Here is a 63,321-nt window from a genome sequence, read left to right as displayed (position 1 = left end):
AAAACAATATTTCAAAAATATTTAAAAAATCAAGGATACCCAAACATAAGGGCGGAGCCACCTTGTGCCTTAAGGGGCCCCCAAAAAAAATTCTTAAAACAAAATAAATAAATAAATAAATTTTACCCCGTATTATTATTTTTTATTGTTTTAGTTTTGGCTCTCTAAATTTTTTTTTTTTTCTTTTAATTTGACCCCTCAAATCTCAAATCTCAAATAAATAAATAAAAAAAGGTAACACTATTCATTGTAGAAATCCATTTCCAGCCATTGATTCCACAGCTCCGTAGAGGATTTTCAAGATGAAATGAGAAAGTGAAAAAGCTGTCATCAACAGTGCCGATGGTAGCTGCCCATGGTGAAACTTGTGATGCACAAGGCACCCGAAAATTTCTTAGTTCCGAACTAATTATAAAGAATGAGCTGTGATAAATGTACATACAAATAATAAATCTATCGGAAGGAATCAAAATGGGCGTCAGAGAATATAGCCCATGCGCACCGGGGATCATCGGTTGAGAGAGAGAGCTAACTGGTCGGAGACGGTGGAGCGGCGCGTGGCATGTGTGGATAGAGTGAGAGCTAGGTCTGCTGTAAACCGGATATGGTACCAATGAGTCAGCGACCTGCAACTCAAATCTAACTCGTATTAAAGATAATATGTTGGTAGTCTCACAGTGCTAAGATATAAGGCTCATTCTTACTCTTCTCTCTATAAATATAAAGAGTACGTGGGACTACTATTTTTAATAACTCGGGTGTCTCTTACCCCAAATTTGTAGGCTTGTAGCACGCGTAAAACACGTCCCCTCCTGCCTCAAATAAATTACTTTTCATAATTTAAGCTGGAAAACGCCATTTGTGGGACTTGGAAAAGAAATATAAATTGACTAACCTTACAAAATGCCAAGAATGTTAGCTACAATTTTCAAAGAAAGAAAGAAGAAGAAGTCATTTCCAGATGATTTCTGGTGTCACTTGTGTGTAAAGACGCGTCAGAACTACAACCTCACTGTCCCACGTTCAGCCAATCATGTCGAATTTGTTAGAATTTTTTTTTTTTTTTTTTAAAAAAATTATAATATTAAACAAGAAAGAAAAAAGTATACAAAAAAGGTAGAAAAATAAAATAAAAATAAAAAGAAAAAACCATAGTTTTTAGACTCTTTGCTCATCTACTTATTCTTCATGTTTCTCTATTTTTAGTCCGGAAAAACATATAATTAAGCTCCCTAAACTATAACTCATTTTTAAGTTGACCCCATAGGCTACCAAATTACCAATTTGTAACCCAAAAAAATAAAAAGCCTTTTCGTCAACATCAACGTTAAAATGGATAGAAAAAAGGTCGTGCGCGCACTTGACCAGTTCACATACATCTCTTAAACTACCATCCGATTGTCAATGTCTTCTCAAGTTATCAAAAATTGTCAATGTCCCTCCAAGGCCAATAAAAAGACAAATTACCCTAAAATTATTTCAATAAGACAAAAATACCCCTATAAATTGGAAAAAGAAAAAAAAAAAAAAAAGAAGAAGAGCGAAAAACTAAAAATAAAAAATGTTGTTGCAATGAACCACCCCCTCTGGCCGGCCTGGGATGGCCAAACCATCCTCTCAATTATTATTATTTTTTCAGCCATTTGGGGGTAACCTAACTATCACTATTATAAGTGTAATTGAGTCAAGTATTAAATGACAAGCTCTATTTATTTAATCTTATTTCAAATACGAACAAAGCTCAAGTTAGATAATTTGTTTAAACTTAGCTCATTTATTTTCAAGCAAATTTGAGCTTGTTTACGAGCTGCTAAGTTAGCTTACTCACTCTTTATATATATATATATTAATTCATTATGCGCTTGCGCACACATACATACATACATACTCATGTACACACAAACACATATGTCTACCTCAAAACTCATCGTAACAATAATTCAAGTTATATCTATTATATTAGAAAGATAACTCTTTATTTACTTAAAATGTTCTAATTACGGAATTAAAATAATACTAGAGAAAATAATAAAAATGAAGTTATAAGAATTTATACGAGTCTAGCCGAATTTATACGAGTATAGGTCATTTAATAATTTAACCTAATTTTTTGTTCACGATCAACTCATTTATTAAACAAACTTTATTCAAGTCAAGTTAATACGTGTGGGAATCGAGCAAGTTTGTCGAACAAACTTGTTCATTTACAGACTTACCCCCATGGCTTTGGGGGTGGTTCGACCACCTCTCATTTGGCCAGGAGTGTGACTCAACCACTTCCCGTTCCGATGGCCTTTTAAAAAAAAACACTAGTTTCTTAGTTTTTTTTTTTTTTAAGGATATTTTTGTCACTGTGGGACACTGACAATTTTTTATTGTTTGGCGGGACATTGATGCATTCTATAATTTGAAGGGAACATTAATAATCAGTGGTGGTTTTAAGAGAGTATGTAGACTTTAAAAATAAAGCAATATATATATATATGGTTCGACAACCCCTTTTGATTTTTAGGGGTAGTTGAACCAACCTTGTTTGGCCACTCTCATTTTTATTTTTATTTTTTATTTTTGGGTGTGTGCGTGTTGCCACTCTTTTTTACTTTGGGGGAGTCAAACCACCCCACTGACTGTGGGGGGTCTCTGGAGGTCACTCAGCTCTTTTGGGTTGGCCTTTTTAAAAAATAAATAAAAATATGAATTTCTTTGTTTTAATTTTAATTTTGATTTTTAAGAGAAAAATGGTATTTTAGTGTCATACTTGACCGTTTATGGGGTAATATTTAAAAACGGGTTTTAGCCCAAAGAGCTTAAATATATTTTCCTAAAAAAAAAATAAAAAATCACATATAATCAACCAGTCCTCATCTTTTTCTTCTGTTTCCTTATACTCCTCCTGGACCTCCTCTATATCTGGACCCAATTCTCCTAGTAAAAGATCCATGCCATTCTTTTGGAAAAAGAAATCACTAAAATTGCAGATTTTGAAGTAGGTGGATTATATTTCTTGTTCTTCATTTTCTTTCCTTTTTTTTCTTTTTTTCTTTTTTCTTTTGCTTCTTTATCGTGGGGTCTTCTTCTTCTGGACATATAAATTTTAATTTTAAGTTTTTTACAAGTCTAACATGGTTGACTAGCTAGGCACATGGCAAATGAGGTGGTCGTATGACAAAATTTTCATAAAAACTTTATACAGAAAATAAACGATAGTAATGATTCGAAAATCACGCAAAATCCTTATATTTTTTATTAATCAAAATAAATACTATACAATAATTACAAATTTTTAGTAGAATAAATTGTAATTAATAATAACATAAAATAAGTCATGAGATGACAAATGCCTTATGCTTATTTGATTGAAGCTAATTTTATTTTCTCTTTAAGTCTATTCTCAAGCTGATTATTATCCCTCAATAGGCTTCATCTAATTGCACAAGGAATACTCCCCCTTGTCCATGTATTTAGTGATAGAAAACTATGCTTTCCAGGTCATACTTTGAGAAGAAAACATAGTCCCACCTTCAATTCACTTGGATTTACATGCCTATATAAAAGTAGTCTTATATAGGCATTAGAACCCAAACGATTGGTCTCATAATCAGAATCGAGAAAAAGGTTTATAGGTCTCAAAACCCTAGCCCTACACATACAAAGCAAGAGGATTCAATCAAACCCCCTACACAAAAGCTAGCCGAGTTTGGAGGTAGTATTTCTACCTTTGCAAATTTTTGTTTTCTGTGATCTAATGCTATGCTTTTTTTTTAATGCTCTTTCTTGGGGATCTTCCATTGTATCTTATGATATGTGTTTCCAACAGGTTATGCCTATGATTCAACACCAAAGCAGGTGACATAAGTGAGACATGGCACCATAATTGGGTTCAACACTGGTTAGACCAAACTGGTCCAGAAAGCCTAGCAACGCCTCTCCCTACCATTTCAGAAAGAAGCCCAACAATAGTGGCTAATTAAGTCAATCGCCTCTGACATCCAAGGAGGCCCTCTTCAACCCAACACACAGCTCGATTTAGTACTTGAAAGAAAGGGTTGTGGGAAAGGCCCTAGTCAGCAGTAAAAGCGGTCACATGATCATCTTCATCTTCATGCAAACCAAAGATGCATCAACGGGCAAAAGAATAGGTAGCGACCTCTCACACGCATAAACATAAAAGAAAGAAAAAAAAAAAAAAAAAAAAAAAAAAAAAAAAAAAAAAAAAAAAGGAGAAAACCCATGCACATGCTCACTCAAACACGACTAGAATCTGTTCTTATCGATGATATATCAGCCATAAACCAAGCCTATGAGTTGTCTTATAGGGGGAGAACTGGAGAAGAGACATTGTGATTTGATGCGTAAAGGATGTGATCAGACACGACTGCTAGCTAAATCATATCGTCAATGGTGACCACGTACTAAACGGCTTAGCACATGCAACAAAGCATCCAGCTAATCCCCAAATTAAATTTGACTAATCCCTTGAGCCATTAATACCCTAAATAGTGTCTAGATCCCCTTCCTGTGACGTTGCCTTACCATTTTAAGTAACATGTCTCTTCCTCACTTGCCTATATCATACGGGCCACTGCCCGTTGGCAGTAGATGATGTCATCGAGCTCTTTTATGTATATTTTAATTTAAAATAATTAATCAAAACTCATTTTATGTAGTTTAACTAATAAATTTTAAATGACAATATACATTCGATTATCTATTTTTAACTTTATATTATTTCTTTATTCTTTTTTAATACTTTTTTCACTATCGTATTTTTTTATTGTCTTTTTCTTTTTTAAGAGGCAGAAATATGTGGGGTTGGCTTGTCTATCTGGTCTGATTTCATTAATGTCAATAAATTTTCTCTACAACAACATTTCAACAGCTCTCAAGAATATTAATTGTATTTCAACAACATTTAATTTCATGTAAATTACGTCTATATAATAACGTCAATATTTATTGCATAAGAAAGAAAGAAAAAATAAAACTAAAAGAATGAAGAAGGGAGGTGAAAGAAAGAATAAATAAAGATAGATATGGAGTAGTTGCACTGTTTACATATGTAAGGAAAATGTATTTTAGATTTGGTTTACATAATCGGTTAGAGGAGCATTTTAGTGTTTTTGTTATCTATTATAGCCTAAAGGTAAAAATAGATAATCTATTGTGAGTGCTCTAAGGCATGCAACACCATTATAGGAACAAAAGGGAGGGAGATTCCTAACCCAAAAGCCAAAATAATACCAAAAGAGTAATACTAGAAACTACATTTTTATCCTACAATTATTTTACAATGTCTATGTGGCAATCCTAACCGATCATTGAATTAGTACTTGTTAAAAAAAATAAAATATCTCAAGATCAATTGGAACCGTCACATCAATCTTACGAGATAAAAATGTACCAAAATCATGCGCATCTTTAATCTGCTTTGCCAGCTTAAATTAAATACGGAACCGTGTCATATCTAATCTAAAAATTTATTTGGTCAATCTTTTCAGCTCATGCACAAAAAATAAAGCTAAAAGTTACTGAAGTTACAATGGAATCCGACTAAGGTTTGAAGACGTCAAATGCATGTATGCACTTGCTTTACTAACACTATACTTAAACAAATCAAAGTCCGTACCATTAGCAAATCAGAAAGTAAATTGGATACTTTATTTTAGAGATAAACGAGAATTTGGCCTAACAGCCTGACGTGCATGATTCAGCTTTTGTTAATTAATTAATTTTATTGCCAAAAAGTCAAAAAGAGGATCCTACTTAATTATATCCGAGATGTTATTATCTGTTTCAATCAAACTTTCCTAACCTCCCACCTTCTGATCGCAATCTCCTGGGTGATCTTAGTATCAGTTTTAAAAATATCCAACATTTCTACAAGTTCATCCATTGGAAAAGATGCATTTAAACTAACACAAATTTATTGATAATCGTCGATTATGATGTTAATTCCATAATCTTCTTCCAATACAAACAGAGCAAATGCTTCTCATCCTGGCCAGTATGTGTGCAATAGCCACAAACTCGACTCCATAACAATTTATTGGACTTGGAAACATCCGAACTGATCAAAAGAAATAATGAAGAAAATACAGAAACTTCAAAAACTGAAGAGACGATAGTAACAGAGGAATAAAGCAGATGCATTGAGAGAACTCTCCTTCTATGGGTATTTCTGGTGGACAGGGATCCCTCTCTTACCCCTCCTCTCTCCTTTTTGGATAAGGATAAGTGGGAGGGGCTCCTTTGTCCGAGCAACGGCTCACCCATTGTAATAGTTGAATTTACCGTTACTAGATTTTTAGGGTTTAGTTGATGAAATTGTGAATGTAATAGAATAGGAAATTATATTGAAAATAGGCATTCGAAGTGTCTGGCCTCCGTGAGCATTTCAAGGTGCTCAACCTCCTTTTCGGTCTAAGACCGGATACAATCTTATGCCCCCACAATTTGTTTGGTCCTCTATATATTTAGACCTTTACCACTACTAATATGAATCATACCAACTATGGTAGGCCCAGTTTCAACTCAAAGGCCCACTAAACTATTAAGGCCAAAGCCCATTAACCTAATATACCTATTACATTACCCACTCTTTCAAGCACTTTTCTCACAAGGTGCAGTTTATCTAAAAGAAAAATGATAGAAATACAACACTTTTACAACAAGTGTACAACAGCCCTCTCACATGGGGTGAGCCCCACTTTCGCACCATAGACACCCATTCCTAAACAAAACGCCGGTGCAGCAAAAAGGATCCTAGGCCCACTTTAAGCAAGCAGCAAAAGTCCTTCAAGCCCATTTGATAAAAAAAAAAAAAAATCACATTTGCTGCAGCCATCTCAACGCACTATTTGCCACGTAGCACCCTTCTCAATGCTGTTTCTAGAGTCTTCAGCGTCATGATGACACGTAGCAATATAATTTCCTGCAGCTTTCTTTCGTCACTTGGCTTCCTGCAGTGTCTAGAGTCTTCTTGGTTCGCTCCTTCCGGTTCCCCTTAGGAAGGTTGCAAGCTACACCAAGCAGGCAGGCACGGCGTCGCCATTGGAGCAGCCGCCTCATCATTATCTTATTTCACACATTTCCAACGCCACCTGTGTTTCAAGGCAACAAAATCCAATTTTGTGTGTCTGAGTGTGAACTGCAAATTCTCCCTTACAGAAAACAAATTTGCATCATCTTGAGAAAGAAGAACCGGATCTGGAATGTAAGGTGGAAGAATTTCAGCACACAATAGTTTTGGAGCTTCATCCGGGACTGGATTCTCCATGAAACAGTGTTCATCCGGATCGGTTGCTATTATTTCTTGCCCCTTCCCCTTTGGGCAAGGAATAATAAAAGGGATCCAGATCTATTTTTGGTGTCTCAAACCGTAACACCCAAAGTCATGGGGAACCCCCAAATTTGGAGAATCGTTTGCTAATGGCTTTTGGCACTGCTTTTTTGCGCCCCACCCCCCCCCCCCCCCCAAAAAAAAAAAAAAAAAACATTAACAAAGGAGACCAGGATTTCTCTGCCGAAGTGTGTCACTAAACATAGATGACAGAACAAGATAACAATAAAGAAAAAGTTATTCATCTCTAGTTTCGCCGACAGTTGTTTATCTGCCTCAGCACGCTATCCAATTTTCCATGAAAACAGGAATAGCAAGTCATTAACCATAACCAGACTACATACTGAACTCAATCTCTATCCATGGTGTGTTAAGTAAAGGTGAGACCTACTTACATCTTTCAGTTCACCAAAACTGCCAGAAAGCTAATCAGCACCACCTAAGAGCTTAAGATTCCCTAAAACAGAAAATTAGGGCTTAAAAGCCAAAGAAGCCAAGTTCACTGGCTCTCTCCTTCTCAAATGTCTCGAAGTACTGATAGATGATTGTGACAGCAAGCAATATCCCAGTTCCTGAGCCAATTGCTCCCATGAAATCTGCCAGCACTGTAAGTGCACCAATGCACATTCCACCAAAGGCTGCGGCAGTAGGTATGTAGCGATTCAGTTCCTTCTGTAAGTTTGAATCTCGATGTCCAGGCATCACCATTTGTTGCTCCTGCAGAACGAGCATGGAGTGTTGAACATCATCCAGAAAAATATGATTTATGATTATTACAGTTTCGGAGCACCATAACTTAATTCTACAGATCTCTGTCGTCTACAATTTGATGCCCAAGATAATAATACTGCAGCAGCGCTAGATAGACATAATTAATCAGCATGGCAAATTTGTACAGAATTGCTGCACAAAATAGAGCAAGGGTGTCTTCATACGACCACAGAACTAGGGAAACAAGTGGCCATCTTATACGGTCATGCCTACTCAATACTCAATATTTTGCACTTGAGTGTCATTCCTAGTCAATAGACTGCTAGCAATTAAAAAAAAAAAAGGTTTGCTCTTCAAATGAGATAAAGTACTAATCAATGTCTGTGCATGTGTGACAAAAGTCTCATCTTGGAATACCTTGAGCTGCTTAGCAACATCTCGGGCAGAAGATCCAGATACTTCAATCCAAGTTTTAGAGAACAGTGCACAAGCAGAAAGCATAAAGACCAGATAGAATAGAGCATGGAATGGATTGGCCGCCATATCTGCCAAGCTGCATAATGATAACATACAGATAGAAAAAGAAGGCATCAGAGCAAGTGGAAAGCAAAGCGAAAAGATATGACTAGCTACTCCTGTTGGCACACGCTTTTGCACTTTAATAAAGTAATTTAACAATACAGGAAAATACTTTTATCACCTTGCCGGTGCAGTGACATAGTAAGCAAGACCACCAACTGGAATAAACTGGCCACCTGAATATTCAGATTCCTTCCACTTTCCCAACAGATTTACAAGGAAATTTCCACTGTATTTCCTATATAGCAACTGTAGAAAAACGAAATGATGTTATATTAAATACATAGTAAAGCTTGGTGTCTGACTTTCACCAATGGGCATGATTAACTTTAGTACCTGGGAGATGAAATAAAGATTGGAAACAAGGGCAGATTGGAGAATTATAGGCATGTTGGAGGTGTAGAAAAGCTTAATAGGATATGAGCCCTGTTGTCCACGAGCATTCTTTGATCTAACAGGCAGGACTACACGAAAACCTTGGAAGTAGATGACAATAAGGAAGATCAAGACCGTAGCAAGCAAATTAGTAACATTCGGAAGGTTCTGCCGATAAAAAGCCTCTCGGAGAGCACGAACTTTGTCACTCCTAGTAATCAGTAGATGGAACAAAGCAATAACAGCACCTTCAAATTCAGCTCCCCTGCCACTATTGATAGTTGTGGGGCTAAAAGCTTTCCAGATAATGCTTTCACTGCAAAGTCAACAAAAAATTAAGGATGACAACATCAAAGATCAAAGTATGCTGAAGATAAAGATGAAAATCAAAATTGTAGCTGACCAGATGTTGGTAGCTATGAAAAGAGAGATCCCAGAGCCAAGACCATATCCCTTCTGGAGAAGCTCATCTAGGCATATCACAATAATTCCAGCAAAGCAAAGCTGAATAATGATAAGAATGGCATTCCCCACACCAAGTTGACCGACACTACCATACATCCCAGATAGGACATATGCAACAGCTTCACCAACAGCAATCAGGATGCCTAACAACTTTTGTGCCCCATTTCTGCAACAAAAAAAAAAAAAAATCAAGACGCATTTCAATAGAAGTTACTTTTTTATTAGAGGTTCATAAACAGTACAGGAGCCAAATTACAAACGAGTCAAGGGCGTGCAAATTTTAATTACATTTACATTGTAAATATACATAATCCTCCAAGTGTTAAAATTGGCAACATGAATTTCTTTGCTGAGGTGGGATCTAAATCTGAATACAAATTCCACTTTCCACAGAAAAGAAAAGATTCATTTCTCAAAATAAGAAAACATAAGCCTAAATAGAATCAAGGAATCATAAGACTCTGTATTTTGACTGAATTTCTAGAAAAATTAAAAATAAAGCAAAGACTGGGATGAAATTGCCATAACCCTGGTCCAATTTATATTTATCTAGATCATATCAAAAGAGATTAGGACTTTCCCTAAATGGTAGATACTAAAATGTTCAAGTGGTTATAGGGATTAGAAACATTATAGCCCTCTCTAAGATAACCAAGTTTCAATTGGATCCCACGTGTTTGAAATTGATAATCAAGCCCCTGGAGGTTCACAAGTGTCTAAACATCCTACACTGCTGGAGCACATTGAAATACTTATCAAAGTAGAGAAGATTGATAAAGGGATCCAGTTTAAACTTAGTCAAAGTAAGTTAAACCCAGAGGAATATTTTAAAAAGTGGGAAATATAAAGCTTTTACAGAAAAGTCTTTTAATTGAATGCTATGACTTAATGCTTAAAACTGCAAAAAACAAAATCTCTATACTTACAAGAGGGCACGATCCTCGCGGACACTGTTGTCCACTTCAATGATCTTTGATCCAGCCAAGAGTTGCATCACTAGTCCAGACGTCACAATAGGGGTAATTCCAAGCTCCATCACAGTCCCACGGTTTGACGCAAGAATAACACGCATCCAATAAAATGGATCGGCACCCGTTGTCGAGTGTATTCCATAAAGAGGAAGCTGACTGCAAACCAGAAAGATGAAAAGAGAAATGACAGTGTATATGACCTTCTCTCTGAAAGGAATCTTCCTGTCAGCACTCTGAACTTCTGGCAGAAATGAAAGAAATGGTCTGACCAGATGGAGCACTCTAAATCCTCCTCCCATCTTTAGCAGTGAGAACTAAACCAAACACCTGCTTCCAAAGTTTAAACATTTTTGCATCAATAGATAAACAATACATGTGTCAGGGAAATAGTTTAACAAGTGAAAAGATAAGATTCGAGTTCATCATAATTTTATGAGACAATTATTAGATATCAGGGATATCAAATTAAACATGGTGAAGAACCATAAAAAACCTGCTAAAGCAAGCACATCTAACAAAAAGGCTTATTGCTCACAAGCATCTGTACGCCTATCCAATTCCATACAATATGGTGTAAGGCATGCGTGTTGTATAGTTTGATTCATCACATAAATCAATTTATCACACACTCCATGCAAAATTGAATTTTTTGAGCCAAAAAGGGTTGGGGATAAAATCTTTATTTCTCCACCAGAAGAAGCCATTGAAGAAGGGATTTCTGTGGAATCTATGTGGAGGCAGTATGGGGAGATCGAAGTATTCTCATGGGAGAATGGTATGTTTATTTTCCGTCTTCAGGATGAGGCTTCATGTGATGAAATTTTGGAGTCCCGGGTATGGCATGTTTCTAACAAGCCTCTAATTCTGAGAAAATGGCAACCAGGTATGCAGATTCTGAAACTTACTCTTTCTTCTGTTCCTGTGTGGGTAAAGCTCATCAACTTACCTATGGAGTTTTGGACCCCTAAATGTCTAAGCTATGTGGCTAGTGGCATTGGGATACCTTTATATGCTGATAAGGTAACAGAGGAACAAAAAAGACTACGTTTTGCTTGTGTCTTGGTGGAAATTGATGTGAATTCGGTTTGCCCTAAGGAGCTCAGTCTATGTAGGGGTAATGGGACCATTGTCACTGTGGGTGTTGAATACCCATGGTTGCCTCCTAAATGTTCCACTTGTGGAAATTTTGGGCATGCTGCATATGCTTGTTCTAAGAAGGATAAGAAAATGTGGATGCCTAAAAATGTTAGGAATGGTTATGTGAAGAAGAGTACCCCTGTGAAAAATAAGGTTGTTCCTTTTGATAAGACTATTAGGAAACCTGCTGGAAATTCTAATCTTAATAGTAAAATTGGGGGGATTCGACTAGTGAATTCTTTTGATGCTATTGGAGGATTGTTGAAGGAAGAGGAAGAGGGGGAGGAGTTAGAGATGAGAACTCCTACAACTTTTCTTGTGGTCTTTGAGAAGGCCATTTCTTCACAATCTAAAGGGAAGGGGAAGGTGACTGGTAGCCCTGTTGGTAATAGGGGCTTTTCTCCTCCTAGTGTGACATGAAGCTCCTTACTTGAAACATTAGGGGTCTTAATATGCCCCTAAAGCAAAAGGAGATTAAGAAGATGGTGAGTAGGCTTAAAATTTCAATTTTGTGCTTAGTTGAAACTCGAGTGAAGAAGGAGAATTTCTCTCGGATTGTTGCAGATATGCTTCCGGGTTGGGAGGTTGTGAATAATTACTCAAAGCATTGTTTGGGTAAAATTTGGATCTGCTGGGATCCTGGAGGATTTGTTATTGATCCTTATGATATACACAAGCAAGTAATTACTTGCAAGGTAATATCTAAGGATTCTGGTGAGAGTTGGTTGCTTTCTGTTATGTATGGAGCTACTAATGGTCCTGATAGAAGAAGGCTGCTGCAAGAACTGAGGTTGGACAGGGCGACTGTGTTTAACATGCCCTGGCTTCTAACAGGGGATTTCAATGTGATCTGGTGTCCTCAAGAGAAATGGGGTAAGGAAGGTTTTCATGTTATGAAAAGGAGTTTGTGGATTACCTTCATAATTTGGAGGTTGATGATATTAGTTACACGGGGTGCTTTCATCCTGGACCAATAATCAATCTGGAGAGGATTTTGTCTCTAAAAAACTTGAGAGTCCTGTCCAATTGTGATTGGTTGCAAAAATTTGGGAATACTACTGTGGAGTTTCAGGAAAGAGGAGTTTCAGATCACTCCCCGTCTCTAGTGGCTGTTTCTAGCTATGTAAGCTATGGTCCTAAACCGTTCAAGTTCTTCAACTACTGGGCAGATCACTCTCAATTTTTGGAGTGGATTGGAGATGCTTGGAATATTGAAGTCGATGAGTACTCTATGTTCCAATTCTATGCTAAGCTTAAAGCAGTTAGGGGTTTGCTGAAGACTAAGAATAACGAAGTATATGGTGGTTTAGGGCAGAGAGTGGTGCAAGCTAGGCAGGATCTAGCAAAGGCTCAAAGTAGTTTTATTTCTTCCCGAGGCGATGGGGAGTGTTAGAGGAAGGAAAGGGAGTGTCTGCATTTGTTGGTGCCTATTCTGGCTGCAAAGGAGAATTTTCTTAAACAGAAATCCAGAATTAAGTGGCTTAATCTTGGCGATGGTAATAATTCGTTTTTCCACAATTCGGTCAAGGTTAGAAACTCTACTAACCTTATCAAAGTGTTAAAGGATAGTGAGGGTAATAGCATTCATGATGTGATGGAGATTAAGAGTATGGCCATTAATTTCTATCAGCAGCTTTTAGGGACTACTCTTCATGAGTTTTCCTCAGATAAGGCTGCTCGGGTCACCAATCTGATCAAGAAGAAATTTTCTGCTAAGTGTGCGGCTGGAATGTGTGCTCCTGTGACTAAACTGGAGATTCATAAGGTGATATTTGCAATGAATCCTAGCAAATCCCCTGGTCCAGATGGATTCTCGACTGGATTCTTTCAAAAAGCATGGCCAGTGATTGGAGATGATTTGTGAAGCTGTCTTAGAGTTTTTTACTTCCAGGAAACTTCTCAGGGAAGTGAATTCCACTATTCTCACTTTGATTCCTAAGAAGATGAATGCATCTACTATGGGAGATTATAGGCCTATTGCTTGCTGCAATTTAGTGTACAAGTGTATTACTAAAATTTTGGCGAATAGAATGTTACAAGGGCTAGAAGAAGTGATTAGTCCTAATCAAGGTGCTTTTATCCCTAAGCATGGTATTGCTGAAAACATTCTCTTAGCTCGAGATTGTTTGTGATTATCATAAAGAGAAGGGGGCTCCTCGATGTATGCTTAAGATTGATTTGATGAAAGCATATGATTCATTGGACTGGGAATACATTCTGCACTGTCTTTCTTGCTTCGGAGCTCCTGCTAGATTTGTTGCTTGGATTCGGGCTTGCATTTCTAGTCCTAGCTTCACTATAACTCTTAATGGAACTTTGGTGGGGAATTTTCCAGGGAGGAAGGGTCTTCGACAAGGGGATCCTATATCCCCTTATCTGTTTGTGTTGGCCATGGAAGGGCTGTCACTCTTGTTGGAAGAGATTACTTCTTCCCCTCAGTTCACTTACCACCCTACATGCAAGTCCGTCCAGCTTAACCATCTCTGTTTTGCAAACGATTTGTTGGTTTTTTCTTCTGCAAATTGTATTTCAGTTTTGGCCATTCTTGGTGCTCTTGCTGAGTTTGAAAAGTTGTCGGGGTTGAAAGCTAATCCCTCAAGGACCTCTATTTTTCTAGCTGGAGTTTCTCTTGAGGTGAAGCAAGATATTCTAGCCATGATCCAAATGCCAGAAGGTACTCTTCCAGTGAGATACCTCGGATTACCTCAAGGATCAATTCCTGACTTGTTAGGAATCTTTCCTTTGCAGGTAGACTTCAGCTTCTATCTTCAGTTCTCCTTAGTTTGCAGGTTTTTTGGGCAAAGGTGTTTATTCTGCCTAAACAGATTATTATGTTGATTGAACAGAAATTCAACCGCTTTCTTTGGAATGGGAGGGATACTAACGCTCATGCAAAGGTTGCTTGGGATAAAATTTGTTTTCCTAAGAAAGAAGGAGGGTTGGGGATAAAAAAGATTGAAGTTTGGAACAAGGCCTCAATGCTGAATCATATCTGGAATATTTTTGCCAAAGCTGGTTCGTTATGGGTAGCTTGGGTTGAGGCTAATTGGGCGAAGGGTCGTAGTTTATAGCAAGTGTCTACCCCAATTACTTGCTCTTGGAGTTTGAAGAAACTCTTAAAGATCCGAGACCTTGCAAAAAATTTCATCCATTTCAAAGTTGGTGATGGAAGTAGGGTCTTTCTTTGGCTTGATAAATGGCATCCTGCAGGATACCTGCTTGATAGATTTGGATACCGAATTGTGTATGATTCTGGCATTCCTCTTAATGCTAAACTTGCTGCCATTATGAAAGATGGTGAGTGGTTTTGGGGCTCGGTTCGGCCTGATGATCTTGTAGCTATTCAAAGTCAGCTTTCTAATGTTGTAATAGGAGATGCAGATGTGGCTGTTTGGGACTCTAGAAATGGAACTTACTCATGTGCTGATACATGGGGTAAGTTGTGAGAAAGTCTTCCGGTTGTCAAATGGTGGAAGTTGGTTTGGCATTCCTTGGCTATACCTAAATATTCCTTCATCCTTTGGTTAACTTTTCGAGATGCTTTGGTGACTAAACAGAAGATGTGTTGCTGGGACTATGGAGGGAATGGTCTCTGCCTTTCTTGCTATGGCAGTCAGGAGAGTAAAGAACACCCTTTCTTTAGGTGTAGTTTTAGTGGCAGGATTTGGTCTAGTATAATGGCTGATTGTTCCTTTAAGAAGGTTCCGTTGGATTGGGACTATATTGAACATTGGGGGGCTGTTGAGCTACAAGGTAAAGGATTAAAGGCTAGCTTGGGAAGATTGTGTCTTGTGTCTTTGCTTCACTGTAACCAGCCAAGAACGGAAGACGCCATTCTGAAACAGATCAGGTGGGATGTTCGGTCTAGGATGATGACTAAAGGCAAGTTTAAATGCTCTGGAGAAAACGTGGAGATCATGCATAGATGGAATCTCCAGGTGTAATGTGTTCTGTCGGTGTGCTGGTGTAGAAGTTTAGGTGTTTGTTTTTTCTGCAGAACCGTAGTTTGTTTTGCTGCTGTTTAGGCTGGTTTGTTTTAGCCTTTGTTGCAGGTGTTGGTTGATGGTTTGGCCGTTTGTGGCTTGTTCTGTCGGTTGTTTCCTTGATGGATTGTGTTTTAGTTTTCACTGGAGAGATGTAATTGTTGTGTTGGGTTTATAAAAGATTTTATTCATCAAAATAAGTAAATAAATAAAAAGGTGGAAGTTAAAATAAAAAATAAAAAAAAGTTATCAATAATTAATTATTCATGTATTCATAGATTCAGATGAGCCATATAAGGTGTGGTACTCTGAATTGTGAAAGTTGAGACTCATATAGGTGAACGGATTTTGAAGGCGTGTACATGCCATGTCTCACAATGGCTGTGTACTAAATGAGGCTAGGCTATATAAAAATAACTTTAGGAAGCTCCAACGGTAACTTCGACTAATCATTTTGGGTATAGGGGATAAGTGACTAGCGCTTTCTTGAGTCATGACAATTGGTCGCAAAACTAATCTAGTAATGCCATGTGACAATGGGCATAATAGCATAATGTAGGTCCTAACGAGGATGTAAGAATTTGAGTGGAAGATATTGTGAAAACTGAGTCCCACATTGAATGAGTGGATTATAAAGGCGTATATGTACTAAGTCTCACATTGGGTATAAACTAGGTAAAACTAGATTATAAAAGTAACTCTATGGAACTCCAATTGTAACTTTGACTAATCGTTTTGAATTTAGCACAGATATGGCTAAAGTTTCCTTATCATGACATAACGACTCCTTACACAGAGACATAGTCAATAATGATTAGATAAATGAGAGACAAGCCTCTGGCACACTCCAAAAATGGAACAAAAGGTCCGCTACGGCATCATCTAAAGGCTACCAAAATGAAAATTTGGGCACAATAATTGGAACTCAATGGGCCCAAACAACCTCAAACATTTTTTTGGATGATCCTCAATAACCATAAAATGTCAGGCATTCCAAGAAGTCTTTAATATCATACAATCCATTCCACGTGGGCTATCCTACAGTCCAAGAGAGAGTAACTCTTTGATCAATGAAACAAAGATATTGATCACAAATTAAAGTATAGACCATGCCACCCGTACTGTGACCAAAATGAGACAATTAGCTCTGAACTTCATAGTCTTCAAGCCTCATTGTTCTATTCCTAAAAACTTTGTTTATTCTCATGCTTCAGAAATTAAAACCAGATTTTTACTACTCCAAAGAGACATAAATTCAGTGTCACAAACTGTGTACACACTATATCATAGCATAGGCTTCCACTCCACCTACATGTCTTCTACTTCACATAGGTCAGAAACCAATTCTTGTCCTAGACTTAACAACAAGGAACTCATCGACAGTGACTCTAACCTAATTACTTGACCTCCTAAAGTCATGGCCAATCCATCGACTAGTACTTTGGCTCATGTTTCTACAGGGAACTTCGCCACCCCATTTGATTCAATGCATCATTAATACTCGACAGAACATAAAACTATGCCCCACAATCCACATTATAGACAAGTCCACAAATAGAGTGTGTTCAAACTAATAAAACCAGCTAACAAAAATCTACAAATTTTGAGTACATTCTCAAATTGTAAAATGTTCACTTATCCCACACTAGGAACAAATGGAGATCTCAACAAATTTGTTATGCTCCATAGAGAAAAGAAAATGTTAATTTATTTTTTTTTTTTTTTTTTTGATGAATAAAAGCTTTCATTGAACCACTCAACCATATACAACTCTCCAGTTAAAAAACTGGATAAAAACTCCCTAGAAGGAAGGAAATCTCACTGCCCTTAGGACAGGAACTCTACTCGCTATACAAAATCAATCAACTAAAAGCACCAATGAAACAACCCAGCTATTCAGACACTAGCAGAGAAGGCAACATTCTGCCTTAAAATAGAGTAAACTATACAGCAGAAACTAATAAACCAAGGGACTCAAATTCCACAGCTTAGCAAGCTTCTCGTTTTGAGCAGTCATATTGAACCTCCTTTTAGCCATCACCCTGGTACGAACCTCCCATCTAATAAGCTTCACCACAGCCTCTTCCGTCCTGGGAGTGTTACCATGACAACGATCATTTCGAAGCTTCCACAGATGGTAAACCGAAGCAGCTAAACAGAGGCTGCATAGATTCGCCATTAAGCTTCTGCCGGTAAGATTAGACACACTCCAGTCCATCACTTTCTCCCATTCAATTTCTGGATTAATCATACAGCCCTCCATGACAGCTCTCCACACTCTACGGCTGAAACTACATTGGAAGAACAAGTGCTCTATACTTTCCTGTTGACCATAGCAGAATCGGCACAAAAATGTCTCTTCCACATCCCCATCCACACATTTTTACTTTAGTGGCAAGGGCACCTCTAAATACCAACCAAAGCATAAAAGCATGGCGAGGAATCGCCATAGGAAACCAATTAATTTATTAATACTAACAAGGTCGGGAAAATTAAAGCTATCTGCCGGTGAATATTATTCTCTGAATGAAACAGAGAACCTGATAAGGTCATCTATGAGTTCTTCACACAATTGGCACCAAATCAGCAGGCGAAAACACACACAAATCCAAATGGCAAGCGAAACGCGCCGTTTCAAAGGTTTATATCAAACAAACAAATTAGCAGAACCACATTACAAAATCCACGAGATCCATAACCTAAAGCGAATCTGAACAAAATCAAAACCACGCATAAAAAGCTAAGGAATTGGATCACAGAACGTTATTGATTTTAAATCTTGATAAAAATTAAAAGAGCTCAGAAAGTCGTATAATTTCGCAGATCGATATTCATCCACTGAAAAAGAAATGTAAATCACGGCATGTAAAACGAAGCAGAACGAGGAGATAGATCAAAGTGTGGAAAATAAGAGAGGCTTACAAGAAGAAATTGAAGATCTGAGGACTGAGGGAGCTTCAGATCTGGAATTGGAAGCAGACGAGAGAAGCCGATTCAAATGTTGACCCGAAATGCATGTAAAATTGTAAATAAATCGGGCGTCGAATCGGAGCCCAACGAACCCACGTAAAACCTCATACACTTGGCTGCTTTTTGATGCGGCGTGGCGCAACGTTATGTAACAACGTCTACGACATCTGGCCAATAGTTCATGGACACGTGTAGTTGAGTTGGCATTGTGAGTGGAATCATCCGGTCGTGATGTCCGTGCTCTATTATGATGCGTTTGGGTATTGAATTTTGAGAATTAGAATTGAATTCTTATTCTCTTTACGAATTTCTAGGCAAATAGTGTTTAGAGTTTTTTTTGAAATTGTGTTTGGGTGTTGAATTTTGTAGATTGAAAAGTATTGTTTTTTAATGGTAGGAAATGATTAGAAATGATTGGAAGTATGAAAAGTTGTGTATAATAATTGGTATTATGAAAAGTAGTGTGAAATTATGATGGAAATAAATATAATAATTAAAAAATAACTATTAAAAGGAAAATTCCATACTTAATTAAAATGAATTAAAAAAAATTAATTTAATAATAAACTTGCAACCCACGTCCCTCTTGGTTTCCCATTTTGCCCCTAACTATTTTTGCTTTTAATTTTAATTACATTGCTTTTTTCAATATAAAAAAAAGGAGTAATGCTACACGTCATACCCATGTCCCTCTTGTGTCCCTCTAAAAATGAGGTGGTTTTTAAAATCATCATTGAGCTTGTAATTGATCAAAATTGAATTTTGATCACATGGTGATTTTAAAAGCCACCTCATTTTTAGAGGGACACAAGAGAGACATGGGTATGACGTTTAGAATTACTCAAAAAAAAGACCACATTTTTCCGTTTAAAAATGTGACTTACGTCCCTCTTGGTGTTATGACTTCTTCAAAACCAAGAAGAAGAACACATCTTTCTCTTCTATTTTTACTATAAATTAAGTTTATTAAAATATCATTTTTAAAAACCAAAGTTAATGTCATCTAACTTAAACAAACATAAATAAGATAAATCTAAGGCAAATTTGCACATATAGTAATGTAAAATAAAGAAAGAAAAAAACATACATAAATCTATGGACCAAAAAAAAAAAAAATGCTGGTCAATTCCACCAAAGCTTGGCAGCCAGTCAAATGCATAACTCCATTATAGTTCACGAACGGTACTGAAATTAAAATAGTTCAAGAAGCAATATCTGGAAATATCCGACATATATTATACAATAAACTGAGTCCGATAGAAGCAACAAAGATGCATAATAAACAATGGTTTCACATACCACCCACAATACAAACCAAACCACTTTAGGCAAACATGACAACCAACAAGAACAGTATCCCTAAGAAACACAAGACGCAAACCCCTGTAATACCACAACATCGCATTATGCCCCCGACGGTCCACGGCATGCCCGACGCGCTACCATCTTCACGTAAACCCACAGCATCGTCATCATGTACCGCTTCTAGCAAATTTTGCATCAACTCATCTTCCCAATAAAAACCTCCGGGATGATTCTACAATAACACATTAAAACAAAATGAGACTGTCATTGTTAAATACAACAAATGTGTCAAGAATCAAAAGATATAAAAATTAAGCTTCAATTTGAGACATGTGATTGCTTATGAGTTCATACCTTGCCTAGGGGACACTTGTAAAAGCGTCTCATATAGTTCCTTTCTGTTCTTGAGATGAGGAGTGTCATGGGTCCAGCACCACATGTGCAATTCACCATGAGATTCATATCTACTTGGTAATGCAACATAAAACAACAAACTTGTCATGTACGGGTGGACAAATTTGACATAATCAAATATGTAATTCAAATGACCCACACAAACAACATACATATCAGTCAATTTCACATATTTGTCTTACATTGAAAAGTCTTATCAACCATAAAACAAACTCAACCATAACAAAATGCACGGGCATTATAAAAAATATTACTTCAACATTATAATTGCCCTTTTTTTTTTTAATTATCTCCATCTTCGTTTCCATGTGCATTATCCCACATTGCTTGTGCAATGCCTTCTCTAAAATTGGTCATTTCAATGCCAGCTGCAGATGAGAAGTCATACTGTCCTGAATGCGAGGGGCCTACCTCATCATTGTTGCCATATGCATAAGGCTGCTCACTCGTTTCTGGTTCTGCTGCATTAGTGCCGTTGAATATTTGATCATTTGGATTACGTGTCCCGATGAAGTTGTGCAGTGTACAGCATGCCATGATAATGCCAGGTTGACGTGTCAATAAGTACCTAGGCATATCGTACAAAATACGCCATCTTCTCTTTAATCTAGCAAAGCACTTCTCAATCATCATTCGTAGTGAGGAGTGTCTGAAATTAAACAGTTCCTTGTACCCACGGGGCAGAGGCCTATTACGAAAATGGGAGAGATGATACCTCTCCCCTTTATACGGAGGCAAGAAACCTCGTGTGCATGGGTATGCAAAATCAGCCACATAATAGTGCCCTTCATAAATAAAATACCCAAAGTTTATTGAAGAGCATGAATTTTTATGATATATAGAAAATTACGCAATTGTATGCAACGTACTAACCATTTGTAGGCCACTCAAAGCCTTGGTCAGTTGTAACAGCATCCTTGAAAATGCGGCCATCGTTCGCGGATCCCTCCCAGCCAGCGTACACGAACGTGAATAACATATCAAAATCGCATATTGCCATAATGTTATGTGTGCATTCATTTTTCCGGCCACGATAGAGGCGTTGGTGCTCTACCGGGATTTGGGCCTTTATGTGTGTGCCGTCGACTGCACCAATACAATCCTGTAATAATTTTCAAAAAAAAATTAACTTGAAAATGTACATTGTTTTACAAGTTTTGAACAGTAGCGTTGATAGGGCCGATGTGTTATAAATGAACAACACTCACCTTGAACCAAGGATAATATTTAGGATTACCCTGTACATGTGGGTGCACCCCAGTCCTATGTCTCACTTTGATGTAGACCTTGGCCAGATGGCCCAGTGCTTTCAACACCTTATTATAATGCCGGTTTATTGTCTCCGTGGAGTGTTGGAAGCGATCGGCAGCGATCCGCTGCCCTTGGCAGTGCCCAGTAAGCACAAGAAATATAGCAACACTTTCCTCAACATCAAGGTTCCTTGTACTCTTTATGAGTCGGCGCTCCCTCAACTCAAAACACAAAGCTATAAAATCTGGTGGCTCCATACGAAACATTTGAAAACACGGCTCTGGGTGACCGTTCAGCATGTATGTTATGTACATGCCCCCTCGTAATGGCAAGTTGCGTTGCGGCATTTTGGTGTTTTCATCGTCGTCTGATGAGTCAATCGCACTCAGTAAAAAGAAAATATCGTCATCAATTTCATCATCTATATTTCCATATGCGGGTACGAAAGGCAGGTTAGATCCGTCCATCCTACTAACAAAGACTTAGTTCAATACAGTTTCAAATAATTTGGTGAATAATACAATCTAACACACATTCAACAATTAATTATTGTCACATATGCACGTAGTAAAACACATTGCACCAATTAACTACTCTCATAGCTAATAGCTACAATACATTAAACTAACATCAAATAACTTGTCTCATAGCTAATAGCGAAAATACATTAAACTATTGAACATAACTTAACTTGTCTCATAGTTAATAGCTAAAATACATTAAACTAACATAAAATAACACATGCCACCAATTAACACAGATTGTCAATCCAGGGGCTTGACCTTTGATAGCCAAAGCAATCTGCGTTCTTTGTTCCAAAGGAGAAACAAGTTTTGAAGTTTTTCATCTAGTAGCTGAATTGATGCAGCCACGTAAGTATCGAGTGTAATTTCATCCTGCAACTCATTAAGCACGGCGATTGCTTGGTTTATTGGAGGTGCGGATTTGCCAGTGCTGAAATGTTGCGTCGAACTCAAGTCCGCCGGAAGTTGCTGCTGTATGGATTCTCTTCTTGCTATCGCCAGCTCCTTCATCTCATCATACAGAGCCTACTTCGAACGAATTACACTCGCTTTTGATTCCCTGGAGGATTTTTTACCTGAGGATCCTTTCCCTGAAGATCCCATGCTGACGCCCAATCCAATACTACGTGCCGGGGCATTTTCCCTACCCCTTGTAGCCTCCACCATTGGCTCCTTGCCTCTACGACGACCCCTAACAATCGAAGGTCCACCAATCTCCTCATCATGCGGACTGTCAAGGTCAATAAATGTGGGTGACGGATGACCTTCGGGTTGACCTGTACAACCTACCCCAGCATCCCACAAGTGTATGCCTTCTGTTTGCATACGGTGCATAAGATCTGCTTCCTCATCGGTGTTTGGCGGGGACCGTGCGGAGGACCGGTGGAGAATGCCAGTTGCGGTGGACCGATTGAATATGACCCCGAGTTCCTCATAGTTACGGCACCCTTTTGCTTTGAACCGACCAATTTTCGGATCCACCTACGGAAACGCAGAGAAATTATTATCCCTCAAATAATATATAGGAGTGATCATACCAAGCTAGTTCGGAATAGAGCGTACCATCTTCGCTCGCTCCCATTGCGTCGGGGTGCCTGAAACTGTGTTTAGTATTGGATCCCAGCCAAAGCTAGTTTCATGATTTAACAGAGCAGAAAAGTCGCTGTGGTCGTCTCGCAACCTTCCATATTTCGATGATATCTGGCCAGGAGTCCAGACTTTACTCGCACTCGGAGCCATAGCATTGGCTAGGGACACCCACAATTTCTTATTCGCGGTCCCTCGGATAATGGAACCGTTGTGCACACATTGGAGTAAAAGTTGGACAAGTAGGTCCTCATCCTCTGGTGGCCACTTATTTGATTTATCGCTTGACATTGAGTCTCGTTTTCTCTAATATGGTAAGGAAAAGTATGGCTATTATAGATGTATAGTAATAACCGAAACAAACTTCCAATTGTGTCAATCTTTTTCCCTAGAGTACCAAAAAATGTCCCCACTAATGACAAAGTTACCCTTAATTTTATACATTTTAAAAATATATAAACTAACATGAACGTATTAAAACAAGGAATCCTCATAAAAGAAATCCTATTAAAGGCACATGTTTTAACATATAACCGAAATTTGTATTTTAATTAAAACAGGAAAAGGTTGTGCGTAATACCTTTCGAATATGAGAAGAACTAGTCGCTCGTAATAAATTGTGCTTCCCACTTCTCGTTAAATAAGGCTGTGCACCATGTAAATTCAATTAGTCCAGCATTGTGACACATGAGTTCTTGAATTTAAAATAAATTTAATTTTTATAGAAAACCAGTATTGTTTTTTAATAAAATGTTCGACTCTAGAGATTCATGTTATTTGGTATTTTAACAAATTACCATATGAAGATTCAAGGTCCAAGGTGGTCCCTCCCCAAAAAAAAAAAAAAAAATTAAGATTGAGAAATTAATTTTACCTTCAACTTTTTTATTTTATTTTTTTTAGTCTTGACCCCCCAATTTTTTCCTTTCAATTTGGCCCCCCCTGTTTACTTTAGATTTTGGTTATTTATTATTATTTTGTTTAACTCTGTTAAATTTTTTAACTATGAGTAATAACACCTAGGCTGAAACCCATGTTTACTTTAGATTTTATTTATTTATTATTAATTTGTTTAACTATGTTACATTTTTTAACTATGAGTAATAACACCTAGGCTGAAACCCATGTTATATTCGATCAAATTTTGTTATTCGTACATATATTTAAGGCACTACCATCAAATCATTTTAAAGAAAAAAAAAAATCAATTCAGGAGAAAAAAAAATAATAAAACAAGAAAAAGAAAAAAAGATGCACAAATTATATGTACAACTCTATAATTATAATTAACCAGTACTAACGACCATGTAAATTTTAAAATGTCTTACACCCAAATATTATGTCAATTAGGGGATCTAAACTTCGACCAATTGTATATGTTAAATTAGAATAACAGATGGGTTCTAGTTAATAATAACAATAATAACAAAACATAAAAAAGGTGGAACTCTATTTTTTCCTGAACAAAATTCAAGAGAAAATGTGTATTTATTTTTCATTAAACAACAATACATAATTTATATAAAATTCTGGAATTTATTAAATATACGAGATCAAGGCTTGCGGTTCACATTGAAATATTTGTCCCAGTAAATGGCAGTTCTATCAACCCCAAGACAAATGTTTGGTACGAGGTAAAATGTTAATGTTATTTAAATTTAATTAATATTGTGCCTTTTTTCTTTTATTTATTTATTTTTATTTCTAGTAGATTAGTTAGAGCTGTGCTAAAATACATAGGGTGCTACAGTATGTCCAAATAAAAAATTGTTTCTCATCATTTATTTCTTTCAAATGAAAATATAAAAAAATATAATATAAGAAAAAAAATTGAGAAATAATATTTAAAAAACAAGTAGATAGAATAATGTATAAAAAAAGCATAGTTAAAATGGAGAGTTGCACTTTTTTACTAGTGTAATTTTGCTGGAGAGTGGAGATGTTTTTAGGACTCTTTTGTTAATGCTTTTTAGGACTTTTTTTTTTAATTAAAAAGTAAAAATATTGACAAACAAATCAACACAAGCAGATTGTTGTTGCATTTCCAAAACTTAAAAAAGAGCCAATTTTTTTTTTCCCGTTCCCGTTTTCCTTCTTGTTGTGAAATATTTGTTATTATCGTCCCAATTTTTTCTTCCATTAAAAATTGATAAATTGCATTATTTTGCAGAACCAACAGAATTTTATTAGGTGACAAAAAAAAAATATAAAAAAACAAAAACGAAAAAAAAATCATACTGGAAGAACACCATTCAAGATAAATGAGCGCAAGATAAATACATACATTGCAAAATTAGTGGAAAGAACACCATTCAATACAACATTCAAACGGAAATTACAAATAGGAACACTGCTCAAACGGAAATAATTGCAAAGGAATAAATAGACCATGATAATAAAAACCCAATAATAGTCCATCAAAACTCATTGGCAGTGTTCTTGGGCAACATTACAAACAACTAATGAAAAAAAAAAAGGAACAACATACTAATATCAAATTTATAAACTAACCCTCCAAGATCGTGTTCTCGGACCGACCACGTGGACTGGCTTCACCGGAGGAACTCGGTACCACGAGGAGTTGGAACCACTGGATGAAGAAGGTGATTCCGAGTGAAGAGCATTCTCCGATGTCATGGATAGGTTCTGCCTTCCAATGCTCGAAGTTATAGACAGTGCACGGCACTGTGCGAGGCCTCAAATCAGCCACAGGATACTCAGAACACACTGCCCCAAAATCAGTAGGTTGAGGTCAGTAATAAGAAGTAAAAGCTATTGAAGGAAAAAACTTAAAAAAAAATACATACCGATCAAAATCTTTTTCAAGATCTGATGGGGAAGATATGCAAAATATTGCACTTTGTGAGGACAACGGCTGTAAGGAGGTGATGGATGCCTGGAAAGAACCCTGTCACGCTGCTACCTGATAAGCCATGTCCTCGCACAGTGGAGGAGGGGAAGTAAAATGAGGAGTGTCTATGTTAGGAAGATGAGTGAATCTCAGCTTCGGGTTCATCAGATTGATCTACAGGTTAATTAGGAAAAGTTGTGTGGCCATCGTGAATTACTCGAAGCCATAATGGCATCTGATGCATTGGGGGTAAAAATTGGCTTCTACACGTTTTCTTTGAAATGGGGAGTTATAGGGTGTGGCGCTCAGACAGATTGCATAAAAATTGGACGTTTCAGATGATATCTTTGCTATTGTTATATGAATCCAAGGGCTAATAATCACGTAAACTTAAAAATATGGTGTAAATATTTTACACCTAGTCTAATCTGCCACCTTCACGCGTCTGACTACTTTTTGTTTTTTGTTTTTGGTTTTCGTGCAAACCTTGGTCTAAGAGACAAAGTGAGAGTGATTGGGTGTGGGCGCAAGTACGGGTACATAGGGAACTGACGGAACAGATTAGATCTAATCTGCAAGGCATTCATCTAGTGGCTATTAATGGGGCATAGTTACAAGGAAGGTGATTATGAATTACACCAAAGACCAACCTACAGCACAAAATGCACTTGGCACAAATCTTTCACCCGGCACAAATCATGATGACGGCTGACGCAGCAGGTGGAAAAGTGTGAGCAGACGTCTGACGCATTGAAGAGCTGGTTCGGGGCATTTATTATCGTGTGGGAAGTCGAGAGTTGATTGTTTGAAAAGTAGTAGAATTCGGGTTTTATTCGGGTTTTTTGCGGGTTGAACCCTGGTTTCGGGTTTTGAAAAAAACCCGGAGAAGAATAACATTTCTTCTCTCTATCCAAACAGATCATTAACATCTGAGTGATCCCTAATAATAGACTAATAGTCCACTTATTATCATTTCTTTTTATATAAAATATTTTCTGAGGGAAAATACTGAAAATGTTTAGGGACATTTGTTTTTCGTTATTTGATGGAGATCGAAAAATGATATTAAAATTATTTTCGGATATTTAGCTTTTAGCATAAAAATCATTTATACGTAAATATCATGTAACAATGTTCTGTTAAGAATTTAGGAAAGAAAATGGAAAGGAGGAGAGAAGATTGAGAAGGAAATAATTGATTTTTATTGAATAAATGGCATGTTCGAGAAGGCTATTCTCCTGCTTAAAATTCGAGGTGCCAAAAACCTACGAGTTCTTACATATCAGAATACAATCAAAATGAATTACTCAACCCCTTTTCCCTCTCTTTTGTACATTCTAGTAACAACTAACATAACAACTACAATTAATAACTAATACTAATAGACTTCAACTTGTACGCGTTAAAGCCTCCCATCTTCAACACGTGCAACTCCACTTGCCATCCACCTGATGCTTCTAATGACACCTCTGAACCACCTGTCACAACACCATGTAGCCACGTGCACAATCCTGGAAGGACCCATTACAATACTCACTCCTTTAAAGCACCTTGCCCACAAGGTGCGGGTAGGGTTGAGCGAGTTTATGATAACTTTTCCAAGTAGCATCCTCTTGAGTTTGTCCTGTCCACTGCACCAATACTTCCACAAGTGCCCGATTATGATGAGGCATTGATCTACGATCCAAAATAGCCATTGGTTTAGGTTGGATAACCCCTTCAACATCCACAGGTGGCAATAGAGGTAAAACAGGAACATGGTCGCCCAACTTTGGTTTAAGTTGAGATACATGAAAGATGGGATGGATCCGGGAATGAGCAGGCAGATCCAATTCATAAGCCACATCCCCAACTTTCTTCAAGACGGTATATGGACCATAAAATCTTCGAGCCAATTTTAAAGCTCTTCTAGTTACCAGTGAAGTTTGCCTATATGGTTGCTGTAACGCCCTCAAACCGCTAAGGGTTAAGTTCGTCCATTTTCAAACACCAAACCGCAAAGATTCATAAGGTCTACTAGGTAACCTAGTTAATATGTTGAATTAAGTAAATTACTAGAAATTAATTTTAAAACTCAGAACTTCAATAAATGCGGAAACTATTATTTTAAAAAGAGTAATAATGTTTAATACAATAATTGAAATGCAAAGGAATTTGATTTATTGTGCAAGTGCACTTATTAAGGTAACAGAAAAATAATATCCTACTGCTAGCCTAGATCCCATCCCGACCGCCTAGGTCTCTCTGATCATATCCTGAAAACAAAACAAAATAAGGGGTGAGCGAGAAATGCTCAGTAAAGTAACCCTCAACCATAAAACGGTTGAGTTAACTTCATTTTCTTTAAAACAATTATTAAAATATACTTGAAATCTAAATTTCTAGAATACAAATAAAAAAATTCGGCATTTTACTTAACACATAAAATTACTGATTGATAAATAAATTTCTCATATGTAGGGCCCATGTACACTATTACGCCCTGTGTACTAGGGTTGCGCGGTCTACTGCGACCTCAGGCAGGTAAACTGTGGCCACAGGCCCTGCCCCGTCAGCTAATTAATTGAAGTGCACTTAGCATGACATAGGAATGGATCCGCTTTCTATAAGTCCTTGAGCGGTTGCGCTTCCATCCAAGCAACCGTACCGAACTTAAACTTTGCAAATCTCTGTGAATATATCTGGGGCCAAAATAATAGTCTCCTCTACACACGTGCCTTATTTATAAAAATCTCATTCTCACAAATTATTCTTATTCCTTTGATAACTCTTGAGGCAACGTGTGGGAGGGTTTTTACTCTCATTTTCTCATTAATTTCAAAAAAGCTGTAACTTCCCGTCTCGGGAACCAACTACACAATTTACGAATAACTAGAAAATCCTTTATAAACAAAGCTTCTTTTAAAACAGTGATTTCAAGATTAACATTTATACCGACAATTTTCATCTCAAAACTATTTTTAAAACAGTCATTCATGCATCAATATAATTTGAAATATAGAACAAGAACAATTAATTGCAAATATGTTTAAAAAAAGGATAAAGTAATATGACATAAAACAATTTGAAAAGGGGTAGAGGATCCCTTACCTCTCCGGATGCAACTAAAGCAAATTACTTGACAGCTAGCTAATCACCTGAATATAAGTTCCAACAAATTAATACTACATACTCGTCGCTAGAAAATATCCAGACACTACTACGGTTCGTCTTGCTAGCCTATTGAGAATGGATTCCCTAGATATGTTTAAAGACATTAATTACTCGAATAATATTTAAATCATTAAATAGGTAACAACACGTTTTATTTTATTGGTATTAGAAATACGACTTAATAAAGGTATTTGTCACCATAAATATTTTCTTTTATAATAATAAAGTTTAATAAATTCTGATATTACGAACTATACCCTTAATAAAAAAATGGTTTATAAAAATGATCCATGATTTCTTTTTAAGAAATTTACAAGAAGGTTTGAAACAATTAAACTAAAACAGTTTTGCTTCTTTGTGGAAAAGATTAAAGAGAACAAAATAAATTAATTAATTAATAGAAATTATCAAATATATATGTCCAAAAGAGAAGAACAGGAAAGGAGCATAAAATCTTGGACAAGGAAAGAAAATTAAACAAGTAGGAGACCTGTATGCTGTTGAAAAAAATAAAATAAATAAAAGTGAAGAGTGGGAAGACCATGCTGTCTGATAGAACCAAGGAGAAAAAAAACCAATGTAGACTATTCCTCCTATCTTTACGGCTATATATATATATAATCAGCCAAACTTGCTGTAAAGAATGGCTCAAGGACAAGAAAAGAAGTATTGCGGAAAGAAAAGGAACAGTGCGGATCAGTCACGTGTGCCACGGAAATTCAGCAGTGAAAGAAAAAGAAAAGAAAACACAATAAGCAGGGTATGTTTGTGACGTCGGTATAAAAGAAAAGAAAAGAAGAGAACCAAATTCATACAAAGGCTACGACTAATCAATAAAAGAGAAGACAAGAAAAACAAAGAAAAATGAAAAAGTACCTGCAAATAGAAGTGAAGGAAACTGAAAATTCTTGTACGTACAACGCGAGGGATAGAAGGCTTGAAAACTATTTTTTTCTTTTTTTGTGATGAGAGGAGAGAGTGACGGCTAAAAGATTTATTTATAGGAGTAGGGTTTCAATCTTTGGCTGCTAGGGTTTTATATACTAAAACAGGTATTTTAATAATAATAAATTAGATATCTAATATTTTTAATATAAAATCTGGTCCTCATATTTTAATATAAATATAAAATATAAAAGTGGAACTTAAATTGATATAAATTTATTAAATTTAACAGCAGGTGTTTTAATAAAATATAGCAACGGTTATTTAACAACAAGGAATAAAATAAATTTTCATACGTAAAAATCAGGCGTTTATTATTCCCGTCTAGTTATCCATTCTCATAGGTAATAAGAGACTATTTTACCCTCGAAAGGGAGTCGGGGTTATTACAGTTGCAGCCTCAAATAAACTTGTTGATTTCCTTCCAATGTCCTCTCACTTCTTCTCATATCCGCAAACTTTTTCATCCTTTGTTGTGCTTAAATCAAATTCTACTTCAATAAGGCTAGAATCTGCTCCTAGCTCTTCAATAATTCATCAACAGCAGCTACATTAGTAGTCCCTGGAACATTGGACAATAGTCTTGGAGGAGGCTGACCATAGATTGCCTCATAAGGAGTCATTCGAATGGAACCATGCCAAGTGATATTATACCAAAACTCTGCCCATGGAAGTCATAACAACCACTGTTTTGGCCTGTCCTAAGTAAAGCACCAAAGATAATTTTCCAAACATTTATTTACCACCTCAGACTGGCCATCCGTTTGAGGATGGTAACTGGAGCTCATTTTCAAAGAAGTGCCCTGCTGCTTAAACAATTCTCCCCAGAATTGATTGGTGAAAGCCGGATCTCAATCAAAAACTATAGAGGTTGGCATTCCATGCAACTTAAAATATATGAGAGATAAACAATTGGGCTTGGCTGTCTTGTAAGGATGAGCCAATGAAATAAAGTGAGCATACTTGGAGAGTCGATCTACTACTACCAATATGACTGAATGGCCGTGGGAGATAGGCAACCTTTCCACAAAATCAAGAGAAATATCAGACCAAATTTGGTTTGGAATTGGAAATGGTTGTAATAAGCCAGCAGGTAATGTATTCTTCTGCTTATTTCTCTGACAAATAGGGCATTCTCTAATGAATTTTTTGATACTTTTCTTTATTCCCTTCCAGTAGAAATCCCTTATGGCTCTTTGCATAGTTCTCTCATAGCCTGAATGGCCTACAACCGAATCATAGTGCACAAAATTCAGAACTTGTAGATGCAAGTCAACAGCCCTACCAAGATGAATTCTATTTTTGAACAACAAAAGACCCTGCCTCATAGAAAACTTCTGAGAGTCTAGAATGTTAACTGCCACTGGTTGAACAATTTCAGCAACTCTGAATCCTATTGATACTGCAGCTTCAAATTGTCCATCCAATCAACAACTGGAACAAAAATGGCAGAAAGGGTAGCTTCTATGCTCCACCATTCTCTTCTAGACAAGGTATCTGCTACCTTATTATCTACCCCTTTCTTATACTCCACACTAAAATCAAACCCCAGAAGCTTTGTTATCCACTTTTGTTGAAAAGGAGTACCGACCTTTTGTTCTAAAATAAACTTCAAACTCTGCTGATCTGTTTTCACCACAAAGGGCCTGCCAACCAAATATGGACGCCACTTTTGTACTGCAGTGACAAGAGCAAACAGCTCTTTCTCATATGTGGACAAATCCAAAGCTTTTCCCTTCAAAGCTTTACTCAAAAAGGCAATAGGGCTATTTTGTTGCATTAAGACAGCTCCCACACCTAACCCACTAGCATCGCATTCAATGAGAAAATGTTTCTCAAAATTAGGCAAAGCTAGATCAGGGGCTTCAGTAACAACAGATTTTAACCTAAAAAAATGCTTCCATAGCCTCTTCAATCCATATAAATGAATTTTTCTTCAACATAGAAGTCAAAGGAGCTGCAATAGACCCATAAGCTTGTATGAACTTCCTGTAGTAACCAGTTAAGCCCAAATACCCTCTTAAAGCCTTGATGGTAGTTGGAATGGGCCAATCCACCATTGCTTGGATCTTTCCAAGATCAGTAGAAACCCCATTTGCAGAGATGATGTGCCCCAAGTATTCCACCTCTGTACAACCAAATTTACACTTGGATCTCTTAGCAAAAAACTGGTTAGTTCTCAAGATATCAAGAGTAATCCTGAGATGTTCTTGGTGCAGCTCTAGAGTAGGACTAAATACCAATATATCATCGAGGAAGACCAAGATGACTTTTCGAAGGAAAGGCCTGAAGACATGATTCATCAAACTCTGAAAAGTGGATGGTGCATTCGTTAAACCAAAAGGCATCATTAAAAATCCATAGTGACCCTCATGCGTACGAAATGCAGTTTTTGGAATATCTTGCTCAACCACTCGAATCTGGTGATATCCAAACCGTAAATCAAGCTTGGAAAAGATTTGTGCACCACATAACTCATCAAGCAGCTCGTCCACCACAGGGATTGGAAATTTATCCTTCACTATCACTTTATTTAAAGACCTATAGTCCATGCACATCCTTCATGTGCCATCAACTTTTTGGACGAAGAGGACAGGTAAAGAGAATGACTAGTACTATGCCGAATAACTCCAAAATCCATAACTCCTTAACTATTTTTTCAATTTCACCCTTTTGAAAAAAAGGATACCTATATGGTCTTACCGAAACTGGCCTAGCACCCTCTACCAATGGAATTGCATGATCATGGGTTCGGTTGGGAGGAAGACCTTTAAGTTCTACAAACACATCCTGATATTTCACAAGTAAGCTATCCATTGGTGATTGAGGCTCCCCACTTTGAGTACCCTGTTGTACTATTACTAGCTCAGTATCTGCATTCTCCAAAAGCTGGAGTACTACCCCTTTATCTCTAGTGGTGAAAATTTTAAAATCAGTAGCATCTTCTAAACTTAATTGTGGCCTTTGCAACAACCCTTGCAACACACAATCCACCTGACCATACTGGAACTTCATAGTGAGCTGCTAAAAATCCCAAAGGATGGGACCTAAAATCCTCAACCACTGTATACCAAGCACAATATCACAACCAGCCAAAGGAAGGATATAAAATTCAAGTTGGAAAACAACTTTTTGAATCTTCAATGAAAATTCCTTACTTCTACCAGGACTCAAAATGTCTTGCCCATTAGCTATTTTAACTCGAATAGACTAATTAAACTACACTTGTAGGCCTAAGAGCTTAGCTAAGTGAGCATCCACAACATTGTGTGTGCTACTTGAATCTATGAGAATGACCACTTGCTGATTCTTCAAAACCCCTACCAGCCTCATTGTTCTCGGATTAGGGGTGCCTGTAATGGCATTAAGAGAAATCTTTAGTGTTTCCTCCATCTCCCCATCCTCCAACTCTCTTACCACATCCTCAAATTTTTCTATTTTTGCTATCAAGAAAAACTTAGGGGCTGCACACACATGCCCCCTGGTCCATTTGGAGTCACATAAGTAACATAAACCCCTCCTTCTTCGGTCATCCATTTGGGCTTGAGTCAATTTCTGAACAGGAACTATTGCTCTTTCTTCAGTGCCCACATTCCATTTCTGAAAATTGGAAATAGGCTGAGATGGTGGATAACTGCGCCAGAATTGAGTTTTGGTGCCTACACCCTTGTTACTGCTTACTGCAACTTCCGCATTACCTCCCACCACACTGTTTTTACTCATATTGGGTAGCCAAGGTCTACTACTACCCTTACTATTATTCAATATATTCTCCTCTTGAATTTTGGCTAAAGAATAAGCTTCTATCAAAGTCTTCAGATTAAACATCCTAACAAGGAACCTAATTTTTGCCTTAAAACCCCCCAAAAAACAACTCAATTTATGGTGCTCAGGCAAATCGTGCACCCTATTAGCCAACACTTCAAACTGACTTTTGTATTCTTCTAACTCTCCAACTTGATGAAGCTTGGAAAGAGTTTCCATCAGGTCATCATAGGACCCTTTTCCAAAATGAATCCTAATAGCTTTCAAAAACTCAATCCAACTATTGAGTTTATTTGTACTACGAAGCTCTTGAAACCAAATTAAAGCCTTACCTTCCATGTGAAAGGCTGCAAGATTGAACTTTTGTTGATTGGCCATTGCATAATATTCGAAGAACTGGGTCGCCTTATAACACCACCCATTTGGATCCTTGCCGTCAAAGCATGGAAAATCCAATTTCAGTGATCTGGGTCTGAAAGAATCACTGGAATTATAATCTTCTTGAACAAAGGAATCGTCACGGTTCACAAAGGATGGCCCTGCACCATCGTCGGATACACGTTTCTGTTTGTCTGCAAGCTTCATCATCTCTTGCATTTGCTTCATCATTTGAGCTTGAAACCTTTGCATTGACTCTTCCATGGATGTGGTCGTGACATTCAACGAATCTTTAAGGAAAGAAACGTCCGTATGGACTGCAGCTAAGCACCGCTGAAGCTCAATGATACTTGGTTCGCCTTCGGCCATGGAATTTGTTTTCATGAATTGAAAGGAAAAAGAAAGAAAAGAAAGCGATCGTGGGCTTTGATACCATTTGTAACAGAACCAATGTTTTGTTATGAATTTAGGAAAGAAAATGGAAAGGAAGAGAGAAGATTGAGAAGGAAAGAATGGATTTTTATTGAAGAAATGGCCTGTTCGAGAAGGCTACTCTCCTGCTTGGCATTCGAGGTGCCAAGAATCTCCGAGTTCTTATAGAACAGAATATAATCAGAATGAATTACTCGACCATTTTCCCTATCTTTTGTACATTCAAGTAACAACTAACATAACAGCTACAGTTAACAACTAATACCAACAGACTTCAACTTGTACGCGTGAAAGCCTCCCATCTTCAACATACGCAACTCCACTTGCCATCCAACTGATGCTTCTAATGACACCTCCGCACCACCTATCACAACACCATGTAGCCACGTGTACAATCCTGGAAGGACCCATTACATATCACTTATCCACCTAAGGCTATTGTGAATTACCCAATTTCTCAAATGAGAAAACACAAATTATGCCAATGGGGGTGGTGCTCGTATCTAAGAAGGGTGTTGACCAAAATATAATTTATGTTAAATTGAAATTTTTCATCCATCCCAGACACCCATAAATAAGATTTTTTTTTTTTAAAAAAAAAAAAAAATGTTTTACATTAAAACAAACAAAGCCTTAATTAAAAGAATTTTAATTTATCTTATTGGAGTTTGATATGAAATGGAATGGATATTTACTTTATTTCGCTATTATGCCATTCTTTAGATTATGTATTAATTGTGATCATATTCATTATTAGCATACATTAAGATAGAGAGTGGAGGGCTTTATGGTTTTTCTATAACACTCTGCTAGTATGGTGAGTACGATAATCAAATAATAAAATGGAATAATAGTAATTATAATTTCCGTGTATATATGCTGATATGCATGATTACGATGTTTTCCATTATTATCTGATAACAACTGTTTTGATTTATATCTATTATGAAAGAAAAATCTCTCCATGAGTTAAAATGATTTTTCACTTAACCAATATTTATAAAAACCTTGCATTTGTTTTAAATATAAGTAATTAATTTTAAGTAAACAAAAAATGGAGAAGTTTTAAATAAGGGCTTATGTCACAAAATAATTAGTTAGATTTGTGTTTATTTACTAGGTCGTGGATTCATTATTTCCACCTACAAAATTATTGAATTTCATTATTTCACCAATATAATTGTGATCGAGGAAGAGGAGGAGCCATATCAACACCTAGACTACTACCGTTAGAGGTCTACAAGAGACCTTAGTTTTTGGTGTAGGCAGGTTCTGAGAAATACAGTCCTGGTTGTAGTTGCCCTGTGTGTCACTATTATAATTACAATAGAAAACGTATTGTCTACAAGATGTGTAAAGACTCCACTTATTAATATATGAAGTCCATTTTCAGTTTTGATGTTCTAGTGCTAAATTTTCATTTTGTAAAAATGAGTTTGTGATCTCAAAAACAAAAAAAAAAAAGAAAAAAGAAAAGATGATAAGCTAGTTTCCACTATTCTATTGAATAAAAGTAGTAATACTACGTAGAATATGAGAGTATTCCACCCATCAACCTCTATAGAAATTGGTTGGGACATTGCATTAACCGTTAGATTGGCGTCCGTTGACCTAATAATCCTTCAGTACTCCCCTCACGAGTCATGGTGGTTGTTGTTATTGTGGCCGGGATTGATCGGACGTCGAGGTTTTGGAACATAAAGTTAACATCTATGACCATGGAGATAGGGTTAGAGACTAAGCGATTGTGGAATTCATATTATAGTATTATTTGGAAAGATTGAGTTTGTTGATGGATATGGATAGGTATCGGGTAAAAAAGGATGTGAAAAACGGGTAATTCTATCAGTACATTAAGTGTCCATAAACAAATGAAGTGCCTTTTAAAATCACAATTGAGCGTGTGGTTGATCAAATGATGATTTTGATCAAATGTGATTTTAAAAGTTACCTCATTTTAAAATCTAAGTAATTATTTTAATTAATTGTCAACCAACATTGGTTAACTAATAATCTTTTGATGTTGGTGTGTTTCAAATCTTTTGCACCAATTGGTTTGTTCGAGGATAATATCTAATAATTAACATCTATTAGTTTCACAAAAACAGTTGAAAATCGAGCCATAAGGTCAATTTCCATACCTTCTGTGAAGAGTAATGCTATACCTATTTCATATCAGTGATGTTGCATAAGCTGAATGGCGATTGAAAGTTTTGTTTTTCTAAGTGATCATTAGACCCATGCCGCATTAGCCAGTGTGAAGAATAAATTTATTCTTTTGTTAATGAACTACTGTAGCAAAATATAAAATGTTTCATCATGTTCTGTATATATCTCTTTGAGCATACCTCACAAAATTTACTTATGTAATTAATTGTGCATTTGAGATTGCAATTTTGTAGACAAAAAATGCGATTTTAAACTAATGCCCCGTTTGTTTCGGCGTAAAATGGTTTCCGTCGTAAAATAATTTCGGGGAAGTCATTTTTCAAAAAAATATTTTCCGTCGAAATCATTTTTCGGTGTTTGGCGCGTACGAAAAATTACAAATATTTTTTATATTTTAATTTAATCATATTAATTTAAAAAAATTAAATTTTATTCACAAAATAAAAAATATTAATAAAAAATAATATAAAAATATTTTTTAAAATTTGGCATATACAAATTCCGGCCGGGGGTCCGGCCGTTCTAGCCGGTGATCCAGCGTTCTGGCCGGATCCGGCCTCTATCCCGGCCAGACGGCCGGAGATCCGACCAGTTTGGCCAGAATCCGGCATGATATCCCCAGAATCTGGCGACATCTGCCGGACATCCCCGGATTCCGGCTTAAGTTGTCGAATTCCGGCACTGACCGGAGTCGGAATCTAACTTGTCGAAATTCGGCAATAGTCAACTGCTTGAACGTAAAGGTCGACTGCGTTGTTTAAAAAAGAATCGACTGCATTTACCATTTACGGAAAATGATTTACGCTTTTAAAAAGCGTAAATCATTTTTCAAAATTTATTAAGCATTTTTGGTCAAACGGAAATCATTTTCCGGTTGACCATTATTTTCGCCCCTACCAAACACCGGAAAATACCGAAACCATTTTTCAGAAATCATTTTACGCCGAAACAAACGGGGCATAAATTGCAGAAAATGAATCGTTTGGAAATTGCGTTTTTAAAAAGTTACGATTTGAAAACTCTGAAAACTATTTTTTCAAATTGCAGTAAATGAGATTTTTTTTTTTTTAAACGTATAATTTTAAAGGCTAACCAACGATTTTAAAAATCAATCTATAATTTTTCTAAACGCTTAACTACATTTTTAAAAATTATTTTTTAAATCATACTTTTTAAAATAAAAAATCCAATCGTACTATATCTTTCCTGTTTTGTGGCTTCCCATAATCAGCTTTTTTTTTTTTTGAACGGAATAGCATGTGCTACTCATAGATCAAAGCCCAAAGGGCATACATGGTGAGAAATGAGGAACATACCCCTCACACTCTAAGCCAGAAGGATCTGGTTTAAAAACAGCTGCCTAGCAGAATCACAAATTTCACTAGAATTACAATAAATCCCCTAACTAAAAAAAATTCTAGTAAAACTTGATTTACACAAAGGCAAACTGTACATAGAAACAAAGGAAAATACAACACAAAGGCAGAAAACCCTAAATAAGTTGCCGGCAGTGGATAAGGGGGCTGATTCGCCGGAGTGACGGCGCGTGTGGGACATGCGCCGCATCCGGACGCACTCGGCCGAAGATCCGACGCCGGAGACCCCAGACGCCGCCAAGCACGGCCAGAAAGTGCGGAGCGTGGCCTGCACGCGCGGATAATAAACAGAGACGTCCTGGCGCGTGAGGGCCACGCGCCGATCTCCGAGGACCTGCACGACCGCAGCTTCCAGCACCCAGGGCGGAACACGGCAGGGACGACGGCTGGGTAGCGCGTGTCCACCAGGAGTCAACGGACATGCGTAGATCTGGCTTCGAAAATAAGAGAAAAACCAGGAAAGTCCGACCAGAAAACATGCCGTTGACAACACCAAAACCGGCCTCACTCCACCGTTGACTGCTTAAGAAAGGTCATCCTGCCCAGAAACAGAAAGAAAACAAGAACAACTAGAACAAACACAGCCACCATAGCCAACAGAGCTAGGGGCAAAACAATCACCACCGGTACAGCCGGGGGGAACAAAACTCTACAGTCCTAAGACTGAGAGGAACAAAACAGCCGGGAGGAGGGAGGCGAGGCCTCCCTCCCCGGCGGAACGGTTCAACAACAGGGAGCTCTCTGTGCGGGAGTTTTTCAGAGAGAGAGAGAGAGAGAGAGGGAGGTGGAAAAATAACTTGTTTTCCCCATAATCAGCTTCTACTCCAAATGGCCATCCAAAAACCTGCGAAACGAGCTTAAAAAAAAAAAAAAAAAAAGTCTGCGAAACTAATTACTGCATTTACAAAAAAGGACAAAAGTATCGTAATTAAAAGTACCAAAATCTGATTCATGCCGAGTTTCGGTACATAGGGACATCAATGTCATTGCAGTTATTCCTCGAACCGAAAGCAGAATGCAGCAGTATGAGCTCCACTTCCAAAAAGAGACATCCATCCCTCTCTTTCCTTCGGAGTCCAGCCCAGCAGACAGCGGTCGTTCACATTTCGAACCCACAAAAACAAATTAAAATAAAAATTAAAAAAAAAGGTAAAAAAGAAGGGACACGCAACAAGATTTTTAGAGAGAGAAAGTAGAGAGAGAGAGAGATCCGAAACACACAGATCTCTCTCTGCTTGTCTGAAGCGAAAGTAGTGTGTTGTTTGGATTGGACGAATCAGGAATGGCTGGGTACAGAGCTGAGGACGACTATGACTACCTCTTCAAGGTGGTGCTGATCGGGGACTCCGGTGTGGGCAAGTCCAACTTGCTCTCCAGGTTCACTCGCAACGAGTTCAGCCTGGAATCCAAGTCCACCATCGGGGTGGAGTTCGCCACTCGGAGCTTGAACGTGGATGGCAAGGTTATCAAGGCCCAGATTTGGGACACCGCTGGCCAAGAAAGGTGTGGGTATCTATCTTTGTCTGAGATACTGGTTTTTATGATCTGGGTCTTTCTTATTTTTTGGAGTTTTTGTTTGTTTGTTTGTTTGTTTTTGCTGGCCGAGAAAACTGAGGTAAAAGAAAGGAAAATCTCATGCCAAACTGAAAATTATTATATCAAGGTTGGTTGAGTTGAGTAAAGGATTTAGTTTCATTCTTTATAGCTGAGGTATGGTGCGTTAATTTTGGGATACATAGACGGGTTTGCTTTTATTGGATCTCAGAGGGTTCGAATAATTGAATAACTTTTTTAAGTAGTTCTTTGGTGGGGATTTAATGTTGGGTATTTGACAAGCAGATTGGTTTTGTTTTCCTAATAGTCACGCAGCATGGCGGATCAAACTTAGATTTATCGTGTGCAATGGATCCTCATATTCTGCGCCCCTTTTTTATGTGTAATTTATGTATATCAGAAACCTGACAATGAGTTAGAAATGAAGTGAAATGTTCGAGCTTGTACTGGGTTGGCGTGACTTTGCTTCCTATTTTACGGGGATTTTTTTTTTAATTTTTTAATTTTTTTTAATCTTTAATTTTTTTTTTTTAAAATTTTTTTATGCAGAAAAAATAAGGCTACCCTTTTTGAAATTATTGGACTCTTCATTGTTCAGGATGTTTTTATGTCATAAATGAATGGAGCTGTTTGGTAACCCATTCTAAAATTTCCAATTCCCATTTCACTCCTCCAAAAAAAATCAAATAAAAAATATTCTAACTTTTTTTACACTTTTTACATCACATCAATAATTTTTTATTATTATTCAAATAAAAAAACACACTATAAAACAAAACATTTTCACTTTTCTATAAAATATTCTTAAATTTTATATCACATCAATCACTTCTTACTACTATTCAAATAAATATTCCATTTCTCACTTACATACCAAACAACTTCGATATGTAGTCTATAATCTATTGAGGTAGCTAGTCATGCAGAAAAAAGCATACAGTATTATAATATCTTTTCTCTTGCTTCACAATCTTTTTTGTTTTTGTTTTCTTGCCTGTTTGTTTTGTTCAATTTACCTTGTGTTCTACATGGTTAGTAGTGTACGTTGACTTTACTCATCTTGTCTCTATTGATGTTACCTGTAATTTATTATGAACTTCTCTGTTTTCTTCTAGCCATATCAACCCTAAATCTGGTGGGTGGTAGTTAATAATCATCATAAAGACATCATCTTATGAATACTTGTTTTGTAGACACGACCCTGATTTGCTATTTATATAAAATAAGAGACCATGTCTACGCTTGTAGAATCTTAAAAATGTTCATGCATTTCAATTGAGTGTGTTTGGCAACACTCTCATCTCCCTCTCTATTTTTTTTTTCACTTCTCCCAAAAAAGTCAAATCTAAAACATTCTAAATTTTCTTCACTTTTTATATTACGTAAATAATTTTTTATTATTATTCAAATAAAAAAACTCACTACAAAACAAAACTTTTTCACCTTTTTTTTTTTTTTTTTTTTGATAAGTAATTTAAAATTCAATAAAAAGCGCAGAAGGGGCGCAACCCTAATACACGGGAAGTATACAAGAGAGCCCCTAAACGGGAGGAACAGCTAATAAATTAAGAAAGTCTACGTAAGACTTTTTCACCTTTTTATAAAACAATTCCAAACTTTTTTATACTTTATATCACATCAATCATTTCTTATTACTATTCAAACAAAAATTCCACAACACAACCATTTACCAAACACACCCATTGATTTTTGTCAACATGTATCAATGGCGTATACTCTTGAATCACTGCTCTATATCAATTTGGCACTGATTTTTTTGGTCCTCTCTCTCTCTCTCTCTCTCTCTTGCTAGAGGCACACACGCACAAACATGTGTGTCTGCAGCCTCTTATGGTTGATGATTTTTATAGTCCAGTTGCCTCATGTCCATTAGTTTGGACTAATTCCTTGTTTTTACTCTCGTTCACTTTATCAAACCATGTGTGATCTTCTTGAAATGTATTAATACTTTTAATCTCTTATCACCTTTGCATGCATCACTGCTTCGTGGTCCTTGAATTTTGACTAGGGATACAGGAATGAATGCATATTATTTTCTTTTTCAGTGGAAAGTTGAATCTCCCATGTATTAACCCTCTCCTAGTGTTGGAAATGTACTTGACAGATTAATTGTATCGTTTTGAAGCATTTATTTTTTTTATTCCCTGTCATTTCTTTTGGAGAAAAATGCAGAATTTGTCCATGTGGTTGTATTGAATTGCAAAAAGCTTCATAGGGCTTAAAAAGTGACTTGAACTTCCCATGGTAAATATAAATGACAAATAATTATCTATGTTGATTTGCCATTTAAAATCCTGACGGAAACCGTTAGTATGCCACCTCATCCCCAATCAGAATTTGACACGTCTCTTTTAATAAAAAAATATAGAAAAAAAATAAAAATAAAAATAAAAGACCGTTCAAATATCACAGCCCCCGCAAAAAATAAAAGGCCATGTTTTCTTTTTCTTTTTTATATTTTTTATTAGAGGAGACGTGTCAAATTCTAATTGGGGATGACGTGGCATACTTATAGTTTCCGTCAAGATTTTAAACGGCAAGTCAACAAGGTAGTAAGTCACTTTTTAAATCATAGGGAGCTTTATTGCAAATTAGTGAACCACATGGACTGATTTACATTTTTCCCTTTCTTTTATATAAATATTTATTTATGTCGCATTAATTTTTGAATTTTAAGTTTTACCTCTTGTGAACATGGCATTTTTAAAGATAGCTGCTTTGTTTGATCTCTCTCTCTCTCTCTCTCTCTCTCTCTCTCTATTCTACTAAGCTATCTGATTTAGTGTTATGTGAGTTTTACCCTGCCCTCAGGTATTATTTTGTGTCTAGCATGTTTGTGTGAGATGCACTGCAATGCAACTTCAGTGTTGTGTGTGATATCTTCTTAAATAAGTCACCAGTGGGAAGTGCACATGTAATGAATGTGTGAAACACATTCACACATTGGTAACGAGCTTGTGGCGGTTTTTTTAGTGGTAATAACATCCAATAGTAGGATTGTATAAGGGTAAAGGTGGTGTCATCGTGCTTGTAATATGTATTTGGTTTTATTTACAGAGTGGTGGTGATGGCAACAATCACTTCACTAGGGTTGTACTTGTGTAGTGGTGGCACATATATGGAGAAGTGGTGATCAATGGATGATAATCCAAGGCAGGTCTTATTAATTTCTCTATCGAAATTCCATAAGTGTTCTTTCTTTTTTTTTTTTCTTTTTTTTTTTTTTTTTTTTTTAATGTTATAGGTAATCAAGGAAATCTCATTAAAAAGCGTAAGGTGTCTTTAAGTACACATGAAGTATAGAAAAGGAACACCAAAAAGAAAAAAGAACAGAAAACAGAAAAAACATAAAACAAGCCACCCGCGGATATCCAAAGGATTGGGACTACAACAAACCACCCACAGAGGAAACCCTAAACCCGCATAAGAGCCCTGGGCTTCAACATGACATTGAGTGAACCCTCTTGCCTTTACCCTGGCTAGAACCGTCACCTCTTGTATCAAAGAATAGAGCACTCCAAATTTTAAGCTCCCTACTCCCTTTTGACTTAGAAATAGAAGCCACAACCTCATGACTTTTTCCCTTGTCAAGGACTGTCAAGAGATCCCGAAGCCTTTTCTCATTACCCCCACAGGAGATTCCCAAAAAGGGATATATCTCCATCGCACTTTGCACAACCTCGGAATAGCCGACATCCCCCACCTCTCCATTCTCTCTAAGACCCACCGCATCCAGATCACCCTCCTTTGAAGATTCACCTACCTCTAAAATGGTTAGAGGGGGAATAGCCACTGGCATTAGCGAGTGTTGAGAGAGGGGCGGCCAATTAAAAACACCCCTCATAGAGTGGAGAGGGAAGACAAAAGTCATACCCGGCAAACAAAGCCCAGATGACCCAACAATATCATTACCTTACGGCAGGCTAAGGTCGAAGGCCAAAGGCGAAGCAGGCGAGGCATTGATCATCGACAACCACTCACCCTCAAGAAGAATAACATCCAGCTTCCAAGCCAATATAAAACTTGGACGTGCAATTTTAACACTTTAGTGGCTTAGCCAATTCTAGTCCGAATCTGCCGATGAAGTAGAGGAAGCCAAAGCTACTGGCGGGCCCATGATATCCTGAGTAAGATCATCTGCAAAGGGTGAGGGGCAAGCCAAGCCTAGAGCAACTGGCGAAGATTGAGGCAACAAAGAACCAAAGGCATCTTCTAGCCTCACCGGAAAATACCCATCCAATTGAGTATCAATACTTGCGGTCATTGGTATGAGAACAACCTCCGATGAAGGCTGCATGAGCTGGGGAGTGCCATCGGCAACATCTGACCTAGCCGAAAAAGGATCCTGAAAAGATACTGAAGCCATCATCGACCATTTTTTGGGGGAGACACCATTCTGCCCACGCAATCTAGGCTACTACCAATGAGAACACTGGCCTTGGTGTATAAAAATTTACCTCCGGCGTCATCTAATAGCTTCGACCTCGTCGGAGCAGGAAAGCACCAGAGGAGATTGTCGAGACCAGGGCAGCCTCCGGCATACCATTAACTCAGGTGGAGAAACTCGTTACACCATGACCCGCACCCAAACCCGCTTTCTTAGACCCCTCTCCCTTCGAATCCTTGTACTTTAAAACCCTCCGAAATTCCATAAGTTGGTTAAAATTATTAGAATTAGTATTATGTACCTCCATTATGTGAGCAAATATGAAGGGTTATGTTACGATCGTAAGGGTTAAGGGTTTAACCGAATCAGTATCTAATAGTCCTAAGGCTTTTGGATCAATGATTAGGTCCTTAACAATTGGTATCAAAGCAGGCACCATGTCACGGGTTTGAGTCACGGAGGATGTGACCTATAAGCTAGATTAAGATGTCTTGGTATCATGTATTAGTATAAAAGAGAAAGGGTTACCATTGGGTAGTGCCAATGGAGTGGGCCGCTATTGACGTCAGATTTGGAAGCGTGTAGTGTTATGATCTTAAGGCTTTAACCAGATCAGTATCCAACAGTCTTAGAGCTTTTGGATAAATGGTTAGACAGTTAACAAATTCTTTTGCATATAGGCACCATTGGAAAGAAAGATTGAGCTAAATGAAATATTGGTGTTCTTATATATTCTGTTTCAACAGAATGCTATCATGGATAACATTGTTATTTTTGCCTTTCGTCTAGTATAACACTATTGGCAGCGATTATGATAAATATTGGTAGTATGAAACTTGTCGTTGTCCATATCAACTTGTAGATAAGTACTTATCTATGCATTTCTTACCAATTCTTGTGAATCCCTTAAAAAGGAATAGAAAATAGTTAAAACTGTACTGCTGTAGCTTAAATTTTTGACCTGATAAAACGAGGAAATGTATTCTATTACATGAAAGATTATTGGAGGCAACTCAAACTTCATTTTTAATAGTACCCATGATTTAAAATGTATTTTCTGTCTTGGTGGATATTTTAGGATCATTATAGTGATTTTAAGTAAGCTAAAAAATTAATCTGGCCAAATTTGTAGGATCTTTGTTTTGAAGCTGTTTCTAGCTTAAAATTAATCTGACCAAATCTGTTTTGGTTCCTGTGAGAAATGTGGATGATGCGGTCGAGTTGGCCAACATCTTGGGTTGTGGGACTTCTTCTCTACCCCTGATGTATCTTGGTATGCCCCTACGGGCTTCTTACAAGGCCAAGTTTATTTGGGATGGCAATGGCATTGTGGAAAAGATGGAGTGTCGGTTGGCTAGCTGAAAAATGATGTATTTGTCAAAAGGCGGTAGGGTCACCCTTATTAAAAGCACTATTTCCAATCTGCTTACGTACTTGTCTCTCTTTCCCATTCCTGCTTCTGTGGCCAATCGTATTGAGAAGTTTTAATGAGACTTTTTATGGGGAGGGATAGGCGAAGAATTCAAATATCATCTGGTTAATTGGGCCAAGGCTTGTTCTCTGATCTTTGAGAGTGGGTTGGGGATAAGAAATTTGTGAATGTTTAACCACGCTCTCCTAGGTAAATGGTTGTGATGGTATGGGACTGAAAGATATGCGTGGTGGAGAGTTGTGGTGGACTCCAAATACGGTAGTTCTTGGGGGTGGGTGGTGTTCTTCTGAGCTGGTAGGAGCCTTTGGGGTGGGGGTGTGAAAGTTCATCAGAAAAGGTTGGGATTCCTTCCCTAGCTTTTCTAGATTTGTTGTGGGGGATGGCTCCAGGATCAGCTTTTGGCATGATTTGTGGCATGGAGACACGACCCTCAAGGTAGCTTTTCCAACCCTTTTTGGTATTGCTCGAGCGCAGGACGCCTCTGTTGCGGACAACTTAGAGTTTTTGGGTGGTGCCAACCAGTGGAACATGAGCTTTTCTAGGAAGGCACATGATTAGGAGGTGGATGCTTTTGCTTCTTTTCTCAAGGCGCTGCATTCAGTTAGAGTGGGTAGAGACGGAGCAGATAAGTTGTGGTGGGTCTCTTCAAAAAAAGGTTTGTTCAAGGTCAAGTCCTTTTGCTCCTTAGCCTGTACTTAAGGTAGTTGCTTCCCCTGGAAAAGTGTGTGGAGCACTCGGGGCCCTTCAAGGGCGGCTTTTTTTTGCGTGGTCAGTGACTCTCAGCAAGAATCTTACCCTAGATGCTACATGTGTAAGAAGACTGGTGAGTTTGTGGATCATCTACTTCTTTACTGCGACATGGCTTTTGTTTTGTGGAGTTCTCTCTTCAGTCGTTTCGGGTTGTCCTAGGTTATGCCTAAACGGGTTATCGACTTGTTTGCTTGTTGGTGGTCCTCTGGAAGGCCGAAGAGTGTTGCGGTGTGGAAAATGACGCCTATTTGTCTCTTTTGGTGCCTTTGGAGAGAAAGGAACAATAGAAGCTCTGAGGATTTGGAACTGTCCTTAGAGGATATTTTATCCTCTTTCTACCATACGTTGTACCTTTGGACTACGGCCTTTGTGTACCCTTTTTTCTTTTAGCTTTGATGTCTTTCTTGATCGTTTTTCTTTTTCTACTTAGGTATTTCCTTTTTATACTCTCAATGTACTAAGGGGCGCCTTACGCTTTCAATTAGATTGGTTTATTACTTATAAAAAAGAAAAAGCTAGAGTTCAAGCAAAATTATACCAGCAATACCACCACCACCACATTTAACTCCATTGTCACTGCTAGTCTTTCATTGCAAAGCTCACTACACGCACTTTATTCACAAACAACTTTAGTGAGCAAAGCATTTTACGTACTATTTGTGTGGCTTTCATTTAACTGTCATTTTGATCTGAATCAACACAAATTCATTCACTGACAGGGGCTGGTTGGATATCTAGTCAGTGAGGATTGTTTAGATTTGGTTCTTGATTTACTTAATCTACTATCATGTATAGCTATATGAACAGCTAGTTCTACTATTCTTCAAATGTTACGCACTTATGTTAGGCGTAAAAAAACCCTAGCAAACCCTGATGCTAACCACAGTGGCGGCTGAGACAAATATGGAAGGTTGGGGGGGAAAAGTCTGTGCTTAAGGAGCACGACTTTTGGTAGGAAAGTATAATTCCCTTTATTTGCTTCCTACAAATCAGCTACTGATTGGGAAGTAAAATCCCTTATTCTTAGGCTACAACTGGGGAAACGCATCATGGTCATTTCGAATTTTTGGTCATGCCATTTGGTCTCACGAATGCCCCCATCGACTTTCCAACCTTGATGAACGACATCTTCGGCAGAATTTTACGTAAGTTCGTTCTTGTTTTTTTTTGATGACATACTAATTTATAGTCGATCTTGGGATGAACACTTACAGCACCTCAATGAGGTTTTGGAGATCCTGAAGGTTAACCACTTGCATGTTCGGAAGGATAAGTGCAGCTTCAGGCAAACAAAGGGTGAAGTATTTGGGCCATATTATTGATAAGAACGGGGTTGCAGTGGATCCGGAAAAAGTCTAGGCCATGTTGGTATGGCCGAAACCTCAGAACCTCAAGGCACTTCGGGGTTTCCTCGGCCTCACCGACTACTACCGAAAATTTATCCAGCACTACGGCATTATCGCTAGGGGCCCTTGACGCAACTCCTAAAAAATGATGCGTTTGGGTGGAATGAAGAGGCTGAAGAGTCTTTCTCGCTGCTTAAGGAAGCAATGACCAAAGCTCCGGTATTAGCCCTACCAGATTTTTCCCAACAGTTCATAATCGAGTGTGACGCATCTGGCTTCGGCATTGGGCTGTTTTGATGCAAGGCTGACGTCCCATTGCATACTTCAGCCAAGCCCTCCATGGGCGTAACCTGGCCCTTTCCACCTATGAAAAGGAAATGCTCTCGTTGGTCACCGCTGTCCAAAAATGGCGTCCATATCTCTTGGCCACAGGTTTGTAGTGCGAAATGACCACCGTAGCTTGAAGTTCTTATGGGACCAAACAATAGCTACAGAGGCGCACCAGAGGTGGCTTATCAAACTCATGGGGTACGACTTCGTCATAGAATACAAGAAGGGCCGTGACAACCGGGCGGCTGATGCTCTCTCTCGACAGCAAGAAGGGGCTCTCTTGGCCTTGTCCTCACCGGTCCCTAGTTGGATCGAACCCATCCAGCAAGAAGTCCAGCGCGAACTTGATCTTATAAAATTGTCGGAGAAAATCCAGCAGCAAAACATCAAGGGCCCGTGGCAGGTACGGGCATGACTCATTTACTTCAAAAATCGGATTTACCTTAAGTCCGCATCCCCCATTGCAGCAGCCATCATCGCAGAATTTCACAACAGCACTCACGAGGGGTATCACAAGGGCCTCCAACGTATCAGGTCAGTTTTTTATTGGTCTCAAATGAAGCAACAACTTCGCAATTTCATAAAAAATTGCGATACTTGCCAACGCCACAAGGTTGTCAATACCAAACCCGCTGGATTGTTGCAGCCCCTGCCCATTCCCGAGCACGTTTGGTCAGACATATCCATGGATTTTATCAATGGGTTGCCCCCTTCCTATGGTCGAACCACCATCTTTGTGGTTGTGGATCGCCTCTCAAAATATGGGCACTTTACACCCCTCAAGCACCCTTACACGGCGGCACAGTTGGCACAAACCTTCTTTGAGGTAATTTTCAAATTGCATGGAATTCCATCTTCGATTGTGTGCGATAGGGATCCGTCTTTACTGGAATTTTTTGGCGGGAGCTCTTCCGCCTCCACGGGACTAAGTTCAACTTCAGCTCCGCCTATCATCCCCAAACAGACGGCCAAACGGAAGTGGTAAACCGCACCATTGAGATGTACTTGTGGTGCTTCACCAGCTCCTCACCCAAACAATGGGCTAAGTGGCTGCCTTTGGTGGAATATTGGTACAACACTGGGTAGTGGGTACCACTCAGCCACCAAGTGAACTCCATTCTAGATTGTGTACGGTCGTCCTCCACCCTCTCTGTTGCCTTACGTCCCAGGAACCACAAAGTCAGCTGTAGTTGAAGATACCTTGAGGGCCAGAGACGAAATTCTGCAAGAGGTGCGGCAGCATTTATTCGATGCTCAAAACCGAATGAAGCAAGTGTATGATAAAGGCCATGTGGAACAGTCATTTTCTGAGGGTGAATGGGTTTACTTGAAGCTCCAAGGGTGCTGGCAGCAATCTATCCAGAAGCGACACAACCAGAAACTAGCTCCCAAGTTCTATGGCCCCTACCGAATTGTCAAGAAAATCGGTCCAGTGGCATACCAATTGGCTCTACCCCCCAAGGCGAAAATTCATGATGTCTTTCATGTTTCAGTTCTCAAGAAATGGGTAGGAGTTGGCATTCCAAATCCATGATGATCTTCCCCTCCTTTCTGATGATAGTCAGTTGACTCCCCAAGCCATCCTTGACCAAAGACTCCAGCGAGGAAATAAGGAAATACTGGTGCACTGGAAGGACCTTTCACCTCTCGGACTTCAAGCTTCGTTTTCCTACTTTTCCCCATGAGGACAAGGGTCATTTTAAGGGGGAAGGAGTGTTACGCACTTATGTTAGGCGTAAAAAAACCCTAGCAAACCCTGATGCTAACCACAGTGGCGGCTGAGACAAATATGGAAGGTTGTGGGGGAAAGTCTGTGCTTGAGGAGCACGACTTTTGGTAGGAAAGTCCTAAGAATAAAGGGATGTGTTTCCCCAGTTGTAGCCTAAGAATAAGGGATTTTACTTCCCAATCAGTAGCTGATTTGTAGGAAGCAAATAAAGGGAATTATACTTTCCCTAAAAAATGGAAATCAAGCAATTACTGCTGTATTTGTAATTCACCCATTTATATGGGGTTTCGAATTAATAAAGGCATGCAGAAAAATTATCAACACAACTCCAGTAGTTGTTAGGAGGCAGAGGTACCTCGAATACCTCTTATCATTTACCCCGATCATCATAGGTAAGCTCAGGGAATTAGACCCTGCGGCTACCCCACTGGCCAAACCAGTCACACGATCACAAACCCGGGCCCTTGACATCAAATCAGACTTAAGTTGGCATTTTTTTGAACAATCTCTTGTGGCTTCTGGATTTAAGTTTTTTTGTAGCTTGTTGGTATCAGGCCTATTTAGTGGTGAAACATAGTTAAGTGTATCCCGTGCATATAATTAATTATCTGAGTTGAGACCAGTGGCAGAGTGATGCAGTTTCTGTATTAGAGTGGCAGAGTGATGCTTGACAATTATATAATTTCAGGACTTTCACACATTTTAGCATACTTATTGGAAACTTATGTTTTCACATGTGAAACCTCTCACAATTTTTTAAAACCTAGTTAGCTGACACAAACACTATCTAATTCACTAACGTTTCCTACTGAACTTTGTAGACTGAAGAAGTTTATGTTTCTGCCAGTGCCAGCAAATTGATGCATTAAGAGAGCTTCTCCAATTTAGCAAAAGAATTGATTGGGATGGAAACATGGTGAAATAAATCCTTTATGGAATTGAATATGGTTATATCGAAGTTCACAATGTAACTTTAGGTAGTGTGTCATGGAAATTTGATCCCTACAATTGTTATCAGGATGGATAGGGGAAGCTCTAATTAATGATGATGATATGTTGGATGAGTTACTTTACCAGTTAATTAGATGAAAAATGCTAGAAACCACATTGTTATCCTTCATTGATCTCACAATGCTGATGTGACAGTCTCAATCAATGATTGGTTGAGACTATCATGTCAGTATTGTGAAATAGTTGTGGGATAAAAATGTGGTTTCTAGCATTATTCTAATTAGATATATGATGACATCAAGAATGCAACAGAATTTATGGGATCTTTCATGATATTTCTCACATCGTCGATTGGCCTTTCTTTCTTGGGTGTAACCATTGTTCGGAGTGGTGGGAACAGATGTGGTCGGTTTTTGGAGGTGGCGGTCTACGTCGTGGGCTGTCGGAGAGGGATGACCATGTTTCCTGAAGGCCGGGATGGGCGGGGCTAGACCCGTGTTTCCGAGGAGCTGAGTAAAGCCCTGACTTTTCTTGAAGCCACAGTCAAGGCTTCGTTTGTTGGTGGTGCTTCGGTGGGTGATTGCCCGGGAAAGGCAGCGGGCTCTCTATCGTTTGCGGAGGTGGTGCGTTCGAAGCCTACCTTCCCTTTCATTAGTGGTGGGCTTTTGGTCCAGTTGACTGAGGTGGCTCGGTGTGAGGTGGAGAAGCTTCTTCCACTGAGTTTGGAGTAGGCGACGGTCTGGCAGGTAGTGGATTGTTCCACATTGGAGACGTCCCCAATCGTTCCTTGGGGGATTGACCGTCGCGCTAATGGCTCCTTGGATCGAAGCAACATCAGAGATTTTAGGTTTCGAAGCAGCAGCAGTGGCTTTAGTAGAGGTAGGCGTGACGTCGTGTGTGCAGGTGAATCTCAGGGGTAAGAGGGGAAAGGGATTTTCAGGAAGCTTCTCGAGATCTCTGGTGTTTGGTTGAATTGAGTTTGCGGGTCCAAACGTAATTTGGGTAGGTTTTTTCCTGTTGGGCTGAAACGCTTCTTAGGCAGTAGGGGCTTGGGCCGGGTTTTTAAGAGAGTTTATTTTGTGGTTAGAGGGGCCCGGTTATGGGTTGGATTCGGGAAATGGGGCTTTAGGCCAGCGTTAAGAAGGCCAATAAGTCGGGTCTTGTTCCGGGTTTTGGTTCTTATTTTTTCTCAGCGGGTGTGGGTTTTGATCTCTCGAGTCAGGGCCTTTACTCGCCTTCAGCGGCTTTTTCTCCAGTGTCGGAAGCGGTGGGTTCTCCTGACCGGTCGTTTGGTGGGCTAGTGGCTTCTTCGGCGGTTGTTGAGCCGCCTCTGGTCGGGTTTGCTTCAATGGGGTTTGGTTTCTCATCCTAGTTAGCGTCCTCTTCTCCGGTGTCTCCAAATTTCACCAATAGTGCTTTTGGTCTGGCTGAATCTCTGTCCAAGTTGGGTGAGGTCTCTGCTATATTGGGTCCAGCACCTTCTTCATTGGTCCCTCCCCTCTCTTCTCTGGAGTTGCTGAGCTAAGGCCTTGGTTCGCTTTCCCTGAATCTAGTTTTTGTTCGTGACTTCTCAGGGGTCTTGTGTTCTTCACAACAAGCTTCTCTTGCGATGGCTCCGGGTTAGGCGAAAGTTTCCCAGGCTTGGAAAGCAGGATGTGGTTTAGCTTTTACTAGTGTTTCCTCCTGGGCAGAAGAGTTGGGTTAACGACTTCGTTTCTCGCTTCCCGTGATGTCGGAGTCTGGCGCGCCTATCTATCATTCGGAGTCTAAGTCAGTGATGAGGTGTTCTTGGAAGTGAAAGGATGGACAGCTGAACAAGTTTTTGTTAGCTGAGTCTTTGGCAGCGATCACCACCTCTCCTTCTCTGCTGGGCTATCATCCTTCCCCACCTTTGGAGTTCGTGGCAGTTAGGGAGCCTTCGGTCAGCTTTTGTCGGCATGGGTTCTTTCTTCCGCCCAGCCATTCTTCCCCGCTGCTTGAGGTGAGTGAATCTTAGAAGGGAGGTGTTTTCAATGAGGTTGTAGGTTCTCCCGGGGCAGTGTTTGACGTTGTGTTTTCCTCCAAACTGTGGGTATTTCCTTCAAGGGGAACGTAAGGGTTTTTTTTGGATGTCCCGGCTCAAATGGTTGAGGGATAACGTCTTGAGGTCCCCGTCTCCACTCCTAAAGTTAAAGGGAATAGAGAACTTCATAACCTTGAGTGCGATATCAGTTATGATGTTAGGAGTCTTGGTTCTACTCGGGCAAAAGCAAGAGGGTTGCTGTGATGTAATGTCATAGAGGGTTTTGAGTTTTTGTTGGGGTGTTTTGGGTTTTCCGCTGTGGTTGGGTCTTTATGGGTTTTTTTTCTTCTTGTTTCTCTCGTCTTTTTTGCTCTCTGTTTTTGTGTTCTTTTGTATACTCTCTATATATTTAGGACGCCTTCATTTTCTTACTTATAAAAAAGAAGGTATATGACGATTGTATTGGTGTTTACAGCATTGTTATGTGGAATTGTGGATATTCATTTGTTTTTTCGTGATCAGCTTTTGAGGTTTTTATGCATATTTCCTTTTGTGTGCCCTATATATCCTATCCACTGTCTGACCTTGTTTATTGAGTTTTAGGTACCGTGCCATAACCAGTGCTTACTACCGAGGGGCTGTTGGTGCACTGCTTGTGTACGACGTGACAAGGCATTCCACTTTTGAAAGTGTCGAAAGGTGGTTAAGGGAGTTGAGGGATCACACCGATCCAAACATTGTGGTGATGCTCATTGGCAATAAATCAGATCTTCGTCACCTTGTGGCAGTCTCAACTGAGGATGGGAAATCCTTTGCTGAGAGGGAGTCCCTCTTCTTCATGGAGACTTCTGCTCTTGAAGCAACCAACGTCGATAACGCATTTGCCGAAGTTCTTACGCAGATCTACCGTATCGTTAGCAAGAAGGCCATGGAGACTGGAGATGATGCAGCTGCTTCAGCTGTTCCTTCCAAAGGAGAGAAAATTGATGTCAGTACAGATGTTTCAGCTGTGAAGAGAGTTGGGTGCTGTTCCACCTAGGGGTTTCAATCTGTGGGATGTGGCTGCTTCGTTTTTGCTGCATCTTGTTTCCATGTACACTACGATTATGTAAAAATTTTTAACAGAAGATGCCTACAGTAGGAGGGAGATAGGCCAGATCTGTTTCATTTTACTGTCAATTTTTTTTTTTTTTTTTTTGGTGATGATCGAAATTTTTAGCAGTAATTGTTTAAGAACTGGGTATTACATCCATTGCTTTCAATCCGGTGCTGACCTGGATGGGCTCAAATCCGCACCAAATAGTCTTTTCCGATCCATTATGAAAATTGCTTTATTTGGTCTCATAATAGAACCCCCTCTCCCCTCCAAAATAAGGATCTCTTCAATATCAAATGAAATGAATAATATTTATATTATGGTTAGAATTTAGAGTTGGAGTATCTAACTGTGTACATTATGTTAATATTACTACGTCTTTATAAAAATTTAAATAATGTGGGACTTAAAGTGATTTTAAAACCAGAAAATATATTATTTGAGTGTTTTTGAAAAATTACGATTTGAAAATGTAAAAAAATATGCGTTAAAAGGAATGGGTTTTAAAAAACGTACACTTTTAAAGGTTAAATTACGATTTTTAAAATCCAAACTACGACGCTTAATTGCGTTTTCAAATCACCATTTCTAAATTGTTCTTTTTTAAATTGAAACTCAAATGGACCATAAATCTTTCTTTAGACCATTTAAATATTATTCTTTACTCTTTATATATTCTTTCTTTAATCTTTATTCCAATGATCATCAGTTTTGAAATTTAAATACCATCCAAACGGTAACAATTTGCATGTTAATCAAATGAAGCCAAATTTGCACAGACATGGGGAATGACCTATAAATGCCCTAAAGCAAACCCTAAATGCCATTTTTGCTAGCCCAAAGCCTACATAGGGAGAGAAGAGAAGAGAAAGGAGGGAGATTTCTTGAAGTCTTGGGGTTCTTGGACTTCAAATCTCCATGAGAGGTAACCCCTCACCATATCCTTTGTTGTATTTGTTTATACTATGTGTTTAAGTTGTTTCTTATCTTTGTAAGAGTGTGAGTATTAGAGTTTTATGTGAAAAGCAAGGATTTTTCTTAAGAAAAATTTTGACTTTAGGGTTGCAGAGCGGAGTTTTGAAGATGATGTGCTCTAGAATGAGTTTCACATTCCAAAAGGTAGAGAATCTGTAGCGCTCTTAGATCTGATGATGTGTAGATCTATAGGTCTTTAGAAGGGTTGGTTGAAGGAGAACATAGTGATAGATGTAAAGTTGTGATATTTTGTAAAAGAATGTGTTTTTTTAGCCCAAGACAGTGTTAAGAGGTGAAAATAAGGTGTTTTTAAGGCTCTAGAACGTTGGAGAAGTGAAAATGAGCTAGAACTAAGTTCAAGGTCCAAAATATTAAGGGGTAATTACCTTTTCCCCTATCAACTACCAGCCATTGTCAACATGCTCCCATGAACTGACACCTTGACCAAAAGAGAGCATCCAACTACCAACTTTACACACTTTGCCCCCTTCCGTCAAGGAATTCCGTTAACTTGGACGGAATATTCCATTTTTGGGTGTTAATTTTGGTTTAAAGACCAAAATGCCCTCCAACAGTAATTAATAAAAAAAATATTAAAATTAATACGTTTAAAAAAGTTGAGGGCATTTATGTCTTTTTACGAATTAAACTGACGGAATGGGGCAAAGTGTGTAAAGTTGGTAGTTGGATGCTCTCTTTTGGTCGAGGTGTCAGTTCATGGGAGCATGTTGACAATGACTGGTAGTTGATGGGGGAAAAAGGTAATTACCCCAAATATTAATTAGGTGTTAAAAGTACAAATTAGACTAATTAAGTGAGGAATTAGGTAAAATAAGGAAAAAGAACATTTAGAAGTTGTCAAAATTAGAATTTCTGAGTTGAGCGTTTGGACGGGTCAAGCAGTAAGGTCCTATCCTTTGCCATGTCCGAACAGCTAACTTATAGATCTTCCAGAGAGTCTATTTCTTCATACGCGTCTGGATGCGACATTTTGGTGTCTAGGCAGCACTACTTGAGAGTTGAGATGCGTTACTCCACATACGCGTGTCCGGACGACTTAGTTACTTGTTCGAATAGGTTTGGGTAGAAATTGTTGGATGAGTTCCTCTAGCTCATTTATCTCATTCTCTCTCTCTCTCTCTCTCTCTCTCTCTTGCCCCTAGGGTTTGCCCATAAACCCTATATTCTATCATTTTTAAGCCTTCAAACGTGAATCCAACACCAGAAACGTGATCCTTGACGTAAAATCGTTGTTTTTACTTATCAGAATGAGGTAAATCCTAACTTTTTCTTGTATTTATGGTTTATCGTTGGGAGTTGAGCTTAACCTCTCAAATTTCTTTAGGTATTTCATGTTTAGAGGTGTTCTAAACGATCTCTTATCGTTGGGTTTTGTTTTGAGAGAAACCAAGATAAGACTCAAAACCCTAGATTTTTCTAAGTGTTGTAAATTGATAAATTTTGTGTCTAACCTTAAGATTATCTTATAGGTTAGCATTATTAGTTAATAGATTGTCTATGGGTTGTTGGCTCTTGAGAAAATCAAGAACTTAGGTGAGGTTTAGAGTTAGATACTACATTTTGTGTCTTTACAATGTATTGTATAGTGATACATTGAGTGGCTTGCGTGGAGAATTCCTTCATATCTATAAACCAAGCGGCCAATGTGAGTATTCAACTCACTGAGAAAAGATACTACATTTTGTGAGGTTTTATGATGAATGAAACGTAATGCTAATCTAAATTCTGAGCCAATGATATTTTGAGATGATATATGCTTGAGATTGCTTTCAATACCTTCAATTATATTGAGTAATGATTTGATGATAATTTATGAGCTTTGGAATATGTTTATGAAAATGTGAACGAGATTGTGTTTTTAGAGGATTTCAAATGAGGTGAGATTTAAGATTTCATGATGTATTTGAAAATAGATTGAAAAGCATATGATGTTATATGATGCATATGTATATGATAACATGAACATGATAAGTATGAGCATGTAATGAAATCATGAACATTGAACATAAGACTAAGGGTTAAAGGTCCCTTGGTAGAGCAAGTGTAAGACCAGTGGGTTAGAGTCCCACGACATCAGAAACAAGACCGAGGCTTCGAGTCCCACGGCACATAGCAATCAGTTCAAATGTAAGATTAATTGGCTGAAAGTCCCATTGGCGTCAGCAATAAAAACAAGGAAAACAGATGTGTGTAAAGCAAGGATGACATGATGTATGATTTATAATGTTTTCATGATTAGATGTATCAGTATTGATGTGGTCTTAAGTGTATCAATAATAAAATAACAACTCACAATAGAACGAATCTTTGCAGGATAGATCTATGTGAGGGTGTCGAACCACAAGGACTGTTTCGTTGTTGTTTAGTTACTGAAATTAAATATAATCTAACTCCCCCTCATCACAGGATTCAAAATAATAAGAGTTTAACTCTATCTCATTATTGGATGTAGATGATGAGAGTTTAACTTTCTCATCAACGGATACAGGAAGATAAAAGTTTGACTCCCTTTTATCAATGGATACATGAGGATAAGAGTTTCACTCCCACTCATTACTGGGTGCAAGAGGATAAGAGTTTAATTCCCTTTTATTAATGAATACAGAAATTCGAAACATTTTCACAAAACTCTTTTGTGAAACAAAACATTTCTATTTTTCGAAATCATACTTTTACAAACTCTTTTGCAAAAGCATACTTTTCAAACCTCATACTTTTAAAATTATTTTCTTTCAAACTCATTTCAATTTAAATATCTTTTTCCATGAAATTCATTTTTCCTTTGAACAATATTGTAAATTATAGTTGTAACATATAGTGCATCCATAAACATATTTCAACAAACAGGGCTCATTATGACAATTAAGCATATTCAATATACAATACAATATGTAAAACATTTAAGTTCTAGGTCAGTAAGTTTGAACTTACAACTTATACTATTCTCTTGAAAGTATTCATAGGTTATAGTTCCTCGTACATCTACATTCCATCACGTACGTAGTACAATTATGGTTCCAAAGAGATTCTCTTATACTCCAAGACAACATAACCTGATCACCACATAATGTTCAAATTTAAATAATTGGCGACTAAAAGTGATTTTAAACCCAGAAAATGTATTATTTGAGTGTTTTTGAAAAAATACAATTTGAAAATGTAGAAAAATATGCGTTATCGAATTGTGGGTAAGGGGTGCGTTTTAAAAAACGTACACTTTTAAAGGTTAAACTGCGATTTTAAAATACAAACGACGATTTTATCAAACGCTTAATTGCATTTTTTAAAAATTACGTTTTCAAATCACCATCTTTAAATTGTTCTTTTTGAAATTGAAACTCAAACAGACTAAATCTTTCTCTACTCCATTTAAATATTATTCTTTGTTTTTTATATATTCTTTCTTTAATCTTTATTCCAATGGTCATCAATTTTAAAATTTAAATACCATCTAAACTGTGACAATCTGCATGTTAATCAAATGAAGCCAAATTTGCGCAGACACGGGGAATAACCTATAAGTGCCCTAAAGCAAACCCTAAATGCCCTTTTTGCTAGCCCAAAGCCTCCACAAGGAGAGAAGAGAAAAGAAGAGAAAGGAGGGAGATTTTTGAAGTTTTGGGGTTCTTGAACTTCAAGTCTTCAAGAGAGGTAACCCCTTACCATATCCTTTATTGTATTTCGTTTATACTATGTGTTTAAGTTGTTGTTTCTTATCTTTGTAAGAGTGTGAGTATTAGAGTTTTATGAGAAAGGCAATGATTTTTCTTAAGAAAATTTTTGACTTTAGACTTGGAAAGCGGAGTTTTGAAGATGACGTGTTCTAGAATGAGTTTCACGTTCCAAAGGGTAGAGATATGTAGCACTCTTAGACCTGATGATGTGTAGATCTATAGGTCTTTAGAAGGGTTGGTTGAAGGAGACCATAGTGGTGGATGTAAAGTTGTGATATTTTGTAAAAGAATGTGTTTTTTTAGCCCAAGACAGTGTTAGGAGATGAAAATAAGGTGTTTTTAAGGCTCTAGAACGTTAGAGAAGTGAAAAAGGAGTTAGAACTAAGTTTAAAGTCCAAAATATTAATTAGGTGTTAAAAGCACAAATTAGACTAGTTAAATGAGTAATTAAGTAAAATGAGGAAAAAGAACATTTAGAAGTTGTCAAAATTAGAATTTCTGAGTTGGGTGTCCGGGCGGACCATTTCTGTGTCCGAACGGGTAAGGCAATAGGTCCTGTCCACTGTAGTGTCCGGACCGCTAGCTTACAGATATTCCCGAGAGTCCATTTCTTCATGCACATCGGGACGCGACATTTTAATGTCTAGGTGGCACTACTCGAGAGTTGAGATGCGTGACTCCACACATGCATGTTCGGACGACTTACTTACTTGTCCGAACAGGCTTGGGTAGAAATTGTTGGACGAGTTCCTCCAGCTAATTTATCTCTCTCTCTCTCTCTCTCTCTCTCTCTCTCTCTCTTTCCCTCCTTCCTAGGGTTTGCGCATAAACCCTAGATTCTAGCATTTTTAAGCCTCCAAACGTGAATCCAATACTAAAAACGTGATCCTTGACGTGAAATTGTTGTTTTTGCGGATCAGTATAAGGTAAATTTGAAAAATCTTAGCTTTTCTTGTATTTATGGTTTATCATTGGGAATTTAAGCTTAACCTCTCAAGTTTCTTTAGGTATTTCATGTTTAGATGTGTTCTAAAAGATCTCCTAGCGTTGAGTTTCGTTTTGGTGAGAAATCAAGATAAGACCTAAAACCCTATATTTTACTAAATATTGTAAATTGATAAATTTTGTGTCTAACCCTAAGATTATCTTATGGGTTAGCATTATTAGTTAATAAGTTGTCCATGGGTTTTTGGTTCTTGAGAAAATTAAGAGCTTAGGTGAGGTTTAGAGTTAGATACTACATTTTGTGTCTTTACAATGTATTGTATAGTGATACATTGAGTGGCTTGCGTGGAGAATTCCTTCATATCTATAAACCAAGCGGCCAATGTGAGTATTCAACTCACTGAGAAAGGATACTACATTTTGTGAGGTTTTATAATGAATGAAACGTAATGCTAATCTAAATTCCGAGTCAATGATATTTTGAGATGGTATATGCTTGAGATTGCTTTCAATACCTTCAATTATATTGAGTAATGGTTTGATGATAATTTATGAGCTTTGGAATATGTTTATGGAAATGTGAACGAGATTGTGTTTTTAGAGGATTTCAAATGAGGTGAGATTTAAGATTTCATGATGTATTTGAAAAGAGATTGAGAAGCATATGATGTTATATGATGTCTATGTATATGATAGCATGAACATGATAAGTATGAGCATATAATGAAATCATGAACGCTGAACATAAGACTAAGGGTTAAGGGTCCCTTGGTAGAGCAAGTGTAAGAACAGTGGGTTAGAGTCCCACGACATCAGAAACAAGACTGGGGCTTCGAGTCTCACGGCACATAGCAACCAGTTTTAATGTAAGACTAGTTGGGTGAAAGTCCCATTGGCGTCAGCAACAAAAACAAGGAAAATAGATGTGTTTAATGCAAGCATGACATGATGTATGACATGATTTATGATTTATAATGTTTTCATGACTAGATATATCAGTATTGATGTGGTCATGTGTGTATTAATAATAAGATAACAACTCACAATAGAACGAATTTTTTCAGGATAGGTCTATGTGAGGATGTCGAACCTCAAGGACTGTTTGGTTGTTGTTAAGTTATTGAAATTAAATCTAATCTAAGTCACTCTCATCACAGGATTCAGAATAATAATAGTTGAACTCCCTCTCATTATTGGATGCAGATGATTAGAATTTTACTTTCTCTCATCAACGGATACAGGAAGATAAAAGTTTGACTCCCTTTTGTCAATGGATATATGAGGATAAGAGTTTGACTCCCACTCATTATTGGGTGCAAGAGAATAAGAGTTTAACTTCCTTTTATCAATGAATACAGAAATTCAAAACATTTTTACAAAACTCTTTTGTTAAGCCAAACATTTCTATTTTTCGAAATCATACTTTTACAAACTCTTTTGCAAAAGCATACTTTTCAAACCTCATACTCTTAAAATTATTTTCTTTCAAACTCATTTCAATTTAAATCTCTTTTTCCATGAAATTCATTTTTCCTTTGAACAATGTAAATTACAGTTGTAACATATAGTGCATACATAAACATATTTCAACAAATAGGGCTCATTATGACAATTAAGCATATTCAATATACAATGCAATATGTAAAACATTTAAGTTCTAGGTCAGTAAGTTTGTACTTACAACTTATACTATTTTCCTGAAAGTATTCCTGGGTTATAGTTCCTCGTACGTTTACATTCCATCACATCCATATTAGACTTCTTAAGCTTGTTTAAGATCATATATAAGGTTTACTTTATTCCTAATGGTCATTTTCTTTTCCCCAAAAAGGCCTTAACCTTTATGTTTAGGGTGGTCTCAATCAAACAAGTTTCAACGGATATTAACTGGAGCTCTGTCTCTATGGTACCCTTGGTCGAGCTCTCTTTGATTGAGACCCTTGGATCTAACTCTTTCTCTTAGCCCAATTGAACGGAGTTCTACCAACTATCGACTGATGCTCTCTAAAGCTGTCTTGGTCGATAGGTGTTTAAATGGTGACGTGCATACTCGAGCACATCAACGTAAAATCACATTTTTACTTGGTTTCTCTTGTTCTAATATGTCAACTTTCATCATAGGACCATTCCTAACCCAACATGGAGCTAAAAATCCAAACTTTTATAATTTTGAAGCCTAAAACCTCAAACTTTGGAGCAAAACCTCAATTTGTAAAGGTTCTATCTTTACACGTTATATTCACCTTATAAAAAAGTTGGGCAACACAACGACGAATTGATGTGGTCTTCAGTGTATCAATAATAAAATAATCACTCGCAACAAAATAAATCTTTGTAGGATATGTCTATGTGAGTGTGTCGAACCTATTGATATCTATAATGTAATGTGGCATGCCCTCAATGCATGAAAGTAGGGTGTATTTATAGACTACAAAAGTGACCATAGTCCAATTCGAGGATACTACAAGAGTGGAATGAAATCCTTTAACAACTAATATACATCATTCCAAGTTTAAGTGTCAAAGGTTGTCACATTCGTCAGATCTGAGATCATTTCAATACAGCAACACACCCACATTACATTTTGAAATTATTATTTGCTCTTCTGGTGCATTGGTTCTTAGCCGGTGGTTGAAACGTGAAGAGAGAGAAATCTTTGAAGTGCCATAAAAAATGCGTGGGACTGATTTAGTTCTGGCTGGTTAGTTCTTGCTGTGGCTTCTTAGTATGAGGAGATGATAGCAACAAAGCAATTGGCCAAAAAGAGGAAGAAACACGTTTCTTTCTTTCTAAAAAATGATATAGAGAAAAATAGAGGAGAAAAATTATATGCCAAAAACGCAGAGTAGTTTGTAGAGGTGAAGGCCATCAGATAAAATCAAAGGGGCAAAACGCAGCAGACATGTGATGGAAGGAGTTGCAGTTTTCGGGCAAACAAAAGAAAATGAACGAAAAAGAAGAAAGAAGACCATCTGGATTTGTCTAATGAACCAGAGAACGTCCAAATTAAAACACCTCCAACTATGAACCTGCAAGCCAAACCAAAATTGAATGCCAATTGATCAATTGATCAATGAGTTTTTTAAAGTTTGTCTCTTATATTGGCATGATAGCACGATTGACGGTTGAAGGAGAGCAAAATCTACTGAAACTAATATTTCTCACTAGACCAATAAAGGGTTTATTAAAATTGAATATAAACTTTAAAGCATAATCTCAAGATTAAACAACCATCATTCATGTTCATAGAATTTCCAAAGAAAAAGATAATTATACCATTATTACTTAGAAATGGATACATCAATATTCTATGGATGATTTAGCCGCTCATGGAGATGTTGAAAATTGCCTTTGTCGAGAAGAAATCCATCCCAAGATGCTGCTGGAATTTCTGCACTTTTCTCCCAAAACCTAGCCACTAATCCTATTGATATTTATAATGTAATATGACATGCACTCAATGCATGAAACTAGGGTGTATTTATAGACTACAAGAGTGGCCCTAGTCCAATCCGAGGATACTACAAGAGTGAAATGAAATCCTTTAATAACTAATATGCATCATTCCAAGTTTAAGTGTCAAAGGTTGTCACATTTGTCAGTTCTGAGATCATTTCAATACAGCAGTACACCCACATTACATTTTGAAATTATTATTTGCTCTTTTGGTGCATTGGTTCTTAGCCGGTGGTTGAAACGTGAAGAGAGCGAACTCTTTGAAGTGCCATAAAAAATGCGTGGGACTGATTTAGTTCTGCCTGGTTAGTTCTTGTTGTGGCTTCTTAGTACGAGGAGATGATAGCAATAAGGGGATTGGCCAAAAAGAAGAAGAAACATGTTTCTTTCTTTTCGAAAAATGCAATAGAGAAAAATATAGGGGGCAAATTTTGTGCCAAAAACTCGGAGCTATTTGCAGAGGTGAGGGCCAA

The 63,321-nt window shown here is 37.8% G+C and overlaps 4 protein-coding genes across 4 annotated transcripts; 2 read left to right on the top strand and 2 right to left on the bottom strand.

The window, feature by feature from the left end:
* Nucleotides 1–7,514: 7,514 nt before the first annotated feature.
* Nucleotides 7,515–18,637, bottom strand: LOC133868295 (uncharacterized). Its single transcript, XM_062305111.1, has 7 exons — nt 18,483–18,637; nt 10,396–10,767; nt 9,408–9,635; nt 8,966–9,320; nt 8,751–8,878; nt 8,468–8,603; nt 7,515–8,056 (listed from the first exon to the last, which is right to left on the bottom strand). The coding sequence occupies exons 2-7, from the start codon at nt 10,737–10,739 to the stop codon at nt 7,817–7,819; spliced, it is 1,431 nt and encodes a 476-aa protein (XP_062161095.1). The 5' UTR covers nt 10,740–10,767; nt 18,483–18,637; the 3' UTR covers nt 7,515–7,816.
* LOC133868983 (uncharacterized) lies at nt 12,060–15,255 on the top strand. The gene is made up of 7 exons (XM_062305970.1): nt 12,060–12,430; nt 12,523–12,871; nt 13,022–13,342; nt 13,693–14,325; nt 14,424–14,592; nt 14,788–15,019; nt 15,135–15,255. Exons 1-7 carry the CDS (start codon nt 12,060–12,062, stop codon nt 15,253–15,255), a joined length of 2,196 nt encoding a protein of 731 aa, XP_062161954.1.
* Nucleotides 18,638–20,531: 1,894 nt separating the features above from the next.
* On the bottom strand, nt 20,532–21,967 carry LOC133868982 (protein ALP1-like). Its single transcript, XM_062305969.1, has 3 exons — nt 21,458–21,967; nt 21,123–21,351; nt 20,532–21,034 (listed from the first exon to the last, which is right to left on the bottom strand). Exons 1-3 carry the CDS (start codon nt 21,965–21,967, stop codon nt 20,532–20,534), a joined length of 1,242 nt encoding a protein of 413 aa, XP_062161953.1.
* A 17,280-nt stretch (nt 21,968–39,247) lies between these two features.
* Nucleotides 39,248–54,007, top strand: LOC133867988 (ras-related protein RABA1d). Its single transcript, XM_062304775.1, has 2 exons — nt 39,248–39,682; nt 53,285–54,007. The coding sequence occupies exons 1-2, from the start codon at nt 39,462–39,464 to the stop codon at nt 53,718–53,720; spliced, it is 657 nt and encodes a 218-aa protein (XP_062160759.1). The 5' UTR covers nt 39,248–39,461; the 3' UTR covers nt 53,721–54,007.
* The last annotated feature ends 9,314 nt before the right edge of the window (nt 54,008–63,321 follow it).

Source organism: Alnus glutinosa, chromosome 5 (assembly GCF_958979055.1).
Source record: "Alnus glutinosa chromosome 5, dhAlnGlut1.1, whole genome shotgun sequence".
NCBI lineage: Eukaryota > Viridiplantae > Streptophyta > Magnoliopsida > Fagales > Betulaceae > Alnus > Alnus glutinosa.
This window is presented reverse-complemented; position numbering and strand designations above follow the sequence as displayed.

Excerpts from the sequence above, each read along its gene's own strand:
- LOC133868295 (XM_062305111.1), bottom strand. The coding sequence starts at position 10,739 with ATGGGAGGAGGATTTAGAGTGCTCCATCTGGTCAGACCATTTCTTTCA. Across the intron at positions 9,321-9,407 it reads TTCATAGCTACCAACATCTG|TGAAAGCATTATCTGGAAAG; the intron begins GTCAGCTACAAT and ends TTGACTTTGCAG. Across the intron at positions 8,879-8,965 it reads ATCTTTATTTCATCTCCCAG|TTGCTATATAGGAAATACAG; the intron begins GTACTAAAGTTA and ends GTTTTTCTACAG.
- LOC133868983 (XM_062305970.1), top strand. The coding sequence starts at position 12,060 with ATGGTGAGTAGGCTTAAAATTTCAATTTTGTGCTTAGTTGAAACTCGA. Across the intron at positions 12,431-12,522 it reads GGGGATTTCAATGTGATCTG|TTACACGGGGTGCTTTCATC; the intron begins GTGTCCTCAAGA and ends TGATGATATTAG. Across the intron at positions 12,872-13,021 it reads TGAAGACTAAGAATAACGAA|GAGAATTTTCTTAAACAGAA; the intron begins GTATATGGTGGT and ends CTGGCTGCAAAG.
- LOC133868982 (XM_062305969.1), bottom strand. The coding sequence starts at position 21,967 with ATGGACGGATCTAACCTGCCTTTCGTACCCGCATATGGAAATATAGAT. Across the intron at positions 21,352-21,457 it reads AATATTATCCTTGGTTCAAG|GATTGTATTGGTGCAGTCGA; the intron begins GTGAGTGTTGTT and ends AAATTATTACAG. Across the intron at positions 21,035-21,122 it reads CTTTGAGTGGCCTACAAATG|GGCACTATTATGTGGCTGAT; the intron begins GTTAGTACGTTG and ends TTATTTATGAAG.
- LOC133867988 (XM_062304775.1), top strand. The coding sequence starts at position 39,462 with ATGGCTGGGTACAGAGCTGAGGACGACTATGACTACCTCTTCAAGGTG. Across the intron at positions 39,683-53,284 it reads GACACCGCTGGCCAAGAAAG|GTACCGTGCCATAACCAGTG; the intron begins GTGTGGGTATCT and ends ATTGAGTTTTAG.